Genomic DNA, 72,089 nt, shown 5'->3' on the forward strand with positions numbered 1-72,089 from the left:
TAGATACAATAAAACTATGCCAATATATTTTGATATCTTGCTCGTTAAATGTTAACGAGTTGAAAATGAAACAAAAGCTAAATTGACTACCGGATTCCATTATATGTTTGTCTTTGTCACACTGTCAAAGTGATTAATCTTTAACATGTAATCTTCTCCTTTTAGCTCTTCACAAATATGACAAAGATTCATGAATGTTTCATCGTTTAATGTAACCGAATTGAAATAAAACAAACATCAAAATTAATAACGGAATTCCGATGTTCATTGTTCGTTGGTCTTTAGAATAACAACTGAGGATAACAAAGAATTAGATTGGTATTTAAAGTATACTAATAGATCTGTGACTGTAGCCTTTTATTTTGAGAGATTTTCATTTGGTAGAAATTGATGCAACTGTTACATTGTTCTTTATGTTACCATCCGCCCAAAAATGAAATCACAAAAATAATGAACTCCAACGAAAATTCAAAACGGAAATTCCCTTTTCAAATGGCAAAATCAAAGGATAAAACACATCAAACGAATGGACAAACAGACACAAAAGGTAAAATTGTCAAAAAGGAGTACAGCACTCATCACTGTGTCACTGTGCGAACAAAAACAAATATTTAACAAAAAAACACAAAAAGCATCTATCAAATTTAACAACAACATTCATTGCTTACTTATATGTATTTTAACTCAACCCATAATGAATTGAAATATTAAAAGTTCTTTGACTGCATTCACATCATACATTATGTAGCGTCGGATGTTTGATGTAGATTGTGAACGGCAAACAGGAAGAAAAAAAATAATTTTGTCGTTCTAGGTATTTTCAAAAATATAATTTCACATGAAGAATAGTAGTATACAGGGTTGAATAATCAAAAGTTTTGTTAATTCAGAAAAAGACAGAGATGAATTAATCCAGCAGTTTTTTTTAGAACTTTAACCGTCTATAACTGCATTAGCCTTGATTTACGATGTACAGTACTATGCTAAATGTTCAGCTGAAATTTTATCATTTTCATTAAGCCAAAAACTAAAGTCCCAGATTTTGAATTATTTTGGCAAGATTAAAATTTCTAACGATGCGGAAAAAACTTTAGCCATTGTAAAACACCAGAAGATCAAATAAGATAAATAATTTAAATTTACAAACTGGTATATAGATGATGCTTTGTTCATTTTACAATCAAAATTTTTCTGATCGGGTCTGATATACAGATCCTCCTGTCTTAGAGATTAGAAAAATAGCAGATGCAGATTTCAGCGTCTCATTTCTAGATCGGGTTCGTTACTCATAAGATCCTGACCTAGAGATAAGAGTAATCACAGATGAAACTTTCTACACCTCATTACAAGATCGGGTCCGATTTATATATCCTTCTGGCCTAGAGATGTAAGAAATCACAGATGCAGCTTTTTAAGCCTCATTTTAGGATCAGGTCCGATTTATATATCCTTCTGGCCTAGAGATAAAAGTAATCACTGTTGAGGATTTCTATACCTCATTACAAGATCGGGCCCAATATATATATCCTTCTGACATAGGGATATGAATAATCGCATATGAAGCTTTTCTACTCCTCAAGATCGGTTCCGATTTATATATCTGCCTGATCTAGGAATATGAGTAATTACAGATAAAGCTTTCTACGCCTCATTTCAAGATCAGGTCCAATTTACATATCCTCCTTACCTAGGGATATAAGTAATCACAGGTGAAGCTTTATATGCCTCATTTCAAGACTGGGTTCAATTCATATTGTTGTGTCGTAGTTTTTTTTTATATGTGATACGTTAATTTCCATCAGTTTTAGTTTTTTCTTTATCGATTTATGAATTTTGAACAGATGTTTACTACTGTTACCTTCATTTATTTATTTTTCGGACCTAGGGATATGAGTAATCACAGATGAAGCTTTCTACGCTTCATTACAAGATCGGGTCCGATTTATCTATCCCCCTGACGAAGAGACAAGAGTAATCACAGATTAAGCTTTTTACGCCTCATTTCAAGATCGGGTCCGATTTATATATCCTCCTGACATAGGGATATGAACAATCACAGATGCAGCTTTCTACTCCTCATTTCAAGATCGGTTCTGATTTATATATCCTCCTGACCTAAGAATATGTATAATCACAGATGAAGCTTTCTACGCCTCATTACAAGACCGGGTCCGATTCATATATCCTCCTTACCTAGGGATATAAGTAATTACAGATGAAGCTTTTACCGCCTTAATACAAGATCGGTTGCGATTTACATATCCTTCTGACCTAAGAATATGTTCTTTCAAGATCGGGTTCGATTTAGATATCCTACTGACCTAATGATAAGAGTAATCACAGATGAAGCGTTCTACGTCTTATTTCAAGATCAGATCCAATTTATATATCCTCCTGAACTAGGGATATGAGTAATCACAGATGAAGCTTTCTACGTCTCATTTCAAGACCGGGTCCGATTTACATTTTTGTGTTGTAGTTCTCTTATTTTTTATACGTTTCCTTCAATCTTAGTTTGTAACCGGATTTGTTTTTTCTCTATCGATTTATGAATTTTGAACAGCGGTTTACTATTGTTGCCTTTATTTATAAATCCTACTGACCTAGGGATATGAGTAATCACAGATGAAGCTTTCTACGTCTCATTTCAAGACCGGGTCCGATTTATAGTGTTGTGATGTAGTTCTCTTATTTTTTATACGTTTCCTTCAATCTTAGTTTGTAACCGGATTTATTTTTTATCTATCGATTTATGAATTTTGAACAGCGGTTTACGATTGTCGCCTTTATTTATATACTGGTCAACAAAAGAAACGATACACGACTTTAAAATAAAATTTATCAAAAAGTATTAAATATAAAACAAAATGGACACTATTTTAAAAAGCTTTCATTTGCAATGTATGCACATGATTGTGAAAATAAAAATCAAAACTTGTCGGAAAGTATCTAAATTCCGTGTAAACGGTCATAGGGTGCAAATTTGCTTTGCGGAAAGTTGAATAAAACATAATTTTCTACGTACTGAAAAAAATCATATTTGTTAACAAAATATTCAATATGCTTATCAAGTTAGGTTCATGTTGTAGCTAATGGGTTGAAAGGTTGTTTTTTTCCTTTTTTGGGGAAAGCAAGTGTTTTCTGAAATCTCAAAATTTGCCAAAAAATTTTAAATTTTTGTCTCAAATCAATGGTTTAGATGTGTAAAAAACACATAGAAAATTTGGAACCTTTCGGATTAGTTTTAATATTGTTACAGCTTTTTGAATATCACTTTACACGTACTGTCTATGGTAAATCAGTTGATAATGTGTACATTTTAACGATTTCTCGTGGGGCCGAACTTTGCTAAAAAAAATAAACGAAGAAACCGTATGATTTTTAAAAACAAATTGATGGCAAACACTGTCTTTACCTTCAAATGAGAGGTTGGCATCATAAGTTTGAACATTCTGTTTTCAAAATAGTTGCTTTATGTAAATTTTGTAAAAAAAAAAAAATTCGCAAAAAAAACGTTACGAAAGCAAAAAAATATTTTTTTTAAACGGATTTATATTTCCATAATGATTAATAATTACTACCTTCAATATTGGTTCAATAAACGGAAAACTGTATCTTTTATTTGAAAAAAAGTCTTGTATCGTTTCTTTTGTTGACTAGTATATATCTTTCTGACCTAGTGATATGAGTAATCACAGATGAAGCTTTCTATGCCTCATTACAAGATCGGGTCCGATTTATTTATCATCCTGATCATGACTTAGGGATACGAATAATCACAGATGAAGCTTTCTACCTCTCATTTCAAGATGGGGACCGATTTTAATATCCTTCTGACTTAGAGATTTGAGAAATCACAGATGAAGCTTCCTTTGTCTAATTTTAAGATGTGTCGATTTATATATTATCCTAACCTAGAGATATGAGAAATCACAAATGAAGCTTTCTTCGCCTCTTTACAAGATCGGGTCCGATTTATATATTCTCCTGACCTAGAGATAAAAGAAAACACAGATGAAGCTTTCTATGCCTCATTTGAAGATTGGTTCCGATTTATATATCCTCCTGACCTAGGGATATGAGAAATCACAGATGAAGCTTTCTCCGCCTCATTACAAGATCGGATCGAATTTATTTATTCTTCTGACCTTGAGATAAAAGAAATCACAGATGAAGCTTTCTCCGCCTCATTTCAAGATCGGCTCCGATTTATTTATCCTCCTGACCTAGGGATATGAGAAATCACAGATGAAGCTTTCTCCGCCTCATTTCAAGATCGGTTCCGATTTATATATCATTCTGACCTAGAGATGAAGGTAATCACAGATGAAGCTTTTTTCGACTCATTTCAAAACATTCACCTAAAAAGTGTGGTCACTTTAGTACCAGAAACTATGACAAACGAAACAGTTTCAATTTTGAAATGATATTTACCTGACTTTAGCTGCAATGTATCAACTTCACCCGCCTGAGGAGTATAATTTTCTTTAAAGCATTCTATGTTCTCTAGCAAGCAGATGCTACCCAAACTTTGTATGATATCATCGGTGTCTTATTAAAATATGAGTGAGCCAAGGTCTTGTCAAAGAACGTCTTGTCCTTTTTTCTAAAACAAAATTCAAAGAATATTGATAAATATTCGGTTTCTGCTTCACAAATAGTACAAGGTTCTTTCAAAAATAGATTATTCTTTTCTTTTTATAATTTTACTTTCTTTTTTGTCTTTGTGCTATCATATTTCTGTTGTCTTGTGTCTTTTGAAGTGACTTGGTAATTGTGCATCTCGTTTTTGAATTTTGAATTTGAGTGTTCATTTTTCAGGTGGGTAATATTTGATTTGTATGCAAGATGATTTTAGTATCAGTTCGGTACCGACATGATTTTAAACATACCTTTATTTAATGTCTATCTTACGTTTAACTTTTTAACTTTCTAAAGTTTCAAACTTCCAGTGCTGAACACAACGTGCGATAAGCAGAGCTCGAACTCACAACATTGGTGAGAACATGATAGTAAGCCCTTTAGATGTACCGATTCGATCCCCTGGCCCACAAAGTCTCCATCCCCATTCCGCTTGACACTTATACTGTATTCTAATTTAAGAGACTTATTTCATTATAAATAAGAACTTGGTATTCACTTAATTTATTTAATGTCAATATAATGATAAACAAGTATTTCAAAAATTTACTGTTATTATAGAAATTAAATAACAAGAGTTGGTACCACACGATTTCCAATGTTCAAAGGTTGGAAAAGCTAGTTCTCGTATGGTACAATTATCTTTTTGTGGTCTTGTTTGTTCTATTGTAATGTTTCATCAACTGTAACATGGACTTATTTGAGAATTTTTTTTAGGGATAACCTTGCCACAGAGATGGTCTTGCTTGTTGGTATTGTACTCTGCATTTGATCATGCAGAAAAGTAGATAACAAGTGGATTTACAATAGAAATACCGATCTGATTGTCAGTGTAATGAATTCATTATATGTATATTTATAACTTGTATAGCTACGCAACCAACCCAGTTATTAAGTGCCAGTCTTTGTAAGAATCAGGCAATATAGGTAAAAATCAAAACATGATTAGAAAAAACCCACCGAGCTAATCATGCTATTTAATACTTATCATCATCCTGAGTTTGAAAGTATAAGTCTTTCATATGTGTGTGTCTGGTAATATCAAATAACTTGGTAAGAAAATTGGTTAGAATGATAGCAAATTACAGAGTTATCTCCCCTTATTCGTGAATTTCTAGTGCATTTCAACCAAATTGTATCTTCTATTACCAGAACAGAAAATGGAAATGACTGTTATGTTTGTGCATAACTACATATTATGAACTGAAATCAATGTCAAATTGGGTGGGTTTTTTTGGTCATGTTTTCACCACTGCCTGATTCTTAGGCAGACTAGCACTTAAAGAGGTTACCAACTTCATTTACATTTATGGATGGGAATTATTTTATTTGATTCATATCAAAGACAAAACAATCGAATTGAAAAAAAAAAAAAACAGGAAACAAATTGAAATTTTGAAAATTTTCATCAACATTTTCAAAATCCTCAGGTCTTTAAAAATCTTAAAACAAATAATGTAGATATTTTTTAACATTTTAACTTGTAAGTACTGTATTTAGGCTAGTTTTTATTGGTGGAGAAAGCCGTAGTGCCCGGAGAAAACCACCGACCTACGATAGGAAAACTGACAATCCTAGTCAATTAAGATTGGAGTCGAGTGCATCCTTCTGAGCGGGGTTCGAAATCACAATGTCAGTGTTGACTGACTAGTGATTACAGTAGTAACTATTAGATCACTTGGCCACCGATGTCCCCATTATTTTAAGTTATTTTATTGTAATTTTTCAAAATGCTAAATATTATATTATTTCATAATAAGATACGACAAGATTTTTATTGGTTTCAATGCATATGGTTTATATGCATCTGTAAACTTCTATGTTCCAATGTACTTAATGGTTATCTTTATCAAATCAAAAACTGTGCTTTTTGAATTTTGAAAATCTTTGAATGAATTCTTTTTTGTTGTTGTGACAAGTACAATTCCAATTAAGAATTAAGCACCTTCATATTTTGAAGAGAGAAGTCATGCTTAGTGCGGGAAAACAAAAGCAAGTTCATTTAGAATAAAGTAGAGAATTTAAGGTTAAATATAAACCTTTATTGCATATAGCATGGTTGTGCTATAAAGGGCACATGCTTAAAACTTGATAGTGCAATAGAGTATGCGTTTATTGCAAAATAATGTTATTTCTAGAAAATATATCTACCTTTGTATTTTTATATTCTTCTTTATAGTATTTTAAAAGTAATGTATTGAGTTTTATTCCCATTATGGTATATTTAACCATAAAGACTATCTCATAAGTGACTATTAATTAACAACCTTAGGTTTGTCTAAAAATCGTGATGAATAAAGACATTTCTTTATTGCTTTTTTGCGGTAAAATTATTTTTTTAAGAGTTTTATCACTTTGACTGAAATCTTATATATATCACTTTAATTGAATTCTTTATTTCCTCATCTCATGCAGAAACAAATTATAAGGATAAATTAATAATATATGACAACTTAAATCTGATCTGCATTTAGTATCTTATAACAATGGGATGTTTAACGACCTCGACCACCAATTATTGTCTCGCATATTCGGTTATTTAGTTTATTTTCATGACTTACATTGTACGTTAATGATTTGGTTAACTATATGTTGAGTTTTCATTGCAGTAAAACTATTCTGAGTCAAAAACATATATATCATATTTCAAAGCACCACTCGTTTTTTTTATTCATGTATCTAAACAATATTTAGGATACTTGAGATCAAATTATTTACTAAAACTTATACAAAGGAACAAAGAAAGGTATGAAAATTTAAATGGTTAACTTACAGTGATTGTTATTATCTAATATACAATGAAATATTATGTGAAATCTTATCTTTAATGATGGACAGGATAAAACTTTTATAATGCCATACAAGGATAAATTCTGCACAAAGTCTTAAAAAGTGCAAATGTAACAAAGACTTATAGCGGGAAAAAATATTTTTTTGAAGTATACCTTTCCAAATGTCTATATCTTTTTTCAAAACAATTATTAATTTCATAAAAATTCTACCGCTGTCTCAATTTTATATTCATCTCACAAAACATTTTAATTTGGTAGTTTCTACACTGCGGTTAAATATAAGGATTTAATTGATTAGTGTAAAGATTGTTGCCAATCTTTAATTTAAAAACAATATCTTTGGTTTCTGGATATTAAATAATGACTAAACAACTTTTAAAAGTATAAGAGATTATTATTATCAATAATAATAAATACAGGTAAATGAAATACAATAGATTAAAATGTTTGAATGAGTTTTTTGTGTATGCAAAATTACCTCTTTGAATCTTTGAAGATCTGTTTAAATTCGTTTCGTTATAAGAAAGATCCGGTTTTTATAGACCTAAGCACGCCTTATCCTTGCGTGTAATAATATAGTCCGTTGCCGGTCAAGGTTAAATGTGTTAATAAAAGTTATCGAGAATGTAAATATAGAATTATACTGAAGAAATGGACAATTTCATCCGACTTTACGCCAAATTACGAATATAAAGCAGGTAAAATGCAGTTACTAATGAAATGTAGTATTAATAACAACTGGAAAACAATTGATGTTTCCCGAATGCCACATGTTGGCGGAATTTCGTAACGCAAAATATGAAACTGTCAATTTTGCCGGGAACAATATTTTCGGCTAAACAAAACTATGAAACTATAATTAACGTTCATAACACTGCCCTCCGTCAAATTAAATTTCGTCTCGAAATTACAAAAAATATTAAAAGTGATATTTTCTCAAATTAAAATTAAGCGATTTTTACAAGCACCTGCCGTGGAGCTTATGAATACATGTATACAAGTAAATTGCAAATTTTATATATGCATATAAATATTTCCGGTCATGTCTCGATTGATTGGATATCAGGATATCACGACACGTATTATTGGTTATGTTAACAATTATATCGATGAAAATAAACACAATTTATATACAAATAAATGTCAAGTATGAAGAAAATTAAAAATGTTCACATTTTCTTTTTGGTACCACAACCACACTTCGTATCCTTTTGTTAGGTTCCTGGTAACTCCTCTTTCTATCCTTTCTTCTTTCCTCCTTCTCGCTCGTATGGTTTTCTTTATTTTTCTGGTTTTGTACATGTAGTTCTGCTTTAGTTTGGTTAAGTTCAGATTTTAAATTCTTTTTGGTTTCTTCCATCTTATTTAAATAATTTTCAAATTGATTTCTTTCTTTGACTAAAGTGTCTGTTAGATTTAAGATCTCTTCTTTAAGAGTAAAAATAGTTTTATCTTCTTCTGTACATGTCATTTCAACAATCACCACTTCCTCTGAATATTCAGGTACAGCTGGTTCAATATTCTCTTCTAAAGGTATGTTACTGGGTTGAACAGAAGTATATTCTATTGGTATGAGTTGACCATTGGGACTTATGTCCAGCTCAAATTTCTTATCGGACTCTATACAATAAGCTTTATCGGATAAAATTGTATGACAGGAATTAACAGCACAAATATGCTTAGGGAAAGAGCTTAAATGTTTCTCCCATTTAAATTTGTTGATGGCTCTAAATTTACATAAAACACAAAAATATGGTACATCATTCTCTGGTAAATGTCTTTTTAAAAAATGATCCACAGCATTTTTCCTTTTTCCTTTAAATTTACAAAGGGAACACTGTAGGAAAACCATTTTACTGAAAATACATAAAATTAACAAAATTTTTATAAATCTTAAGCTATATTTCTATTATCATATCAACTTATAGTACATGTACATGTACAAGCTGATTAGTATTTTATGAAACTCTTGTCAATCAGAAGTACAGGACTTAAGTCTGTCAAAATGAACTATTTCAATTTTATTCTTATAAGATATTTCATATACCACAGGACTTAAAACTTTTGTAACCTTATATGGACCAACCCAAGGTGACTTAAATTTTTTGTAAATGTTTTTATCAAATTTATAGACAAGGGACCCAACTTTATATTGACTGTGGAAAATCCTAGTATCGTGATCACGCTTCTGTCGTTCTGCATATGATTTCAAGTGATTGCGTGCAATACTGTAAACTTCCATCATCTTAGCTCGTAATCTGGTGATATACTGATCCTCGTTGTCGTAATCTTTTTTCTTTGGAAAAGGAAATAAAATGGAACTGGAAATGTTGATTTCCCTTCCCAGCATCATGAAATTAGGTGTGTCTCCAGTTGCAGGATGTGGACTACTTCTATAGGCTGATAAAAGAAGATTTATATACAAATCCCAATTATTAGCATTAGAATTTATGAAACTTTTTATCATTCCAGCTAATGTTCTATTAAATCTTTCTATCATTCCATTTGATGATGGATGATAGGCTGTGGTCCTAGTCTTGGAGATTTCTAGTAGTTTACATACTTCTGCAAATAACTGGCTCTCAAAATTCCTTCCCTGGTCAGTATGGATCTCCAGTGGTGCTCCAAATCTGGCTATAAATTCCTGAACCAATTTCTCTGCTATAATGTCAGCATTTTGATGAGAAATTGGGTAGACTTCCATCCATCTAGTAAAATAGTCGCCTATGACTAAAAGATATCTATTCTTGTTTTTGGTAATAGGCAAAGGTCCCATGATATCAATTGCTATGCGATCCATTGGATTACCTACTCTGTAATCCACCAGAGGTGCAGTTGGCTTTCTTGAAGAATTTTTCAATCTGTTACAAATCTGGCACATTTTAATGTGAGATGTTACATCTTTTCCAATTCCATACCAGGTGAAATTTTGCCTCATCTTGTCTTTTGTCTTTGCAACTCCTAGATGTCCAGAAAATGGTGTATCATGACAATTTATCATGATTTCCTTTTGAAGAATGGCTGGAACTATTAGCTGTAAATTGTATTTGCCATCTTTGTCTAAAATCCATTTTTGGAATATTACACCCTCTACAAGTACTACATTCTGCCAATTCAACCAGTAACGCCGTACAGCAGGGTTCAAACTTGCCGCCTTATCTCTATCTGGTATAGAACCACTACTCATCCATTGGTGAAGAATTTTTAGATTTTCGTCCTCTTTTTGAAATACAGACATCTCCTGATTAGTATACTTGGCTAACCACGTTCTGTTTGTACCTGGATTTTTGTAATGTTGTTGTCTGGTTGTGACCCTTATTTTACTCTCTGTGTCTTTACGATGATCTATCTTGCTGCTTAATTCTTTAATGTTGTCAATTTCCAACTTAAATTTCTGCCAGTCCTCCATTAGGCCTTTGCAACATTTGCAGTCTTCCTTATATTCGTCTCTCTTCTGGTGTTCACATAGCTGATCATTGTAGTCTAACCTTGACAGTGCATCAGCGTTGCTATGTTTGATACCAGGGCGGACAGCAATATCAAAATCATACTGTGCCAAGGACTCGATCCACCTTGCTAATTGACCTTGAGGGTCCTTAAATGAATACAACCATTTTAGTGCAGCATGATCAGTTCTAATGGTAAACTTGTTGCCTAACAAATAATGTTTGAAATGGTGTATGAAAGTCACCATTGCCAAAAGCTCCCTTCTTGTCACACTATATCTCTGTTGGGTTTGGTCTAACTTTTTAGAGGCATAAGCTATGACTTTTTCTTTTCCATCTTGTATCTGCTGGAGGACACCACCTATACCAATGTTTGAAGCATCTGTGTCCAAAATGAATTTTCCATCCGGCTTAGGATATGCAAGTATAGGGGCTGTGCATAGTGCTGTCCGAAGTAGGTCAAAACTCTTTTGTACTGCATCTGTCCATTCAAAAATTGTATCTTTCCTAGTCAAATGACTCAATGGGGCTGCAATATTACTGAATCCTCTGATAAATTGTCTATAATAATTACAGAGTCCCAGAAATTGTTGTATTTCTTTGGTGTTGCTAGGTGTTTTCCAATTTTGAACTCTTTCTATTATCTGTGGGTTAGGTTTCTCTCCATGCTTACCAACTATATGCCCTAAATACAAAATTTCATCCTTAATCAAATCACATTTGGATGGTTTTAACTTTAGTCCTGCTTTCTTCAATCTAGTCAGAACATCCCCTAGGTGTTGAAAATGTTCATCTATATCAGAACTAAAGATAATGATGTCGTCTAGATAAATCAATAAGGTTTGCCATTGTAATCCACGGAAAATGAGTTCCATGCACCGTTGGAATGTAGCTGGCGCATTACATAATCCAAATGGCATCTTGGTATACTCGAACAACCCATATTTGGTGATGAATGCTGTTTTTGGAATATCATTTTCTTCAACCTGCAGCTGCCAGTAACCACTCTGTAAATCGAAACAGGAGAATACGGAAGCTGAGTGAAGACAATCGATGCACATATCTATTCTCGGAATCGGGTAGGCGCATTTAATTGTTAGATCGTTCAAAAATCTGTAATCAAGACACCACCTAACAGTTTGATCTTTCTTCCGTACCAGGACAACATTTGATGCCCAAGGTGATGTGGAAGGTCTGATGACTCCGTTATCCAACTGGTCTTTTAAATTTTTCATCTCTTCACCTTCAAATCTAATGGGAGTACGTCGTAATGGCTGTCTTATTGGTGCTGCTCCAGCAGTATCAATTTTATGCTTTACAAGGGCACATGTACCTAATTCTGTTCTATTCGAAGCAAATGCGTCCTTATTTGTCAGCAATAGATCTCTTAATTTCTGACGATTAACTTCATCTGTAAGATTCTTTGAGCTCCTTTCATACAGATCCTGCAAAAAGTCTGGCATCATTTGAATATCGACCTTATTCATCTGGTTACCATCATTTTCTGCACCACTGATCTTCCGTATATCTGAGCTTTCAGTCCATGACTCTGGAATTTTAACTGCTTCCTTATTTCCTTGATCTGTCAAAAAATCTTGAAGAGTTACACTGTGGTTACTATGTATACTGCAACTATTGGTTGATGTACCACATCTATTAATCTTCTTTTCTTCAAGGTCAATGACTTCTGATATATCTTGAACAGGATGAAGCTCCCCTAGCAGATAAGTTTTTCTCAATTTGACTGGGTGTTCATCAAGGTTGATTAATCTAACAGGTACTTTACAACTGCGAGCATCGACTAATGTCCTTGCTACCATAATTTTTCTACTATCTTCAACAACTGGTTCAAGAATAGAATACCGGCTGGACAATCCTTCTGTGTCATAACCCTCTCCAGCAATAATTATCTCAGAATTGGCTGGTATGGTAATTGCTTCTTTTATCCTAACTCTGGCTATACCACCTATTTGTCTTGTGGTTTGGCATTCTATCCATTCACCATTTAATTGGAGTCCCCTCTTGCAGTTGATAGTTATGTCCTTTTCATCAATCAGGTCACATCCTAACAATACATTATCTCCAATTGGGGCTACATACATGGGCCATGTGAAAATCTCATTTCCTAGTTTCATCTCTATCTGTGCTATTCCCCTTGTTGTCATATGCTTCCCAGCCTCTGCAACCACTAAATTCCTTGTTGCCTTCTTCAGTTCTGGTCGCATGTCTTTTGGAATTTTAGAATACAGTTCCTCACTCAAAACTGTCACCTCCGCTCCAGTGTCAATAACTGCCTTGGTTTCAACCTTGTTAATGACCAAAGGAACAGTAATGGTAGCTGCCCTCACCCGATCAATGACGATATTTTTCTCTATTGCCTGACTCGGTTCAGCACTGCCAATTACATCACTAGGTGTACTCTTCTGTAATTCATCAAATCCCTCAAACAACAAATTCAAGCTCAGATCATGAGTCAATGCATCAAATTCATCTCCACATGGTCCATTCCTGGTAGTTATATCCTTAACTTCAATAATTTTATCAATGGCTGATACTTGGTCGACAGTCTCAGCCCTTATTAGTTTAAAGAATCATCTTGTGTCTCATTGCTGTTGGAAAAATCTCTGTTTTCTGTACTGCTTTTACTTTTCTTTGGTTTTTTACAGTCTTTGATGTAATGTCCTTCTTCATTGCAATTAAAACATCTTGTGGTTCTTGTTTTTGTTCTATTGTCTTTGTTATACGGCTGGTTTTGCCTATAACCTTGGTTAACATTTGGTTTGTTAAATTTTGTCATTTCCTTCTGAATTATCTCCCCTAATGACTGAGTGATCCCTCTTTCAAATTGTGTAAGCCTCTCCTCAGTTACATATCTTTTCCCACCAACTTTCCTTATTTCGATATCATCTTCATCAAAATTAACAGTTTCCTGCATAGTCAGCTGACGGATGTTTCTATCTTTATTTCCTCTTTTATATGTTTCATATAAAGTCACCTGATGGATAGCTTCAGTCATACTGGTAATTCTTTTTGTCAGTAACTCTACAGCAATGCTCTGGTCGGGTAATCCCCTTAGCATGTACTCTACACTCAATGTACTGTGAGTGGCTACGTCAATAGTTGGAAATGACCGTCTGACTAGCATTTCAACTCTGGAAGCATATTCATGGATGTTTTCTTTGCCCTGTTTCCTTAATGTATGCAATTCTTGTCTATATGTCTCTGGATAACCATGGTCACCAAATCTATTAGACATAGCTGCACATAGCCCAAAGAAAGATCTTTTGGTCTCTGGTGAGAGGTAGGAAGCATAAACCATTGCCTCATCTTTAAGTGCTGTTACTAATTCAATGGCTTTAGTATCAGTATCCCATCTGTTTATCTCTGCAATGAGCTCGAACTGCATAAAGTAGGCATTCCATGGATCTCTGCCGTTGTAAAATGGCACTCTGTTTCTTCTCCCATTGTCTATCTTGGAGTTTTCAATATTATGGTACTGTTGCTGTGGTCTGCCATATTGTTGCTGTGGTCTGCCATACTGTTGCCTAGGTAACCAGTTTGATACTGAGGAATTGTTTGGATACTGCTGGTAGTCTGGATGTTGCTGGATTTCAGGTATGATGGTACTCGTACAAGAATAGTTTGGACGATGCTGTATCTCAGGTATTGTCATATTAGCATAGGCATATGATGGTTGTTGCTGGGTGTCTGACAGTGTTGTATCCATGTATGTATGTGTAGAATGTTGCTGGGTGTCTGGCAATGTTGTGGTATTATGTGAGTAGGTTGGACGTTGCTGGGTCTCTGGCAATGTTATATTGTTGCAGGAGTTTGTTGAACGTTGCTGGGTCTCTGGCAATGTTGTATTGTTGCAGGAGTTTGCTGAACGTTGCTGGGTCTCTGCATAACTATTTGGACTTCTGATAACAGGGTCAGATTTACTCTCAGTGAAATGTTGAGCATTATTCTTCATCTGAAGGTTCTTAAAATTTCTTAATGCCTCTAACTCTTGTCTCATCTTTACCATTTCTTCACTCTCATATGATTTCTGAAGGTTTTCATTTCTTAATGCCTCTAATTCTTGTCTCATCTTTATTATTTCATCACTCTCACATGATTTTTCTCTTGTTATAGTCGCTATAGCACTATCACTCTTACTTTGAGTTGGGAAAAGAAATGGGTTTGTGCTTACTTCCCTTTGAATATTACTCGCAGTACTAATAAATGGCCTGGGGCTTGTATTTATTTCTCCCTGGTTTAAACTCATAGCCTGGTTTGAGGCTAAATAATTATGAGACGTGACATCCCCAAATGAGCAGGTATCAATATTTGTAGATGCAACAGACCAAGTGGGAATGGTTGGACTAGCTAATGTGGTTATTCCCCTACTAAATGAATTGGACCCCTGTGGTATACGAGATCTGTCTCTTAAATTATACATTTTACTTTTAATTGCTAAATGAAATCAAGAGTTTCAATTTTACTAATCAACTTGGATTAAACTTTATCCTTGTTGAAATAGAAAAACAATTTCCTATGTCTTACTTTTAAAACACCTCTTAAATTATGAATATATCCTTATTTTGTGAAATAGATTATATAAATAACAAATTTAAAATAGACTATAAATTTTTCAACTTTGACCTTTTCCAAATATTCTTATATTTACAACTTAGATTTATATTTATCCTTGTTGTAAAAGAAAACTTTTGAAATAGACTATTAAATATTAACTTTGAAATAGACTATAAATATAATTACTGGATGGTCTGGACCTATTTGAATTATTATGGTCTTAATATTCAACTTGGATTAGAATTTATCCTGGTTGAATATGGTATTTACTTTTACTATATTTAAACTTTCAACTTAGATTAAAATTTATCTTTGTTGAATTGTACCCCTGAACTATTTAATTTCAACTTGGATTTATATTTATCCTTGTTGATATATATTAAATTTTAAATTATGACCTTTTCAACTTGGATTAGAATTTATCCTTGTTGAAATAGATTCTGACTATCTATTATATTATATCCTTTTCAACTTGGATTAGTATTTATCCTTGTTGATATAGATTTTGACTAACTATTATTTTTTTTTTTTTATCTTTTTCAACTTGGATTATAATTTATCCTTGTTGATATAGATTTTAACTAACTATAAAATTATTACTTTTCAACTTGGATTAGTATTTATCCTTGTTGAATTTAAAATAACTTAAATATATACTATAATTTAATTATATTCACCAACTGTACTATCTATTTCTCAGCCTTCGTTGAAGTGTCTTTTTTTTATGTTTAGGTTTTTTTTTTTATGTGTAACCAAATATCATAAAATATGGACAGAAACAATGTATGTACTTAACAATTGCGTGCCTAATAAAATATTCACGTAGATTCTTAAAATTTTCTTAAGAAAGAAAACTAAATTCGCTGCCACCAGTGTAAAGATTGTTGCCAATCTTTAATTTAAAAACAATATCTTTGGTTTCTGGATATTAAATAATGACTAAACAACTTTTAAAAGTATAAGAGATTATTATTATCAATAATAATAAATACAGGTAAATGAAATACAATAGATTAAAATGTTTGAATGAGTTTTTTGTGTATGCAAAATTACCTCTTTGAATCTTTGAAGATCTGTTTAAATTCGTTTCGTTATAAGAAAGATCCGGTTTTTATAGACCTAAGCACGCCTTATCCTTGCGTGTAATAATATAGTCCGTTGCCGGTCAAGGTTAAATGTGTTTATAAAAGTTATCGAGAATGTAAACATAGAATTATACTGAAGGAATGGACAATTTCATCCGACTTTACGCCAAATTACGAATATAAAGCAGGTAAAATGCAGTTACTAATGAAATGTAGTATTAATAACAACTGGAAAACAATTGATGTTTCCCGAATGCCACATGTTGGCGGAATTTCGTAACGCAAAATATGAAACTGTCAATTTTGCCGGGAACAATATTTTCGGCTTAACAAAACTATGAAACTATAATTAACGTTCATAACAATTAGTATAGAAAGCTAGAATTTTCAAATCAAATCAAATTCAGATAATGACTTTAAAATTTGGTAAAACTAGATTGGAAAGTAAAATGTTTAGCTAAATTGCAGTAAAAAATCATTTATATATTCCAAACAATTCTCTTTTTGGTAGAACATATGCGCCTAATGTGAATGTTTATTTAAAAATATCAAATATTACAATTACATATGTGTTGCAACAATCCATGTACGATGTCTATGTGTAGTATTTATTAAAATGTGCTATTGTGCATAGTAACAATGAACCTGACAATAGTAAACTGAAAATATGAAATATTTATGTCAAAGAAAAAAATCATTATTTGTAAATGTTTTTGTCATGATATTTGTGTTTCCATCATAGCCTGCATTAATGTAAGAAAGCAAAATGATCATATTTCTGTTTAAAACATGTCAGCACCAAGTGAGGGTTGAATAAATAAATATATTTCTTAACTATAGTTTAATAAAATATTTTCTATTCATAAATATCTTAAATCCTTGCATGTCACAAAAAACGTAATTAATATTTTACAATAATCAATAATCATTTGATAAATAAATGTATTATTTAAAACCGCTTTAGTATGGTTTTAGAAACATCTGCTATCTATCTATAGCAATATGTTCATAAAATTGAAAGTTGGAATAAAAGATTTATTTAATAGAATATGTCTTTCAGTAAATACTTGATAAGAATTTTCGAAAACAAAATTTATTGACAAAAATATTTGTAGCCAACAATTGTTTATTGTAGGTTTTTAAAAAAAAAGTTCAACCGTAAAGTAGCTATATGGCGCAATTGTTTTAAAATTATATGTATTGTATTGGTCCGTTACCCTGTACGTCTTTGTTCTTTTACATTTTATTACACTCTGTTCACACATTTTTGTATTTGACAACACTATTGATTAGTTTGCAACACAACTTTGAGTAGATAGTTTGACATTTGAATGCAACTACCATAAGATTTGAGCCTATAATAAAATTAGTTGAGAACACAAATTATGACTTGTTTGGAAATTTGTCTCATTGGCACTATGACCACATCTTCTTATATCTATGATAACGCAAATCCATATTCTTATCCAAAATATCTGTGCGTATGCTTTCCATTTACTATTTCTTGCTCAAGAAAATCATATGAATTTATAAATATGTTATTTTCACTTACGAAATGAGAATTTAGCACGAAAAATCAAGGTGAAAATTTCCAAATGATAAATAGAATAGTCAAGTCTTAATGGCAAATCCAAAGGTAGATAAAATACGCTTCAATTTACAATTAAGATCCAACATTGTGTTTAATTGACTTGTGCAAGAATTTACACTTCCAGCAAAATCGCAAAAACAGGCAACATTTATGTTGGTGAAGTCTTGGATTCACGAAATGGGTTTCTTTTTGCTAAAGAAACAAATTGTCTAGCTATTAAAAGAGGGACGAAAGATACCAAAGGGACAGTCAAACTCATAAATATAAAACAAACTGACAACGCCATGGCTAAAAATGAAAAAAAACCCAAAACAGACAAACAATAGTACTCATGACATAACAAAGAAAATTAAATAATAAACAACACGAACCCCACCAAAAACTAGGGGTCATCTCAGATGCTCTACATCCTTGAATTTGTAAGCAATAAAATATCAAATAACTGGGATTTTCAAGATCAATATATATGTGGATATGTGTAGAGCTATATTAAAATCATAGCTGAGTCTGACAAGTTATAACAAGGTTTAATTCAGTCCTGAGTGATGTTTCTATGAGATAAGAAAAAGAGATCATTTCTTGAAACCAGTACGTCTAAAAAAATAACTATGAATATTGTATTTCTCTCCAAAAGAGGCTTGATTTGTACATTGGATTGTCAAAGTTTGGTAAACGTAATACGCCAAACGCACGTTTTTCTTTTCTTCATAAAACTCAACAGTGATACTCAGAACAAAATAGTTATAAAGCCAAACAAGTACAAAGTTTAAGAGCATTGAGGACCGAAATACAAATCATTCCTAACATTTTTACGTAAAAGGGAATCTATGCCTGAGATAAGAAACCCTTAGTATTTTTAATAATCCACTTTGAAAAACACATATTAAATACATTTGTATATTTTTTTATTTTTTTCAAATTATCCATTTTTATCAACAAGTTATTGAAAAGAAAATAACACTCTTTATGCAAGGTAAAATGACAAAAAAAAAACAGTGAAAAATTCTAAACTGAAAGTCCCTTATCAAATGGCCAAATTAAAAATGCAAACACATGGATAACAACTGTCATATTCCTAATATAGTGCATGCTGGTTTTATAGAAAGTTAAAAAAAAACCAAATCCATTATATATTGACATTAACGGTGTTTGACCTAAAGTAATATAGACAAAATAGGTAAAAAATGTCAAAAATAGGGGTATTGTAGTCAACGTAGTTTTTTGCGTTAATTTTTTAATCACTATAAAAACCGGCAAATATGTCAAGAAAAAATAATTAAGGGCAAATTGACAAAACACATTTGCAAAAACGAAAGGCAAATGTACCGTTGCACAATAATACCACGATGAGATGTATATGTATCGAGCCACCTCAAATGAATATTAGCAAAAAATAGACAACACAGTAAAAGAAATAATTTACAAAGACAAATAAAAGAATACTATAAAAAGTTATTAAGATTATGAACAACGTCAGTTCCTAAAATCAAAAGGACCAATGTGTATTAATACTGTTGTTGAAATGTTGTGCATTGCTAAAACTAAGTTATTTCACAACACCAATGGTCTTCTCTAGATTGTTTCAACCTCCAACACGAAATCGTTCAAAAGATAAGGATCTTCAAGCAGTGAAAACTGGTTTTGAGATTTTAGAAATTTTATCAGTTTTTGTTTATACACAATGTACGTTGTGTTGGTTTTCTTCTTGTTTTGAATATTGCTGTTGTTGAGCAGGCGAGGTTTGACACCTTCTGCATCATACGGCAGTGTGGACATCAGATAATTGTATTTGAAGTTTTAAAATTATTGAGTTTCAACAGTTCATATTTTGAATACTAGTATTTCTTGGTATGCGTAACTGCTATCTGTTTGAATTTAACTCATGATAAGTGTTACCCCGATTTTGTTTTTTGTCCATGGATTTATGAGTTTTGAACAGCGGTATACTACTGTTGCTTTTATTTACCAAAATCGATGGTTTTCTATAGATTGAAAAGATTTTATTTTTCTCATCTTTCCTTATCATTTTGATTTAGGAGTTTTTCAATCCCAACATGAAATCATCTAAAAGTTCATGATCTTCAAACAAAGAAGACTAATTTTGAGTTTTTCACTTTCAGTATGGCTGTTGTAAAGAAGGATTGGTTGTTGCTTTCGCTTTCATATATCGATGTGAACATTCGATACTTGATTCTGCATTTTAAAAATTAATGAGTTTCATAAATTTTTAATTTGAACATTTCTTTGTTTTCGAAACTACTGTCTCATCATTGTGTTTTAATCTTAATCACTAAAAAAACAAAAAACGAATACGTCATAAAGAAGCAGATAATGGCCGATTAGCATAATTAAAGACAAGAATACACAAATTAACATTAGTACAATAACACAATGACGGGGCCACGTCATATATGTAAAAAAAACACCATAAAACGGCATATAGACAAAGCGCATAGAAAAAATGAAAGACACGAAGCAAACAAGTTTTCATACTACAATGTGAACATTGGATAGTTGTTTCTGCATTTTAAAAAATAATGAGTTTTAAAATTTTCATATTTGAACATTTCTTTGTTTTCAAAACTTCTGTCTGTGATGGTTCTAACTGAATAGCATGATGAATAAATGATGTGAATTTTCAATAATATGATCAGGTGACTGAATTACTATTATTTTGGTGACGCTAGTAGTGATTATACAAAGTTTGTTTTTTCCCATATATGAGGCATCTGGGTAACGACAATTTGAGGCCAAACCAATGATTGTAATAAACTTGTATGTTATACAAACTAAAACTAAACTATAGAAGGAAAACAACGGAACAATATTACTTTAATACTTTCATAAATACCTTTCGAAAACCATAAAAGTGTGAAAAAGAAAATCAATATGACCGATGAACATTTCATTTAAATTCTTAAATATACTTAAAGAATAACACCATCGGTGCATGCTATTCATTCAAATGCATCATAGAAAACTTGACTATCGTTGTCAAAATATCGATAACTATCTATAAAGTTAATGCATATTTTGTTTCGGTATTTAGAAGCTCACGATATGTCTTCGATACAACTAAACATTTATTCACTATTAGTTATGATTTTTTTATGTGATGGATACCCAGAAAACGAAAACAGAATAAATTTTAAAACGGACAATGGCAAAAGAGTTGTACTAGATGAATTATCAATTAGCATCAGCACAGAATCTTATATAGCATGCGCCAGTTTATGTTTATTGGATGAGGATTGTTGTTTGACAAGTTATGATAAGACATACAAACAATGCCGACTGATTACCGAATGCAACCCGGACACTGAAAAATGGCAAAATGGAATCGTCACGAGAAAAAATGGTAAGTCAGAGATAATTTTAGTCTAATCATTGAATTCTTCGTAACTTTCACTTACTAGATTTTTATAGGTTTTCACATTCTTTGTTGTCACTAGAATTGTGTATGTAACAATGCTTGATGAATTACATTCTCATAGACAATCATTCGTCGAATAGCCAGTGTTAAGTGATTAAGACGTTTCAAATAATACGTTCTTGCTGTAAACTTTCTAAACACATGTATGAATAGTCTTAAACTGAATGTCTAACGGAAATCATATTTGACGCCCCATTTCTTCTTCAAAGATTTTTAAGTTTTGAAGTCTTAAAATATTTTATGTATTTTATACAATCATTTGGTCTCAAGGGTTATGATACAGGTCAAATTATGAAACACTTCTCTGACGGATCATTGACTATAAAAAAGAAGATGTGGTATGATTGTCAAATTACAGAGAAATTAACAACTTTAGGTCACCTTACGGCCTTCAACAATGAGCAAAGCCCATACCACATAGTCAGCTATGATAGGCCCCGTAATGACAATGTAAAACATTTAGGAGGAAAGCTAACGTCGTCATTTATGTACAACAAATGAACGAAAAACATGAAACACATCAACAGATGACAACCACTGAATTGCAAGCTCCTGACTTGGGACAGACACATTCATACAGAATGTGACTGGGTTAAACATGTTAACGGAATCCCCTCCCATAACCTTGGACAGTGGTGTAACAGTACAACATAACAACTAACTATAAAAATCAGTTGAAAAAGGCTTTACTCACCTGATGGATATAAATAATTATACGAATACATGGTTTTAGTTTGTAAATAGGTCAGTTTTTGAGGAACCACTAGTTCTAGAACAGAGATATTTGATATTTGATATGTAGTTGTATTAGCAATGGTACATTTCAGTTCAATGGAGATTGTTTGACCCTGTATCTTCAGTCATGGTAATTAACATCGAATATTTTGCATAACTTGCATGTTAAAGTATTTCTATTTCAAATTCAACATGTGCATAATAAGTTAAAGTAATGCTATTTTACTTTCACAATTTGCATTGTGATAACATGCTCCATATAAAGCGAGACATGTTTCCGTATTATTGGTGATTTTGGATCTGTTCAAAGTTTTGATTTTTCTACCCTGTATACCATATTGCCTCACATTCTCATTAAGAAAAAATTCACACACCTAATTAAATGGGCATTCAAAAAATCAGAATGTGAATATATATGTTCAAACTCTTTTAGGTCATTTTTTAATAGCAATAAACAAAAAAAACTATGTTAATTGGACATGCTTTGATACTATATATGCCCTTGAAATTTTACTAGATAACATTTTTGTTCGCTCTGGGGATTCCGTATATCGTCAGATTATCGGAATTCCAATGGGGACTAACTGTGCACCACTTATTGCGGACCTGTTTTTGTATTGTTATGAGTTACAATTTATGACAAAAATAAGCAAAGACCCATCGAAACAACATCTGATAAACAAATTTAATAATACTTTAAGATATTTGGATGATATTTTGGCTCTCAATAATGACGACTTCAGTATGTATATTAATGAAATTTATCCTGTTGAACTTACTTTAAATAAAGCTAATGCTAACAATGACCACTGCCTTTTCCTCGATCTTGATATCTATATCACTAACGGAAAGCTGAATACTAAAATTTATGATAAAAGGGATGATTTTTCATTTCATATCGTTAATTATCCGTTTTTAGATGGTGACGTTCCCTTGTCACCATCTTACGGTGTTTATGTATCTCAACTTGTACGATTCGCTCGTGTATGTAACAATGTTTTAGATTTTAACGAGAGAAATTTATGTATATCTGAAAAATTATTACACCAGGGTTTTCGATATCACAAACTAGTCAAAACTTTTACTAAATTTTATCATCGGTATAAAAAAAACATCATTCGTAAATATAGCTCAACATGCAGACTTCTTATACATTCGGGTATTTCACATCCAATTTTTTATGGAAATCTTCTTTATAAAGCACAAAGGTGTCAGTATTACCTCAGAAACTTACAAAACCTTTGAATAGACTTATTAAGAAGGGATATAATTACGATACTGCTGTCAAGTCATTAAAGATTGCATATTTTGGCGTTAATATTGAGTCACTGATAAGGTCTTTGCATCGGAACTAAACACATTTATTCTAAAAACAGTTGTTGGCATGACACGGGTTATGCTCTTCTCATATATTTTATGATGGTATGATACTTGACCCCTAACGGGAAGGATTGTGCCTGATGTTCATATGATGAAATCATAATCTTTCAGTCAGTTTAATTGAAGTCTGGAGCTGGCATGTCAGTTAACTGCTAGTAGTCTGTTGTTATTTATGTATTATTGTCATTTTGGTTTATTTTCTTTGATTACATCTTCTGACATCAGACTCGGACTTCTCTTGAACTGAATTTTAATGTGCGTATTGTTATGCGTTTACTTTTCTACGAGATCTCACAGACATGTTTAACCCTGCCGCATTTTTGCGCCTGTCCTAAGTCAGGAGCCTCTGGCCTTTGTTAGTCTTGTATTATTTTAATTTTAGTTTCTTGTGTACAATTTGGAAATTAGAATGGCGTTCATTATCACTGAACTAGTATATATTTGTTTAGGGGCCAGCTGAAGGACGCCTCCGGGTGCGGGAATTTCTCGCTACATTGAAGACCTGTTGGTGACCTTCTGCTGTTGTTATTTTATTTGGTCGGGTTGTTGTCTCTTTGACACATTACCCATTTCCATTCTCAATTTTATTAAATAAATGTTCATTAGAAAAGACGTTTCAAATAGACTAGACCGTTAGTTTTTCAGTTTGAATGGTTTTACACTAATATTTTTTGGTGCCTTTAATAGCTTGCTGTCCGAAGTGAGCCAAGGCTCTGTGTTTAACGTCGTACCTTGACCTTTAATGGTTAACTTTTATAAATTGTAACTTGGGTGGAGAGTTTTCTCATTAGCACTCATAACACATCTTCCTATATCTGTATATATTGAAAAAGCTTTCGTAGACTAAATAAACTCATCATAGATACCAGGACTAAATTTAGTATATACGCTAGACGCGCGTTTCGTCTACAAAAGACTCATCAGTGACGCTCGAATCCAAAAAAGTTAAAAAGGCCAAATAAAGTACGAAGTTGAAGAGCATTGAGGACCAAATTCCAAAAAGTTTTGCCAAATACAGCTAAGGTAATCTATGCCTTAAAATTATCTGTTTTTTTTTTAATGCAACGGTTTTGGATATTTCATTTCTTGTTTCCCCGTAGTATAATATTTGACCTATTTTACTATAACGGTAAATATTGAATATTTTGAATTTATAAGGGGATATCGTACTATTATATACTTTTATCTTGGAGTATTTAACTCCTAATCACAAGAAATCAAAGCAAACTGTTTCGGATGACTTATGTAAATACGAGAAACAGGAAAAACGCCAATAATTTTCATTGATATATGTATATATAGATATAGATATAAGAAGATGTGGATATGCGTGCCAATGAAACAAATCTTCATATACATATTTAATATAATGACTTTGAACACAATAAGACTTAAGGTAAGTCATGCATACTCTGAATTGTGACTTTTTTACTCATTTTTGGTATCTGTTAATGTTTGATTGGAGTTTAATACCAATTTCGATACTATTGATCATTTCGTGGCCGTCAATTTGTAATGACTGAATATTCGGATTGTCTGAAATTTACTACCTACCGACAATCCTTGTTCAATACAATTGGAATCAAACACACTTGCTACATTCCTGGTTTTTACTCAACACTACTGTGCTGACAGGAGACTGAAACAGAAATTTAACTACTAAGACCACTTGGCCACCGAGTCCTTAAATTTGTTGTCATGATTGTAACATAATGTTAAGACTACCAAATTCTTATTTTTATACCGACGATATAGAGGTATTGATAAAGGTCCTGATAGTGTCCAAGTCGTAGGAATGATCATGTTGAAGCCTCGCTGATTATGTTTATGTTATAAAAACTTTACATTAAACATGTATAAAGAATTTTATTTGAATCTCTAATACGTATATATACACATTGATATGCAAATTAAGTGACTGAATCGTCATGAGACTGAGTACAAATTTACAGTTTACTTATGATAAGTATAGATTTCTTATTTTGACAAGTTAAGTTTATTTTTTAATTATTTGGTAAAAATGAAAAAAACAGAGGTGTGGGGTTTATGTCAATGATATTGCAAACCCACATTGCATCTCGCTATAGCAACTTCAATAATCTCTTAATTTGGAAGATAAGACTATGTCAATTAAACAATGATACATTCCAATCAACAAATCATATCTAAAAAAATCTTTTAAGATAGTTAATAAATTTTGTTTGAAATTGCAAGAAAAATCTCAGATTGTTAATTTAATTCCAAATTTTTTATTTCAATCGATTCCAAAACTAATACCAAGGATAATTGATAAATTCTCAAGTGTAAATTTTATGGTAGTGTAACTAAATTCTAATTATCTCATTCCGAATATTCTTTTATATTGTATCTGATAATATCACATGGACTATTATAAGAATCATAAATTTACATGAATCCTCTTAAATAAGTAGAGCATAATATCATTCAATCTTTCCTGATTACACTTATCAAGTAATATACAACTAGATATGGCATGTTTACTTCATTAAATAATGATGCACAATTATCTTTAAGAATGTTTCGTAACAGTGGTATACTATTGTTGCCTGTATTTTTCAGTGCTGCACATTATAATCAAATAAGTGCAATATCAGAATTATTTTGATAAATTTTCTTTGGTTAAATGGTATTTCTACATTAACTCTTCTATATGAAGTATTTTTGTTGATAAATTTAAGTTGACCGTACTAGAATTATCTTGATATCGTAGCTATCTAGAAGTATACGATATAAAGATGGGATGTTTAGCTTAATATAAGAAATGAATAGACAGGTGACAATCATTGAGTCTTTTAACTATCATTTACATAAACTTATTCTAAAATGTAACCAATTCAACAATGTTATTAGATCTTTGAATATTGTATTCATCGGAATGAATATTGTTTCAGGACTTTTAAACCCAACGTGATAATACTGTTGTTCACAGTTGTTCATTATTGGTCCTACAATTTGTTGATTCCTATATTTTGTGATTGCAAGGTCATGATGTTCTCAGGCTTATAATGACTTCTCCTTTAGCTTTACCTAAATCTGTTTGAAGTTAAATTTGTATTGATTGATAGTTTAGACAAAGATACATGATCATTTTATTACTTGTTTTTGGCATTGAACTAGCTCACAGAAGCTTGGAGTATGCTCAGCTAAGAGAACTGTGTCTTTTTTGTTTTGGAATATTTTATTTGTGCTTTGCAACGATTTGATGCTCTATGTTATTTTCATCAGATTTTTATAATATGTACTTTTAGAAGTCAGTTACACAAAAGTCACAGTTTAGATAGGGAGTTTGTGCACCCGAAAATATGATTAATCCCGTCATATTTTGTTTGAGCCTGTCCCATGTCATATAAGTGGTTGTAGCTTAAGTTTGTTTTAATTAACGATTTTTCGTTGATTGTTTTGTGCATTAATACAAAGTAAAATCACCGAAATACTGAACTTAGAGGAAAATCAATTCGGAAAGTCCATAATCACATGGCAAAATCAAATAACAAAACGCATCAAAAACGCATGGACAAGAACTGTCATATTCCTGACTTAGTACAGGCAAAATCAAATGTAGAAAATGGTAGATTAAACCTGGTTTTATAGCGCTAACCCTCTCACTTATAAGGCCTTAAGTTCGTTTGGTTGTTTTACACTTGTCATTTCGAATTTTTTAATGCTTGCTATGTGGTATGGATTATGCTGATTGTTAAATAATAATAATATATTTTATTATTGATTGAAATATATATTATACAATAACAATAAAACATGCTTAGAACAATCAACACCCAGGCATATATCACATCGCACAAACTATATGCAAATATACAAATATGATGATACTATAAAATACGATATATTTTCAACATGATGTACAAAACCAAAGAAAATGGTTTAATCACCATCAGAATTAAATACCATAAGATGAACAATATTTGCTAACATCATTTTGTCTCATGCAAAGAATTGCCTTATTGGCAATCGTTCCCCATATTCTTACATTTTTTTTTCTTATGTCAGTTGCTATTTTGCAAGTATCGGGAAAATAAGAAATATGCCATTTTGCTAGCTCTAATTAAAATATCGTAATTCAAGGCGGCAAAAATAGTACATTTATATACACCGGTAATAAAGTTATTTTTTTACTTTTGTCGATTCGTTGTCAAGAGTAAAATTTAATATTTTCTTTTTTTTTAACTTCAAAATTGTGATCTGTCAACATAAAATAATCGAATAGTTACTAATATACATGTAGTTCAATAAGAAAACAGCTAACTAAATTTGAGATATATGTAATCATTTAAAAACATTTATCATTCATTAAGTAGAAACACGAATTTATTACATTTAGTTGAAATTAATTCTGAAATCAGTCAGTCTAAATAATAATGTAGAACGTAAGCAAATGTATGTTATATTAAAAAAAGTTAAGAATATCAATGCATCATAAATCTGTTAATTATATAGAATAACTAATCAAAGAATTCAAATATAGGAAAATATTCATCGAGTGACCGAACCTCCAAACAACCGATGAGGGTGGTAAAGTGGGGTTTGAACACGGAAACACGTGAAATAAAAATCGCATAAACGTTGCACGAAAAAGAAGAAGAAGAAAACAAATTACGAAAATTAAAACGTAAATATTGATGAAAATGTACTGGAAGCTATTACTCAGCTTTTCTGGGAGATCTTGAAGTCATTATTAATAGAAATGAAGACACTGCGGTGCCCTTGAAGCGTCCGTTAGTTGCATCTGATTAAAACAAAATATGCATAGTAAGTTCGTGGTTTCATGGACTTTATTGCATATTATACATATACAATATCAGGGCCGATTTTGAATTTATCTGGTTTACCTTTGAATCAAATACGGGACAATAACGAGAAATAAAAAGTACCAAAACGAAAAACGGAAAAAAATAAGGAAAAAACGAAGAACACACATCGAACTAAACACGAGAAAACGAGAAATAAACGTCAAAACGAGAAAACATGTGGAAGAAGCCGAAAACGTTGAACGAAAATAACCCTTTATCACCCCCACCCATTAATACATGAGGTAATTATCAGTGTAAGGCACGAGTTAAATATCTTTCGATATTTGATTATTTTTAATAGTTATTTTTCTATTACATTAGCAATGGATTTGTTAGCGGAATTAAAGTAGAAAATGAAAGGAACTGTAACTTTTTCTACACATTCACAAATTGATTTGATGCGACGTCATCGACACCGTCTTCACAACGCATATAGACAAAATACTATAATTCATATTTTTCTATCACCGGCAACACATTGAATATATTGTGCTAGTGCCGTTAAATAGACATTTCTATAGAAATATGCTATTTTGACGGCTTGAATTAGGATATTTTAATCAAAGTTAAATAGCAACTGTCTTTTTTTTATTATATAAGATAGTTGTTGAAACGAATGTGAAGCATTTTAACAACAGTATTCAATATCTCATTATGATATAAATATTCTTTCAGCTTATTGAAAAGGTATGTTTTCATCAGTATTTGAAGTAGGGAATTTTTTATGTGGACATAATAACACAGATAGATTTATACCTACGTTATTTTAGATGCCTAAATGAAAATATATCTCCACTAGTGACAAAAATAACATGATGACTAACAGATTGATGGACTGTTTTCTTGTGGTTATTGTTTATAACTTGTTGACACCGCATATCTATCCGAATTTCTCAGTGTTACACCATTTAACTTGAGACCCTTCAGATATCGAAATTTGATAAAAACAGACTTTATGACATCGCCAGCATAATATTTATACAAGAGTGTAATTTGGATAAATTATCACATAATTCGAATGAAAAGTCAATTTTATGCAGCACAGTCCCTTCGCAGAACCATGCATGCCAAATAATAAATTAATGTTCTATTTGTTTTTAAAGCCATATCGACATCTTAAATTGTATCTAAATTGTGCAAGTGTTTTAAAATAGGTTGAGTAAATCCTTACTTATTAAAAGATTCATGCGAATTGGTGAGTTAAGTTGATTTATGTTACACATCGCTTGCAGCATTATTGTGTTATTCATGACTGCAAGTTTTTATTGGTGGAGAAAGCCAGGAGATACAACACAATCGTGACGTAACGTTCTTAATTATGGCATAGTTCCCATTCATGAACCTTTATTTTTTTAACAGCATACTGTTTGCTGACGACGGTGAACAAAAGTTTTTCGATAAGTAACGTCGATATAACGTTAAGGGCATACGATACAGTTACAGGGAAGGTAATGACGTTGCTAACGTAATCTGTTATTTTCGCGACGTCAAACTGTGACATATCGGGAAAAGATGCATTTTTCGACTGATTTTTATCATTCAAACTGATTTCATTTGAAAACGAGTTCATGGACCCCTATTTTTCAAAACAGCAATTTGTTTCATTTTGCAGGGAGATTATGTGACCTAAATTTTATAAAACTGTAAATAGAGGATTTTTTTAAATTTTGATAAACACGCAGCGAAAAATGACGTATTTTCCTCAATTCATGAACATTTGATAAATATAAGTTATTTCTGTGTAAAAATGTATACGTTTTTAGGATACTTATAAAATACAGAAATTACTGATTATTTAACAAAAACAAATTTGTGTTTATCTTTTATAATAAAAATGTTATGTCTTTCTTTCGAAAAAGAAATTATGGCCACAAATCTTAATTTTGAGCAAATGTACCAAATTTCGACCTCATTTTACTCAAAAAGTAGCACATGAAGGTATATTTTTTATTACGTATTTGATTTAATCAGGTAAAAAATAGCCTATATGCAAATTTTTACGAACTTGTAAATACAGGATCAAAACTGTATCGTATGCCCTTAAGATATCATTGTCTTCATATCAAGTGCTGTCGAAATTTCTATCTTATTCTGTCGTGCAAAATTCGCATGAACGCCATTCACTTACAAATAGAAGATTTGTGTATGTTAGTTTAGTCTGAACAGCTAAAATTTGTTTGATGGTCTTCACAAAAAATGGCATCTTTTGTTGATCAAAATGACAGAGCTTGAATAGATTTTTTTCATATTGCGACAGTCTTAGAAGAGAAGAGACATTACTGTACGTTTCGTAAGAAATAACTGACCCATTAGCCAGTGCTTCGCTCGAGCATGAAAGTACTAATATTGTTTTATCATGATAGCTGAAAGAAGCCTTTTGAAATCATTTTAAAAAAGGAAATACATCGAAATGATAGGAGTCAATGTTGATAGATAAGTAATTACTGTAGATCTACTGTTAAGACCACTCAGTCATTAATGTGCAAACGGTGAGCAAGAGTTAAAACGTTTAATTAAAAAAAAAATCACAATTAAAGACAAGATTTCGAAATGCAGGCAGGTTTTTTCTACTTATAACATCGTCTAACGCGTCTATTATTTATTGATGTGATAAGTTAAATGTTATACAGACTGTAACGCAGACAGGTTTTTTTTCTATTTATAACATCGTCTAACACGTCTATTATTTATTGATGTGATAAGTTAAATGTTATACAGACTGTAATGCAGACAGGTTTTTTTCTACTTATAACATCGTCTATTATTTATTGATAAGACATGTTGGGTGTTATAAAGATTGTAATGCGGACAGTTTTTTCTACTTATAACATCGTCTAATGCGTCTATTATTTACTGATAGGATATGCTGGATGTTATAAAGATTGTAACGCAGACAGGTTTTTTTCTACTTATAACATCGTCTAACACGTCTATTGTTTATTGATAGAATATGCTGGATGTTATAAAGATTGTAATGCGAACAGGTTTTTTTCTACTTATAACATCGTCTAATGCGTCTTTTATTTATTGAATGGATATGCTAGATGTTATACAGACTGTAACGCAGACAGGTTTTTTTTCTATTTATAACATCGTCTAACACGTCTATTATTTATTGATGTGATAAGTTAAATGTTATACAGACTGTAATGCAGACAGGTTTTTTTCTACTTATAACATCGTCTAATGCGTCTATTATTTATTGACAGGATATGTTGGATGTTATAGAGACTGCAATGGCGGACGCATACTGGGTGACAAGGAAAAAATGTGGAATTATGATCTAAGCGTAGAAAAATGTAACAGTCTGTGTCAAGGTTACCGATATCATGGAGTTCAGGTCAGTTAGTATTTTAAGTACACTTTTTTGTACTTATTGTGTGAGAATCGTGTTAGTATTAAAACGGTATATCTCAGTCGAACCTCGTTGTGTCGAACTTGCACGTGTCGCCAACTCCGATAAGGATAAGTCGATGGAACTGATATGTTCCATGCAAAATCTGCGTTTAATCAATGCATTTTTACCTCTGACGAGTCGAACTCGTTGAATCTAGTTATCGGCTAGGTTGAACTAATTTTATAGTCTCATCGATAGAAAAGTTACGTCAACTAATCTCGATGTCTCTATATTTGAAAGTAAGAAATTATGAAAAAGCTGACTTAATGATAAATCTCAAATCTAATGTTTTTCTACTCATTTTCAAAAGTGTGATTAACATATTTCACCTAATATAAAAACGAACTAAATTCAAACAAGCCAAGTCGAGATTAAGTGAATCATTTGATATGAAATTCATAAATTAGAGTGATGGAAAGGTTTAAGACAATTATGACAAATTTACAATAATTTAATGGAAAGCAGACGGACCTCACCAGTAATCTGTCAAGACTTATTTAATTCCGAAAGTGATGCCATAATTTATAGTGACTTACCTTTTATTTCTACTTGGTTTTTTTTATCTGCGCTTGAGTTTTTATAATCAATTTGGACAAATAATATGGAACCTTTATACAACAATTATAGACTGTTAAATCCGAAAAAAACATGATGTTCAACAAAATCGAGTCAGCATTTTGATAACTGCAATACATAAATGAATGAGACAGTTACAAAATAAACTACATATGAGTAAATACACAAACTGTAAAAAAAATATAAGGTATACACCCCTTGCGCAATCTATCTAAATGTCAATTTGTCCATATAAATATTTTTATGATGCAACAAATGCTCCTTGTGAGGACCCAACGTTAAATATTATATGAGCAAAATATTCACAGTATATAGGTTAAATGTTGTAATCGATTTGAAATAAATCTCTCAGATTGTATACTTCGACAGTACAAAGATTTGTTCACAAGAATTAGTCCTTTTTTTCGCACCTGAAACAAAAAAAAACAGACAAAAGAACAAGTAATTTAGATGTTCAATCCACCATTTTTTACATACGAAAATGTACAAAGTCAAGATTATGACAGTTGTTTTCAATTTATTTGATGTGCTTAAGCTGTTGACTTCTCTATTTGATGAAAGACTTCTTGTTTGGAATGTTTTATTTGATAAAGGACTTTTTGTTTGGAGTGTTTTATTTGATAAAGGACTTTTTGTTTGGAATTTTCTATTTGATAGAGAAACTTTTTGTTTGAAATTTTCTATTTGATAAAGGACTTTTTCTTTTTCTTTTTTTTTTGATAAAGGAATTTTTGTTTGTAATTTTCCTTGAAGTTTAGTATTTTTGTTATTCTACTTTTTACGCGTTTATCCTTCCATTATCAAATCTAACAGATCATGCTTTTTTATGTAGAATAATCATGAATGCTTTTGTGGACACAATATGAAATCATTACTAAATCCCAGAGCACCAGAAAATGAATGCAATCTGCCATGTTGGGGAGATTACACCCAGATATGCGGTGGAGGTTGCAGAATATCAGTATACTATGTACATGTATGAAGGTATAGTTTAGAATATAATTAGTTACTTGCGTGGCCTGATATGATTTAAAATATAGTAGATGGCCTTAATTTTAAGCACATATCCATGTAGAATTGAAAACAGAAGACCAGCCAACTTTCTTTTACAAAATTATTAAAAAAAACAAATGTCCTGCTTCTTGATGCTCTAATTCTGATCTAATTAAATATCGTTTACGTGCCAGCTATTATTACACATCATAGATATATCTCTCTTTTGAAGGGACTTCCTAACGAATCAACAATTTTCCGTGTCTTCTATGTTTCGATGTTACAGCAATGTAAATAGTAGAATAGGTGTGTCAATGCTTGTGAAATGATTAAGATACCACAACTAAGTAGACGACTGATAATGCCAGATTTAAATTACTAACGCCTGGTATAAAAATATTGACAAATATGGTGCCTACCTATGTTTGTTTTAGAGCGTAGAGCATGGTATTATTTCAAACAAACAAAATTATCGTATTCTTAGCATAAGCTTCTAGCGCTTTCGGTAGTTTGTAAATATTTCATTCATACCTATAGCCATTTATATATTTCATGAATATTTACATACTGTTTTATCTTTTATTTTTATTGTAGGAAACGAAAAAGATACGTACTTACCAATGAACGTGGAAGCTATGTGGAAAACGTATTATCGCTTTGCTTCAAACTAGATTTTAAGAAATGTTTTATTGGAATGAGAGAGCATGTTTTACTGTATACACCAAATTAATACGGATGAATACGTTTTAACTTATTTGCATAACTACAAACCCTTTAATGTGCTTGGACATTTGTAAGAGTGCGACAGTAAATAAAAGATAACCTAAAACTACTTATAGCTGATGAATCACATTGCTAAACTTTACATTTTAAGGAATATCGCGTATTTCTAAAACAACCCTCTTTTAAAATGTAATTTAACATTCATGATGACGCGAGCTTCCACATTAACGTGCACATGTATATACTAGAAAACTTAATAGAAACAGTGTATTCCTTGTCCTAACAAAAATGTAAATATAAGTATTGAATGCTTCTTTAAGCAATTTTATAATGTTGTAAAAGCGTTGACCGTGCGTACATTTTAGAAAAAGAAGTTTTTACGCCGCATACAAAGTGTACTTTGGTCAACGGTTTTAAATCCTAATAAATTTACAAAAGAAAGCATTGAATTTTTGATAATTTTTTGCATTATTTGGAATGACTTTAAACAGGTTTTAAAAGATTAAATACTGGACAGTGGTCACTAAATCTGAAATTTCACTGTTTCACGCCGTGAAATTATTGCACTGGTACAATGCATAACAATGGGGGAAAACCTGTTTAACTACTTTTACAAGACGAAAAAGAAAGTCGAATCGTAAACCCAGTAAATAATACTTTTTTAATCTGAGCATGCAAATTGAAGATTATGATATATATTTAACAATAAACATATTCGCTGAACAAACACATTTATTATGAGTGTCCCAGACACTATATTAGTTGACAGTTTCCCTTACTAATTCGACGTGTAGAAGTATATAAGCTCGTTATAGCCCACAATGCTTGTAGTTCATTGAGTCGATTGGTCGTTTTATCAAGGCCATACTGGCCTTGTGTTTGGGAAATTACTATGCAAATATTTTCTGACGTCAGGAAATCTAGAGTTCTCGACCTTTTATAGTAACCTTCTCTTCTGAAAATAAAAAAAAATATTCAGTAGTTTGCTAGAGACTTGATGATAAAGTAAAAGTGACCTTGGTGTCTTAGTAAGACTGGAAGTAAACAAATAGACGTTGAACTGTGTTAGGCCAAAAGTTCCAAAAAGATTTGCTTAATACAGTTTAGGTTATCTGCCTGGGATAAGAACATCCTTCGTATCTAGAATAATTCATACTTTTGCAAACAGTAAATTCATAAAAATGACTATGTAATGGATATTCATGATAACACTGAATTGTAAAAGACACAACTGACTTACGAGGTCTTCTCCATTTAACGTGTTTCACAAAACAGTACATAAGATCATGCATTAATGACATACGCATTATTCCAACATTTGTATAAAAGGGGGAGGAATTAAGTTGCATAAAAGAAGCAGGCATCTTTCGCCTCTCATTGTATTTATTAGGCCACAAGAAATATTGGGTTTCGTATAGATGCACATGACAGAAATGATATAAGACTCCAGGCTAATAGTTGTGTACGTCAGAAGCGTGTTATGTCATCACAAGACTCAACGGTGGCGCGCGATTTTAATAAGGGGACCACATTAATGAAGATGTTGAAAACCACTAAAAACAAAAACTGCTGAAAGGTGGACTAATGCCAACTGTACTTGGGTAGAAAAACTTAATTGGCTGGTGAATCCCTCAAGGCAAAACCGTCCACCAGCATTGATATCATCGGAGTGATCGTATTAAGTATATTTCATTTCATCACAGAAGGGCTTACTTCCTGGTTGGTGATAACCTCGTAGATGAAACGTCCACTTGCAATTAAACCGCCCCGTGGTTGTAAAATGCCATAAAAACCAGGTCCTTGTATAAAATAGAAAGGAAAAGAAAGCTCACTCAACTTTACTTTTAAACACGTTTGTCTTAAGTATGTGATATGCTATAAAGCAATTGTAACAAACATGTATGCAGTGATTCCAAACTCCCAAATATTTCTCCTTCAACAGAAAAAATAAATAAAACGTAATATTTTTTCTAAAAAGTTATATACGAAATCACTATTTGGTATATGACACATAACTAAGGATCAAAATGTCAGATTACACTCAACTAGCTAGCTTTGCTTTTATCTTCTGATGTAGATTTAATGTTAATATCTTTTTCTGGGTCCATGAACTCTTTTCCTGAACAATCCAAGCTAGTACATTCACGAATAGCTGAATCTGGTACCTGTTAGAAGGATTATATTATAATACATAGAGTTAAGGAGAAAAGTGGGTATATGCTGTATGCCTTCAGTATTGGTACCCACTGGGAGTTTCTAATATAGTTTTATTGATGTACTAAATAACTCATTGACTTGAATATATACCGCATACACTTTGGTTGTAGCTCAAAAGAAAGCTATTAAACCAAGATTCCAGGTTGCGAAGTAGAAATCATCCCTTCGTAAGATTACGCGCGACACCATGAGTTGATAAATTGCTATGGAATATTCGTGTCACAGATGATAGCCTTGTTGATCAGTTTTTGGTTTTATTTGATGTGTTTTGTGTTTTTCTTTTGTGTTTGTTTTTTTGATGTTTTTAAAGATAAGTGTTGTAAATTTATCATCGACTTAGTAAAGCATAAAAAATAAATACGTTATTAATATCTGTCAGTTATATGTTACTTTCAATATGTTCACTATGAATCTACATATTTATTCATTTGAGAGGAGTCAACTGACTTTACTTCAATTTATGTCAAGATTTTTTTAAATATTTTTTGTTCAGCTTATGAAGGTATTACGTCAACAGTATTTGGTCCGACGGATTCTTATATACTAGTATATAAATGGACATGACAGTCTTATATGGAATCAATGATCGCATTTCATTTGTTTACATAACCATTTTATCTTAAAGAATTCTTGTTTTTTATTCATCAAACGGCAACAAGAGCACAAGAAGAGAATCAAATTAAGCACTAAAACTATCCACGTTTTGAACAGGTATTGATCACTGTAGATGACATACTCACACTCCTCGAACATCGAGGTCCTTCCGTTTGTTATAATTTGCATACAAAATGGAATATATAAATCTAAATAAAAGCATTTGTTCTTCTGTGTAACTTTATCATGTTTACCTTTCTCAGTGGTGTATAACTTGGTAGGCAGTGAGGAGTTACTGTGTCATTACTGGCTTTACAGTAACACGAAAGTAATGTCCAACGACGGAGATCACTGTTGTTAGCATTACTGGCATGTAACAAATTAGAGTGGAAAAATAAAGCATCACCTGAAAAACGACAGAGTTATTTTGGTTTTTTCAGACATAAATGTATGCTAACCATTCCCTTGTCCATAACAACACTATTCTTAAGATGTAAGATATTAGGAAACTTAAAATAATCTAAATTAAAAAAGAATGCTTAGATTTTCTAATTTGAAAATGAAACTAACAATTACACTGTCTTTGCCAATCAAATATTTTTTTTTAAATATGGTATAAACTCAAAGTTTCCAATTTGTCTTATCCTTCCAAATGAATAAAAATTTTCTATGCACTATTTCAACTTTAAGAATGTTTTATTCTAAATACGTCTTCGAAGAAATACCACTTAACACACTTTATTTCTAAAAATGATGTTGAACGATTATAATGATATTCTTTTCACGGCTAACAAGATATTAAATGCTAACCTGGATTCATTTCAACATATTCAACAGGAAAATTCTTTTTAATAAGCTCCACTCTCTCTATATCAGCACCAGTTTGACCTCCGACTTTTTTGTGTTCAATTCTGCCGCATTTGTGTGATCCTCTTATAATCTGAACATAGATAACAGTTTTAGCAATTTTTAGTATGGCAATTTAAGTAAGAAAATACAGATTTGTTTTTGTCTTGTGAAATCTTTAATCTGGAATGCATGGTGATATCAATGATACATTAACGTTCCAATTCAAATGTTATCCTGTGATATGTTACAAAAAGACTTTACAGGACTTACTTCTAGACAGCCATTTTCTTTAATACATTTATCTACTGCAATAAACACAGTCATCATATCAGGAGTCAGAAATCCATTATGATACCAGTATCTGCAGTAGAAACATTAGACAATCTTAGTATTAAACAAGGAGGGATTATGTGTGTCTGCGTGTTCTTCGCACATTTTTGTACAACTTTTCTTGGTTTATGTGTTACCATTGCTAAATCAAACACTATTGAAAAAAATAACATTACACTAATTTGGCAAAAAGATATCTCAATAATGGTTACAATAAAAATAAAAACCTGAACGTCAATAATAGACAGAAAATTGAACCAAAAAAATGAATACCCAATTAAACAAGCAGTTATATTAGCCAAGGAAAGGTAAGTATATCCGAATCTATTTCTTGTTGTTTAAGTCAAAAGTCTTGTTATATAAAATAAAAAGGGGCATTCAACCTCTTTTGTCGAAAATAAACTGACAAATCAATGGCAAGAAGAAAATGATGAAAAAGACAATCTGTATGTCAAAGTGGTATGATTTGTTCTGAAAAGAAGAAAAAAAAATTTCACCAATGATTTAATGACGTTTAAATTAGTTTGTTCTTGAAAAAATATATAAAATGTAAGTATAGAAGATTTAAAATACTCCATTTGTGATATTACCCATAGTCCTGATGCCATATAAAACTTCCGCCAGTGAGAGGTTCTTTCATCATCAATTTAGTATGATAGTGGTATACTTCGCCACCTAAAAGCTGAAAAAAATAAAGGAGATATGTTGTTACTTCTATCAATTAAATCAACGAGTATTTAAAATAGATTCTTTGACCATCAAATAAATGAGTATCTAGGATATTTTGATTGAGTCTATGTCTGTTTTCCAAACTCCAAAAACTATCAATGCCATAATAGAATAGTTTTCTCTGCATTTTATAATGTTTACTAGAATAGAAAACACCCTTAAATATAAGTATGCGTTACTTAAACAAATTTCGTGCGCGCACATAATACATAATCTTATTCATGTAAAAACAGCATTTTAGTTATCTTACGAAATTCACCGCTGATCAATCTTCATATCACGTCTTATCATATCCACGAAGTGTAAATAATGGTTTTTTGTCCCTATTAACCACACTGAAACATACTTTTCAAAACTAATTATTTACTTTTCGAAATTGCTCGCCAATTACTTAAACACATGTATTAACCAAACATTCAAACATATGTTACCTTTTCACATGTGGAGACCACCTTTTCACATCGCCCTAACATTCCCGTCACATCATTACCGGGATGTTTCCATATAACAAGTTTGCTTGCTTTTCTGTTTTCATCGGCTACCTGTAAATATGATAACAACATTGTTTTGAATGTTTGTTTTTTAATTTATTTGTTTTGTCGAAATATTTTTAGTAGGATAAAAACTCTAGTGACCAATTTTGATCTTACACAGTCATTTTGTTATGACTAATTAAGTCAATTGCAGTTCTTCAGTCAATTTTCATATTTCTTCACTGCGGTATATTCAGAACTGTTAAAACACAATTCGCTTGCTATTAATTAAGATCTGTTAATTCTCTGCTTAGAATTTTTAGTAGCTGTTATATGTATACTGTACACATTCAAAAAGCTACCGAACAGTACTGAATTGTTTTTAAAGTGCTAATTTTACCGCCGTCGAAAAGTATGACATGTTATTGTAATCTAAACATGACTAAATTACTAATTGATCATCCTATACAAATGTTAAAACGATGAAAATGACTGTAATAGTGTTTCAAAAGTGGACGACCCAAGACATAAATTGTTGTTACTTTGATTGCGGATGAATGGTTATAGTAGTTAGAAAACGATATAGAGCCTAAGACAATGCAGCGGAAAATACTTTTTGAAGATTATTTTCCAATGATAGGAGCTAAGCGTTATATTACTCGTATGAACTATTCAAACAATCCTAATGATCACTGCATATTTCTACATTATAATGTTTTAGAATATAAAAAAAAATCTACAGAGGAGTTTACCTTTAATACAATAAGACAAATTGAACACAGAAGATGATAGGTTTACATAAATATTTCATATAGTAATGTATCAAATGATAGATCACGAAACTTTCAGCATACAGTTTAGTTTAGTAGGAGAATTTGGGGATATGATTTTGAAAAATAAGTAGTTCGCAGTTAAAAAAACAACTTTAAAATAAAATTGAGAAAGGAAATGGTGAATATGTCAAAGCGACAACCACCCGACCATAGAGCAAACAACAGCCGAAGGCAACCAATGGGTCTTCAATGTAGCGAGAATTCCCGCACCCGTAGGTGTCCTTCAGCTGGCCCCTAAAATATGCATAATAGTACAGTGATAATGGACGTCATACTAAACTCCGAATTATACACAAGAATTTGTTTTACCATTTAGATTTGTTTAGAATCTGTTTTACCATTTAGATTTTGAAAATAAATAGTGCTGCATGTCCAAAATAAAGTATTGTTGTGCAAAATAATTAAATAGATTATGTTTTATGATCTAAACAGCTTAAATGTAAAATACAATGAAACAATATTAAATATATACCCCGAATGCATTGTTCTGGAGATCCTCGCTGGTTTCTAAAGATGTTCTTATTTTTCCGACCTCTTCCTCGTCTAGAAGATTCCTGATTATATAATAGCAAAGCAAAGTACACTTTGTATAAAACCACATAATATTGTATACATCTACGCATTGCTCACAAGGAAGCCACTAAACCAAGAGTTCCAAATGGTGAAGTTGAAATCATCCCTTCGTAAATTTTATGGACGCCATCACGAGTTGGTTGACTGTTATGGAATAACCGTTTCACAAATGGTTTTGGATATGTTCCTTACGTCGTAACTACAATCCCCTTCCCTTTCATGAATGTGACCTATCGAATAAGACTATTTACCGGATTTGTTATCACATAAGCAACACGACGGATGCCACATGTGGAGCAGGATATGCTTACCCTTCCGGAGCACCTGATATCACCCCTAGTTTTTGGTTGGATTCGTGTTGTTCATTCTTTAGTTTTCAATGTTGTGTCATTTGTACTATTGTTTATCTGTTTGTCTTTTTTCATTTTTAGCCATGGCGTTGTCAGTTTGTTTTAGATTTATGAGTTTGACATTTTGACTTTGGTATCTTTCGTCCCTCTTTTAAGAAGTTGCAATATATTTCATTTTTTTTCTATCCGTTTTGCAGCCTCCTTGTTGTACCACGAAAGTATATGTCAAACCATTTTAAAATAGAAAGATATCGTTAGCATATAGTACAAGCAAACAAACAAACACACAAACAAATAAATATTAGATTTGCCAATCACGCAAACACAATATTCCATTCTTATATCCTGATGAAGTCGCGAGTCATTTTAGATCGACGATTTTTTTTAACTATAAGAACATATTTAAACGAAAATCAATCTCGTGAAACGATAGTCAAAATTAATGAACTTCAAATATACTTTAATATGTATTCTCCTAATATTCAAGATATTAAAACTTACCAAGAGGTGAAATGTCAATTTGATTAAGTCATTTATAAAAATAAAAATAACAAATTCTTTAATGTTTTACACCTTCACAGTAGAAAATAAAATAACAAAACCGAACTCCAAGGAACATACGAGCGTCACTGATGAGTCTTATGTAGACGAAACGCGCGTCTGGAGTACTAAATTATAATCCTGGTACCTTTGATAACTAATTAATCCTGAAAGTCATTTTTCAAATTGCAAAATCAAATCTCAAACACATCAAACGAATTAAAACAATTTTCATAATACGGACTTGGTACATGCGTTTTCTGATGTAGAAAATTGTGGATTAAACCTAGTTTTATGGCTCGCTAAATCTTTCACTTATATGTAATTGTATATAATATCATTATATTTAAAAATAAGGTTAGATCAAAACTAACAATTACAATAGGTCAATTTGTTAATAATTGGGATACAGCAGTCAACAAACTTATTACGATAAAAAAAAAGAGCAATAATTCAATAAAGAAAAACAAAAAGGCATATGGACAATAAATGGGTAAAGTTCTAAAGATAACAGTGGTTATAAGTGAACAGATTTTTTGGTATTCCTTACCTTTTGGTTTTTGAATTGGCTTATCCCCCCCACCCCGTATAATTTTTTTAAATACTAGGATATTGTTTTGATTAATGCTGCTCCTTATTGTTGTTCGGAGTATTCCTTTTTTTTTTCGTATTACACTGTTGATAGAGTATCATTTATCTGTTAGAATCTTACAAACCCACCCAACACACTCCAAAAATAGAAAACAAAACAAAAAACAGAACAAAAAAAACAAACAAGCAGACTTAAAAGTCCAAGACTATCCAACAGATAAAATACACTGCAGTCTCTATTCAAGCCGAGTTCAAAATATTTCTATTGTTTTGATTTGGCTATTTGCCTATTATATTTATAAAAGTGTCATATGACTGTGATTTCACGGGTAAATTGAAAATATTATGCATAATTACTTGTCCTGAGAAATTTTTCAAAGCAAACAATGTGTATTCCAAGTTCGTAAGACGCCATCGGACAATCTGACATCTCTTTAGAATTCTTGAACAACGTCTTTTTCTTAAGAAAATATGAAATATACTATAGTCACCTTATCATGATATATCCAGATTCCAAGAAGTCTTTTTTCATTCCTTCGTCAAAAACAAATCCACTAGAAGAACAACTATACTCTGTCATAAAATATAAAGTGAATGTTTATCCATTAATTGAATAGAAAGACCTACTGATGTCAAATTATCTCTATCGATTAAACAGGAGTAATTGTTGTTTGCTCAACTTCAGGTAACGCATATTTAAAATATAAACTATATATTTCAACAATAAAAAGTAAAAACACAAAAATACTGAACTCCGAGGAAAATTCAAAAGGAAAGTTCAAAATCAAAAGGCAAAATCAAAAGTCCAAACGCATCGAACGAATGGATAACAACTGTCATATTCCTGACTTGGTACAGGCATTTTCTAACGTAGAAAATGGTGGATTGAACCTGGTGCTATAGCTAGCTAAACCTCTCACTTGTATGACAGTCGTATCAAATCAATCTTGGGTATGTTCTGCAAAGTTGTTCGACCAGGGATAAAGGAATGTGTATTTGTAAGAAACTTTTATGCATGTTGCAATGTATGCTGCATACGCATTCCAAAATAAGAAATACTTGTCAAAGTTATCCCAATTAGCAATCAGCAGTATTATACAGTTTGAAAAGGACTCGATCGGTGTTATTGAAATAACAATTTGGCATTTATTTTAGGAAAATGATAGAACATGTACAGTCTGCTTCATATCCTGAATAACATCTAAAATTGGAAATGAGGGTTGAAAATGATTTTTTATAACCCAAGAGTTAAAGTCAGTTTCCGAATTCCGATTTTCTTCTTCTTTCTATGTAGCAGCATTCCGCAGCGTCTGTATACCATTTTATTTATTTCGAAGATGATACGATAATCCAGAGTTTGTTTTCCTATAATAATGTTTTTGGATAGAGTGCTGTAGTTCAGAAGGAAGCTATGAATCAAGAGTTCCAAGTAGTGCAGTCGAGATCGGTACTTCACAATTTTTACATACACCATCATGAGTTTGTTATTCGTTCTGGAATATTCGTTTCATAGATAATAACAGTCGTAACTACATATGTATTATGCAATTTATATTACGTAGTGGGCATTAAAAAAAGAGTATTATATTTAGTATTAATCTTTGATACTCACAAAATATATTTATATTTAAGTTGTTGGATTAAAGTTTAGTGTCCCCAAAGACCAATTAAGATTTAAATAAGTTATATATAACATTTTTTCTTACCACAAGAAGTCATAGTTGTAACCATGGTAACTGAGCTGTTGTAAATTGATGCACAATCAAATAGAAAAATAGAAAAAAATCTTTGTTAGGAAATTACTCAATGAATATCAAAATAAACAATTAACGAGATTGATGAACTGTGTAAATATATCGTATATAACATAGAAGATACCGATTATCACCTGTGTTATCTTTAGAGGGTCAACACTGTCCAAACAGAAAATTTAATGGCAAAATAAGTCATGGCGTGCGTTACAAATAATAAGGTCTACAGTTTCGACACAAGTTTATGTTCGTTTCTGTGTGTTTTGCATTTTAGTGTTTCTGTTGTGTTGTTCTCATCATATATTTTATGTGTTTCCCTCAGTTTTAGTTTGTAACCCAGATTTGTTTTTTTTCTTAATCGATTTATGAATTTTAAACAGCAGTATACTTCTGTTGTCTTTATTTGTGGCGATTTTGGTTTCGTATATCAGGTTCAGAGTACATACAATATCAGTATATATTCTCTAGCAATAGTTTAAAATGTGTGTCTTTTCTACCCTTTACATTAGGGTTTCTCATTTTGCACATTTGAAAGATTGAAGGAAATGGAATTAAAAAGCAAAAACTGATACAAAAATATGGTTTTAGAACAGAATAAATCATATCTTGCAAAATAAAGGCAACAGTAGTCGCTCTGATTAAATGGATATATTACTAGTATTCGAAAATAAAATCAGACATTTTGAATTTTGTACCGTTCTTTATTGAAACTATATGTGTAACGTTTCGAGAACGTGATTTAGGCAGAAGTGTGCATTACTATTATAACCAAGTGTTCCTCTTGTGTATTTGTTCCTTTGTTTACAGGAGACACACTTAACACAAGACCTTCCCGATACGATTATAAAAAGAAAATAGCAATATCCTTTTACCGCATGGTCGGCTATCCAACTGTGTTCTTTCAATTAATAATTTTAAGTTGTGACACTGCTTAAGCATCTTTCCCATTAAACTCAAAATAAAATAAAATACATCACAGATACAATTCGAGTCTGTATCATACCTTTACTTGCATCTTGAAATTGATAATGATGCTAGGTTGAGAACAAATCTTTACACGGTGATTTCAGTATTCCAATTGTGAACTTCACATTTTTAAATAGCAGCATTCCAGCGGAGCCTACATGTTTATAGAATTGATTTTCTCAAAACAGAGTTACTGCTAAAAAGGAACCTATTTAACCAGAGGTTATATTTGTAAAGTGGATTTGCTTGTCATACTTTGCAGAGGTTATAAGCACTTCCAGCTTATATTTTCCAAAAAGTTTCAACATGATGGATTTTCGAAAAGTAAATGGAAGCCTTCAAAAGTTTGACAATAAAAAAAAATATCTGCATCAAAGACATTTATTGAAGGTTGAACAATGGTTTTAACAATAGTAATATTTAAACTCATAGCTACAAAAAAAAACCTGATGTTACCATGACATGACAAATGGTAGTACTCCAGACACAACATAGAAAACTTCAGACTAAGCAACTAGAGCCCAACCAAAACACTTGGGATGGTACCAGGTTCTTAATTTTTATTGACTTTGTCCATCGTAGCTACAACTCCATCATCGTTTTCTAAATTTTGACCGAGTGCCAAATGTAGAGCTGAGAACAATAGCTTACCCTTTCATGAATGGATCAAGGATCATCGTGCATGGGTTCGTTGTGATCCGTCTACATGGTTATATGCCTTGTTTTGAAGACGGTTTCGTTTTTTGCCCTGATGTTTTCAGTTTTTCTTTGCTTCGATTTACGATGTTTCATTGTCCCTTTGGTATCTTTTGTCTCTATTGTTCAAATATTATAATTGTTATTAAACCCTGTCGATTTTTGAAATGGTAAACTATACAACAAAACAGACAATATCAATATTGATGAAATATGATATTTATTTAAATGTTCATCATTCAACATATGTCACATGATGTGTTAGCTTTGTGTAAAGCTTGATTTCACAGTCTTGTAGTTCTGAACCCACGATCAAAGATCTATCACAGTTAATCGACAAATAACCAAAAGCTTCCAGGTCAGAGCAGCTCATCTACAATTTTTCCAATCTCAGATATCCCATAACAACTAATTTTAATCTCTTTAAACCACAGTAGTTTTTGTCTCACGACTAATATTGTTGAAGGCGCAATATATGCTTAACTATTTGTATAAAATTTTAATTTCAGGAGGAAGGAGATTCATAATCCATATTTGTATACAGATGCCTAGGCCTTATGGTTTGAAGAAATGATAATTACATCTACGTGGAAAACAGGATAGCTTGTTAATCGAAATTTTACAATTTTTGGAAAATACTTTAAATATTTTAATTTTAAACATTGAACTGTGTTTTACATTTCTTTTTTTCCGTACTTGTGTTAAATTTTTATCTTGATTGATCAAATAAGTTTCAAAGTGTGGCTTTGTGTTTTTCAACATTTTAACATATTACAACTCGTAACTGTCGTGCTGTTGAGCGAGTGTGAAATTTTTGTGATCGGTAGTTCTAAAGAAAAGTGTGATGAAAAGCTATGCTCATTGACATATTGAGTGAATCATCAAATTATCAGCTAATGAGGTATCCTACAGGTATGAAATGTGCTCACAGGTTACAATTCAACACTGCCTGGCTGTTAGCAAAATATAATGTCACTCTATTGTGAAGTAATTTAAAACAAAATTGTGACTGAAATGTTTGTTGGACAAACAGAGATTATGAGATGACTGCTTGATAGTTGGACAATGTAAATATAGTTCAGCCCCTACTTTTATAGTGGAGGGATAATTCCTTCCTGTCAACATTTTTTTCACATGGATACATTTGATCGGATTTAATAGTTTCATTAAGTTTTAAAGACCATGATCAATTGGTAATTTAGTGTAATTGGGTCTTCACTTTTACTCTTGAGAAATGTGAAAAAGTCCTTAACTGAAGAAACTACTATAAGTTTGGTAGGTACAAAGCTCTTTTGGATTTACTTTCATCAGGAGGATCAAATCCTAAAAATTAAAAGCCAGGGATGATTTTGCCCCTTTTTAAATGGATAAAAGAAAAATATCACATTTGAATCCCTCAAACTTTCAGATAGGTCAATAAGGTCTTTATTAGGAAATTATGAGTTATTTGGATCAGATATATGTCAGCAGTGGTTTTATGCTGGAAAAAAGGGGTAAAAACATTTGTTTTTTCTGACACAACACTCAAAAGCAGAGAAACAACAAATATCAGTTTGAAATTAATCTGTTTGACCGAATTGGAAATAAAATCCACGACTTTTATCACTTAAGGTCAGGCAAGTGTGCTCTAAGAAGACATACTGGAAACATAAAAACAAAACGTAAGATACAATACAATAATTTATATATAATACCATATAAACAAATACAAACAATAACAAAAATATCAATAAGGCATTTAGATGAAGTATCAAAATATGTTGATTATGCAATGCACTAAAAGTGATCCAGTAATAAGTCACTGTGGCTGGTGATCTTGAGTATATAGCTGTACATTTATTTTACTCTTCAAGTTTGAATAATCAGGTCATAAACTGAATGTTAGCTCCATAACTTCCAAAAATCACCAGTTAACACGCAGGAATTAATACAAATCATTAGACACCTGGAGATCACCAATAGTTTAAATATAACCTTTCAACCAAGTAATTTTTTATAACATCCAAGCTTTTGATTTTACATAACATATTTGATTGCACAAAAAAATATACAGTTTATAAACGACTTTACATCACATATATTTAGCCTATCCTGTATATGAACTGAACACTGCTTTATAAACCCATTATATATAAATAACAAGAATGACTGATGCAGAAACTAAGTATTGATAATATTATACTTTTGAACACATTGAGCTTAAACATTTGTGGGGCCCTTTATTTCTTGATCTTTAATTTTTAATCCAGTTTTCTCTATTCTATGTTTATTTAGCCCATTATTCTTTTAATTGTTTTATTTTATCACCCCACTATTCTATATTCTGTTCAACATATCCAGTCCCTCATAGATTTCGAACTGTTGAAATAAGATATGACTTTACATGTAACTTGGATTTAAATGTTTGTCCTAGTTCATCTAAATTTGCCCATCTGATTTGTGTCCCCACTTGTTCATCATGTTACCCTGTTCGTCATGAAAAAATACACATGTAAAAGAATTATGTCTACAAAAAATAGTACATATATATATATATATATATCTATCTGATCACAGCTATATATAAACAATTATGTATTTAATCTAAATGTTTTTATTCTTATAAATGAATCATATAAATGAAATTGAAGACGCTAAAAAAATAATTCTTGCAAATCCAGCTTAATCATAATAAAGGTAAGAAAAGATATTTGATTTGCAGTAGAAAAATCAAACTAAAATGTTTGCAACTTATCTTAATGATATCTATAAACTTTCAACTGCCATGATTTTGCGTTTCTTGTTCCATTTTTATTTTGAAAAAAATCTGTGAATTCAGGGAAAATTGATAACCAAAAATGACAAAATTGGAAAAACTATAAGTAATCTGTATAAGGGGATGCCTGCCATCATTTTTAAAAAAAATCAAATTGTTAAAAAAAATCCTCAAATATTTAACCAAAAAAAAAATTGCCAGTAATGATAACTTTGTAACAAATTTTCAACAAAATTTAAGACACTCTTTGCTGATGCTACTGAACATGTAGCAAGGTAAATATTTAAAAAAATATTAACACCTCCCAATTCTCTTTTAAAAGAACTTATCAATTCCTATTATTTATTGTTCTTTTCCTTTGAATAAAATATTGCACATAGAACAACAATAATATCAAGCAATTCACATTAAATAAGAAGCAAAAAATATCTTTTCACAAGTTTTAAGATTGATGTAAATATTGCAAATATATGACACATGTGACATGATATCAAATGTTTTAGTAGATGATTTTGTTAATAAAAAAAGAGCAAAATTATAAGATGTAACTTAATATCTGTACACCCTGAAAGAAATGAATACAACCATATTTTCGGTTTTCTCATCTTCTTGAATAGGATATTTGTCGGTATGTGATAGCTTAGTATTATTTTTTTCATTACAATAATGTGACAAATTGAACTTCTTATCCATTTTTTTTATGTTGATAACATGCATATTCTTGTTTTAATTGCTTCATATTTTTCAAGTCAGGGTTTTAATTACTTACTAGAAAGTATGGGTTTTTTCATTGTTGAAAGCCATGCTGTGACTTATAATTGCTAATTTCCACTTTACTAGAATGCTTGTGGATAGTTGTCTCATTGTCAATTATATCATATCTCTTAATTTTTATATCAACAACATGCATCAAGGATTTCTAATAAAATATTACTCAATTATTTACAAACATGTACATATCATGTTAAATATTGCTAGTTATTTTCTTTCAAACTGAACATAAATATATATTAAAATGTCATGCTTAAATAATAAATTTTTGAAAACTTCAATTCATTACTTTTTTTATAATAGCTAAATAATGCTTCAGAAAAATAAATGTGTAAAACATTTTTTTTGATTTTTCTTAATGGGAGGAAGGTAGTAATTGTGTTTTTATCCTGATTTTTATCTCATTGCTCCTTTCATAACAAAACATATAATAATTTATATTTATATTGATATTGTTACTTTTGTTATGGTGAATACCTTTCTGCCAGCAATTATAAATAAACATCAGAAACAAACTTTAGTAAATCTTAGTTTCATATGGGTTTTTTTAAAACAAGGACAATATAAATTTGAACCATTAGATGTACTTTTCTGGCAAGTTCCCTATGTTGTCTCCCTCGGACAACATGAAATATGAGTATAGTGAATCAACAGGCAAGTTGAAATAATAGTTGATTTTGTAGATATTTAATTTCTTTAGAAGTGTGCTTGGGTTGTCTCCTTTGCACCTCCAGTGTATTTCATAAAGCTTTGCATCAAATCAATAGGCAGAGGGAAAATAATGGTTGAGTTCTTTTCTGCTGATATTGTATTGAGTGTCTGTAAGTATCTGAGCTGTATAGCCGCTGGAGACTCCGCCATAACATCTGCTGCTTCTTTCAGGGCACGAGAAGCTTTCTGTTCACCTTCGGCAGCAATCACCTAAAAAAAGCACACAAATTATTTGAAAATGTTTGCATTTTTCTCTGGCAATAATAAGAGCATACAGAAAATTACAGATCACTTGATGTTTCTGTTGTGTAACATGTGTTACTTAAGGTGGCTCGTGGGTACAAAATTTTTAGCAAAAAATTAAACCTTTATTTTTTCATTACAAATTTTATTTATTACACTATTAGTTGTTATTTCATGATATGGTACAAAAATCAACCCAAAAAAATGATTTGGTTTGGCCCCAGATGACTTTAAAAATTGAAAAAGCTCCAAATTATCTCCCTTTGGTACAAAAATGCCATTTTTTGGCCTTAAATTTGAAATATCTTTTTCAACTCATTAGTGACCTATATTTTTTATTATTGTTTTCAAATGAGCTGTACATAAACTAAATAATTGTAAAATTTTAGCGATTTCTTATATTAGGTTATTTTTTTATTTCGATATTTCCTCTTTTTCTCCTATTAGTTCAACAGAAAAAAAGGACATTAACAAAAATGTTTGCTTCTTCCAGAGGCAGATTTTAGCTTAAATGAACAGTGACCCCATTTTTTTATTTCATTTTTCTTCTAAGTATATGATAAAGTTCATTTATGAAAAAATATAGCGAAATCCTATATTAGAAAAAAAAAATCATTTATACCCAGGAGCCCCCTTAAGTGGGTGACAGGTGTTACTTGAGTGGATGACAGGTGTGACTTAATTGGTCAACACGTGTGACTTGATTGGGTGACAGGTGTGACTTAATTGGTCAAGGCGTGTGATTTGAGTGGGTGACACATGTTACATAATTGGGGACACATGTTACTTGATTGTGCAACACATGTTACTTGAGTGGGTGACACATGTTACTGAAGTATGTGACATGTGTTACTTGATGGTGTAACATGTGTTACTTGATAGCTATTTAAACTATTACCATTTATTCCCCTTCAAATTTTGGAAATTGTCACTGGACATTGAATAGACAACAATCAATCTTTTCAATTTTTGCCAACACAAACAGACCACACTTATTTTTGGAAAAAAAGATGTCTCTACATTGAAACTAGTGTATGTTTTGAAATTTTCTGAAGGTGTACTGGAAATATGGTCTGTTTTTGACAGTTTTTTACTGAAGGTCAGTGGCAGTGATTGATTGATCAAACTATGGTTTATCCTGTCTATATAACTAAATGTCATGTTAATGTACTATTGTATTACAAATTAGAGTACCAATTTTCTTCAAACAAAAAAAATGTTTAAAAAAATACTATGGTCTCTTTAAGCAGTGATAGACATATTAAATAAAAGGAGAATGTGTCTCATAATATTTGAAAATGGGCAAACTAAAGTTAGAGAACTGAAACATTTTTGGAACAGACTGCAAAATGTATGTTCTAAATAACTTTTCTCACAAAGTACAGTTTTTTTTTTATATAATTGATACTGAAATGAATCCTCCTCAAATAAAGAAGAATAAGTTGGTTCACTGAGTGCAGCCTGATACAACCACAGAGCCTGAAGTTCTGAACAGTTAGAGCAAATTTGGACTCAATATTCAATCTTGATACTGTCTAAATTTAGATTGTGAGCAAATTTTTGACATAATATAGGTTTTTGACGAAGGAAAAAAATGTGGTCAAAGATCTTACAAGTCTTAAGCACAATACTGTGCAATTGAAGGTTTCTTTTTTCGTCTTCAAAAATTTGAAGAAAAAAATATGACCCCTTTAAAACATGGAAAAACAATCCCCCCCCCCCCAAAAAAAAAAACCCAACCCTTTTTGAATCCTTCTTGGAGCAATTACCCCAAAACTCAATCCAAACATTTGTAGTATAAAACCTTGTAGTACTATTTCAAAGAGATTCATTCACTTAAGCACAAGCTATTGTCTGGAAACTACAAAAATGTGTTTTTGACCCCTTTTTGGCCCTTAAGGTCCGAGAACACAATTAATTCGTAGTGCATTTCTTTTAGAACATAAATGAAAATAAAAAAAATCCCACCTGCGCTTTCTCAAAGAAACTTTTACAGTGTGTTGTACTACTTTTGGGACAAATTATATCCAATTTATAGAAAACTTCATCGCCTCTAACTCAAAATATGGACAATTTTATGTTTAGGGCGTCTTGAAATCTTTTGACAGCTTCCGCAGTGCTCATTTTCAACCTTTTTCAGCTGGACCAAATCACTACTTTCCTTTAAAATTCTGGACCCAAATTTTTTAACAGTGTAATTTCATCCCCCTTCTTGCAATTTGAGGCATTGAACATGGAGAAATAAATTTGGAAGGGGTATAAAAATTAATGGCAAGTAACCCACTGTCAACACTAGGGACTATATTTGTGAACAACGAAAATCAAGGGACGACAATGGTGGTCTCGGACCTAATAGGGTAGAAAGAGTTGACAAATCTTAAAAAAACTTGGTATGAACAAAGTTTAATGTATTATAACACTGCTTACAAAGTTTCATGCCAATAGGATGTATATTATAGACATTAAGTTAAGTTCTATACTCATCTTTGCGTGTAAAATTTTGACGTTAAAATTGAAAAATTTCAACTATCAACATTTGGGGCTTTAAAAATTAAAATATTGCAAAAAAAATCTTTTTAAATGCCTTCATATATAACTTATCATGTACTAAAAGCAATAGAGTACTCATCTGATTTTTCAGACTTGGCATAATTATTCAAAAGTCAAATTTATATGAGCCCGCGCCTAAAAATTTAGGTTTTTCAATGAAGGGGGGCCTTACATAAAGATGTAATATTTTCCAGCCATTTTAAATTTGTGAAACTTTTTGGTTATAAATAATCCTTACATATGTATTTAAAGTACTTTAAATGGAAAGAAAAATTACAAATAACAAATCATATTAGTTTAAAAGGGTCTTAGGCCAAGTAAGACTGGAAAAAATTTAGGGTCAATTTAGGCCGTGCCACATATTTACATTAAAAAATGCATATTGAGGCTATAAAAAATAAAAATTTGTGTCTTTTTTATCATTTCTATACTCATGTGACATGATACAACAAATCTGAGCACAAAAAGACTCTCACAATTAACTTTTCTTACAAGCAGTATGGGCTGAAACAAAGATTTTTGCCTTTTTAGGGAAAAACTTGCATGCAATTTATTCTCAACAGGCTTATATTTAAACCACTTGCTATCCTACAGAAGAAAAGAAATATATTATGTGAAATGGAACAGGTACAATAGACATTGTTAAGTGCATTTGATACAAATTTAATGAGGTCTCTAATATGGACATCAAATTTTATATACCAAGCTCCCCACTATTGACTTCATCCAAACAAGGCGTTAGACAAGGGTCATTGATACAACACATTTTGCACATTTTATCTGAGATAAACTTCTTTTCTGTAGATTCAGAGTTCATAAATAAGTAAAAGAAGCAGATAAAGGCATAGAAACACAAATATTGACACATAAAAACCTGTCAGATAGAAAGTCAGTATGACATTTATGCATCAACATGATCAATATTGGAAAAGTTATAAAATGCCTATTTTGACCATAAAATGCCAAAATTGGTCATTTTTGCAGAATTTCTATAAAATAAAAGTTTAAATCCTTTAGTTTCATGCTATTTGACAAGTTGACAACATCAAATCATTTAGGGAAGTTGCCAGAGTACAATTTCTATATTTTTACAGATTTCACCTCTTAGGTCCGAGAACACAATTAATTCGTAGTGCATTTCTTTTAGAACATAAATGAAAATAAAAAAAATCCCACCTGCGCTTTCTCAAAGAAACTTTTACAGTGTGTTGTACTACTTTTGGGACAAATTATATCCAATTTATAGAAAACTTCATCGCCTCTAACTCAAAATATGGACAATTTTATGTTTAGGGCGTCTTGAAATCTTTTGACAGCTTCCGCAGTGCTCATTTTCAACCTTTTTCAGCTGGACCAAATCACTACTTTCCTTTAAAATTCTGGACCCAAATTTTTTAACAGTGTAATTTCATCCCCCTTCTTGCAATTTGAGGCATTGAACATGGAGAAATAAATTTGGAAGGGGTATAAAAATTAATGGCAAGTAACCCACTGTCAACACTAGGGACTATATTTGTGAACAACGAAAATCAAGGGACGACAATGGTGGTCTCGGACCTTAATTCCTAATCTGTTGGCACCATAACCTCCAAAATGAATCCCAAACTTCTATTTGTAGTATTAAACATTGCAGTACAATTTCAGAGCAATCAAAATATTAAAACATTATCCCCAAAATTAATCCCAACCTTCCTTTTGTGGTGTTGAACTAAAGAGATCCACTCCCTTAAACTAAAGTTAATGTCAGTAAACCAAATGTGTCTTTAGACGATGAAGCAGAGGACGACAACACCATATCATTATACCATCCCAAAATTTGTTTGTGGTCGTATAAAAATGTCTTTATATATTTCATCTTGGCCTTAACATGCTTAAGAAAGATGCCTGTTAGAACATATTTAACTGTATGTGTCTATGATTACATCGGAACCCCCTTGGATCCACCACTGATATTCTTGTAAATATATATATTCTCTTGAACTGAATTTTAATGTATGTATTGTTATGCGTTTACTTTTCTACATTGGTTAGAGGTATAGGGGAAGGGTTGAGATCTCACAAACATGTTTAACTCTGTCGCATTTTTGCACCTGTCCCAAGTCAGGAGCCTCTTGCCTTTGTTAGTCTTGTATCGTTTTAATTTTAGTTTCTTGTGTACAATTTGGAAATTAGTATGGCATTCATTATCACTGGACTAGTATATATTTGTTTAGGGGCCAGCTGAAGGACGCCTCGGGGTGCAGGAATTTCTCGCTACATTGAAGACCTGATGGTGACCTTCTGCTGTTGTTTTTTATTTGGTCGGGTTGTTGTCTCTTTGACACATTCCCCATTTCCATTCTCAATTTTATATTACCTTAGCTCTGGCTTCTCTTGCAGCTTCTGCTTCAGCAGCCATTGCTCTCTGTAACTGTACTGGCAGACGGACATCTTTACTATAAGTATAAAATAGAAATGTCATGACATGTTCATCAAGAAAACCCTTTTAAGTTCTTTGCAGAAAAATACACTTGTGAAATGTGAGCTTTTGTTAAAAAAAAGACTTTAAATTTTGCATTTTAAACAAAAAGCAGACAACAACAAACCTAGGTTTCTCCCGATGATAGCTGAAATATATAGATGTACAATGTTTCATGACAATTTAAACTTTAGAAAAAACTGAAATGATTAATATGCCAATGATGAGATTGCACTCTTTGTAATTGAAAACTTCTCTTGTCCTAATTTGAATGATCTACTCTACAAATCATACATGTTATTAGCTCTGAACAATTGGTTTTTCATTATGTTTTATTTCCATCCTTATTATTTCATATCTGTAGGTAAGGAAACATGAGATTGCTATTGGTCTTAAATCATTGTCTTTCACTTCCATCAAACAACATGCAAAATTCCACACAGGATCAGATATAAATAACACACAATTTTAAAATTGTATACACATGTAGGAACGTTTTAAAATCAAAAGTTACCAGATCTACAAATATTTTCCATAACATTTATCAATGAACCAAAAAATGAAGTCATGGTCTGATGAGGTCCTATCATATTGACATGCTCAACTTTCCATAATTCTATCAACAAAATATAGTTGAACTATTTCTTAGAGTTTGTTAGAAATTGTCTAATCATAGAAACTTAAGAAACTAAACTATATAAATAAAGTAAACTTCATCTGATCCATATTCTGACAATGAACTCTTTCGTTTAAAGTTTGTTTTACTGTGCATATTTCTGTGTGTTTTTTTTTATTCTACATTGGTTAGAGGTAAAGGGATATGGTTGAGATCTCACTAAACATGTTACTGTGGATTCATTTTTATTTGTTGGATACCAATTTTCGTGGATTTTGTGGGTACAGTTGAACCACGAAATTAAATGTTCAATGAATGACAAATTTTCTCATGGCTTGTATGCAGACTTCGGCAAAACCACGAAATCAAATATCCACGAACATGTAAGTTTTCCTCAATCCACGAAAATTGGTACCCACGAAAAATAAATGAATCCACAGTAACCTCAGTGATTGTTTGTGCCTGCCTCATTTCAGGATTCTCTGACATTTGTTAGTATTGTACTTTTTTTAGATTTAAGATCATTGTATATTTCAGAGGCCAATCAAATGTTACATGAAAACATTGATGTCGATTGATTGATGTTTGTCTAACAAGTTATACGTTATCGGTTATCTGAATAAACTGTTTTTATTGATATAACATATGAAAAAATTATTGCTGTTTTAAGGTGGTACCCAACACTTAAACTAATATTAATTTCGCTTGTTTATTTTTCTTTAAATTTTGACAAAATATTTATTTAGATCCTTTGACAAAAATATAAAATTTCCAAAAAATTTGAACCAACCGTTTAATCAGAAAAATACACTGGTTATATAGCAGTTTGACGAACACTTATTTTGATCATTGAGAAGCTTTATATTTCCTTAACAACACAAAATCATTAAAACGTTCTACTGATTTTACAGAGTTATCTCCCTGTAGTGTAAGGTACCACCTTAAATAAATATAGTTATCGTTAAACTTTAGTTTCAAATATATATGTCCATTAAAGAGACAGTTTCAAAACTGAATTTTAATTGCTTAAAAACTGTAAATAAATTATAATCAAGACAATAGTATTGTATATATTTTCCCTATACTCACACTTCAACACGTTCAACTCTTACACCCCAAGGATCAGTGGCTTCATCCAAAGAGGTCTAAAAAGGAACAAAAGAAACTAAAATATCACACACACAACAAAAACCCATGCAATGGTATAAAGCAAGGACAATTATTTCATTACTTCTTCAGCAGTTTCCTTCCAATGATCTTCTACATGTATGTGTATTTATAAATAAATTTATACTTCAAATGGTTGGGAATCCAATTTTAATCAATTTAAATTTTAATAAAAGTTCCAAAACACCATTTTCATTCAGATACTGTGGATTCATTTATCATAGTGACTACCAATTTACGTGAATTCAAAGCTAGTTTTGTATTTTTGTTTACAATTAATTCCCTAACATGTATTAAATATTTCTTCATAAAAGATCATATAAAATTTGTATATTAACACTTATATCTACAATTCCCAGAAAATGAGTAACCCACGTGTACGAATAAGTATGAATCCATAATACTGTTAGCTAAGATTTACACATGTAAAAGATTCACTGTGAACATCTGTTCCAAGACACTTAAAACATTAGAAAATAAAACAAAAGTATCATGCATATTAAATCACCCAGTTCTTCGGTCATGCACTCTACCTGCACCATGTATGCCTTTGTTTAGGAGGTCAAAATCTCATTATCACATCAAATCAACTAAAAACAGCTATATTTTCAACAAATTAAGACATTTACATTTCTTTTAAGAAAAAAACATTTTCATCAAAACTTGTTACATTTTGTAGGAATTTCTTCCCCTTGTCAACATATGGTTGGTTGTTTGCAGGTCATTAGAATAGAAAAGATGTTATTTCTCTTATAGGGAATCCTTTTGAACTTTGACATGTCATTCATAGTTAGATGTATTTTTTACAGCCATACATTAAACAAGGTAAGCATCATTCATTTTTATTTCATGACAGCCTTGCTTTATTATGATAAAAGAGTATATATGAAAGTTTGAGTTAAAACATTGTTTACAATATTTATTTTGGGAAAACAGACCTATTCAAGATATCTTAAAGTATGTGTTCAGGAGCAGTATCCCAACAACTGGTTGTCTTTCTGTCTGAAAATTTCAGGCCAGATAGATCTTAACCTGATGAACATTTGAAACCCTGTCGTTTTTGCTCTCAAAGCTTTAGTTACAGAGATATAAGCCAAAAACTACATTTTATCCCTATGTTCTATTTAATGCCATGTCAGTCATGTTTGCTGGCAGGCAAGGTCATCAGACACATTTTTAAACTAGAAACCCTAAATAATGATGAATGTAATCAAGTTTGGTAAAATGTGTCTCCCTATAGTACATAGTTTCAATGAAGATTTTTGTAAAAGTAAACAACGAAGGACAAACATGACTACGATGGACAACTGACACCAAGTGATCAGAAAAAACGGGAGGTAATTTATATGAGCTATAAACAGACATTATATATTTTAATTTATAATTTGCATTTTTCCAAACACTTATTTAATGATTTTATTTTATTTTTATAATCCATGCGATACAACTCTGAAAATGTTATTTTTCAAAATAAAGACAATCACATCAAACTGTTAGATAAAAATCAGCTGTTTCCAGTATAAGAATTTGACCAACTACACAGAGACACACTTATATTGCATATGTACTAGCAGAAAACACACACTGTGTGTGTATTAAACTTACATCTCAACTCGTTCAACACGGATACCCCATGGATCCGTGCATTCATCTAAATTACCCTGTAAAACATTTCATTATACTCACATTTTTTCACATATAATATGTTAATCATGGTAATTTACATACTAGAATAATTAAATATTAAATCCTAAAAACTTACATAACTTCTTACATAAATTTCTATTAAAAGATCAGAATTTGTAACAACAAAAACATTAACAAGGATGTGAGAAGATCGAAAGGGAAAAATATCTGTCCTAAAGGGATTTATATTTCTTGCTGATTATATATATATCAAAAGAATTTCTATTCTACTTGACATGACATAAGGAAATTAATATATAACTAGAACACACCTGTGAAATCGTGGGCATTTGAAGAGTGGTTGAAAGTATGGAACTGTTGAAGGATGAAGTTTTATAAAAAAAAAGAAGTTATGAATGGGAAAAGGTATCAAAAGTTATAGGTACTTGGGGTCAGAACAATTTTTATAACCCCCTCCCTTTTTTTCAAAATCCCCTATTTTTTTTCTATTATGAACAGACATACACTATAATTTCTCTTTAATATATGAACGCCGTTACTAGTAAACTTGGAATTAAGATTAAATATAAACTTGAAATACACTTTATCTATAGTGTATGTATGTACATAGAGTACAGAATAAGAGAAAATAATAGACCACTTTTGAGTTCATCCGTCACCAGAAAAAAACTCGTCAATTATACGCGCCTTAATGACGTCATTTACCAGATAGAAGGGGTCGCCTGTATCCCTGCACTATTTACCTTCTACAAGCATCTTAGTGATTTGTCACTGTGCAGGAAAACTAAAAATAATGGTTGTTTTGTAGGTACTTAATGACAGTTCCCTAATGACAGCAATGCTGATTGTCAATTTTATAATCATAAACCAGGATGACATATGCAACTATGCATATGGTTCCTATAGGACATTAAGATTACTTTTGTAGAGGAAGGAAGAGAAGTGACACACAGATTGAGGTCTTCGCATTAAATAGTATAGATATTATCCTGCTGTTATATGTTTTACCTGCATAACGTGACTGATGGTTTCCCTGTCTGACAAAATTTCACTGAGATTCTTTGTTCCAAGAACATTTCTGAGGGTAGTAGCGGCAAGAAGACGAGTTGACCTGTTAGAATCCTCCACGTTTGTTATTGACATGGCGGCATTCTGTATCCTATAATACACAACAGCATCAACTGCCACGGTTACAGAATCTTTCGTCAAAATCTAAATAACAAAAATTTAAGCTTTCAAATTTAGTGTGTTATACATGTTTCATTAGCATGCAAATATCAAATTATACATACATTTTATATATTCTATGGTTTAACTGAGTTTACAGTACCAGTTATTAAAACATACCAATATCATATCTTTAATATTTACTGAATCTGCAAAGGTATAACAAAATCTATTATTTTTTTGACTTACTGTAAATTCAGATATTATTTTGATTTTTTTTTATAAATGCTAATAATGTGACTAGGTAAGTATCGCAGTAATATTAATAAGAGCTTGCATTTTGAAAGTTTAAACATATATTTGTACGTAAATTTTTCTGAAAATGCATCAATTATCAAGCCATATGTCTATGCAGTTACAACTCGCTCTCTTGTCCATATTTTGAAAAATCGCAATAATAAGTGCATGCAATAATTTCTGAACTTACAGACAGTATTTTTCTCTATTCTTTTGTTTTATTTTGCACATAAGTCTGTGTTAATTGCTCATTATTCTACATTTTTGGCCCATTATTTTCTATTTTGCAAATCCCATCCAGACCTCACAGTAAGGATCACTTTGACAAAGTTCATTTTATAGTTATGACTAGGGATGTTTTTTACTAGCCATCTGGTGTAAAAAAAACTTCAATTGCATTGTGCATCATACTGTGTAAGTTATCTTTCATTCAATTTTCTTGGTCTTACAGGTCAAGAAAGGAACGAAAAATCATCAGAACTGAAGCTTTATGCACCTGATAACCAACTTTTGGGCAAAGGAAAAAACTCTTTGCTTCTTGTTGACTATTTAAGGAAGGAATTGTTCACTATGCCAACTTGACCAAAGGAATATAACTCTTTGTTTCTTGTTGTTTTATGAAAAAATTGTTCACTATGTCAATTTGACCAAAGGGATATAACTCTTTGCTTCTTGTTGTTTTATGAAGAAATTGTTCACTATGCCAATTTGACCAAAGGGATATAGCTCTTTGCCCCTTGTTGTTTTATGAAGGAATTGTTCACTTTGCCATCATGACCAAAGGGAAATAACTCTTTGCTTTTTGTTCTTTTATGGAGAAATTGTTCACTTTGCCAACTTGACCAAAGGGATATAATTCTTTGCTTCTTGTTGTTTTATGAAGGAATTGTTCACTAGGCCACAGACCACAATTAATTTCTCTATTAGTTCTTTATAACTTTTTGTCTCATTAAAAAAATTGGACCTAATCTTTTTGTCAAATTTTTTGTGTGTGTAATGTATAGTACTAGTCCAAAAACATATCCAAAATTCAGAAAGATTGCTCTGATGTAACTTACAAATTTAGCCAATACACATCCATACCCCTATGGACAAGTCAAGAGATGTTCCGAAAACAGAAAAAAATACCTTTTTGCACTTGACCTAATCACTCTTTCCATATTAAAATCAGTTAAAATACCTTCAACAAAAAGTTATTTCACCTCTCTTCTTTCATTTCCATCCCATAAAAACTAACAAATGAATGTAAAAGGCAAAGAAAAAAAATAAAGAAAAAATACACTATAATTAAGGGGAACTATATTCGTGAACAAAGAAAAGCGGGGTCATTAATTGTGGTCTTGGGCCTATTAGGGGCCAAAAACTTGACCAATTCAAATAAAACTTGGCAAGATTTAAGCTTAGTGTATTATAAGTCAGTTTACAAAGTTTAAAGGCCATATGATATATATTATAGAAAATGTGGCATTTTTTATACCTCAACTTTGGTTGCTGAATTGAGACGTTGAAATAGAAAAATTTCAACTTTGAAATTTTGGCTTCAAAAATTTCCCCAAAACACCAAATTGCACTTTTTTATGTCTCCATGTATAAGATATTATATATTCAAAGTAAATGATAGCATACTTAATGTATGAGACTTATAAAAATTTGACAAAAAGTAATTTTATATGTGCCTATGCCAAAAAATAGAGGTTTTCAAATGAAGCGAGGCCTTATATGAAATGCAATATTTTCCACTTACAACAATTTTCTGAAGTTGTTAAGTTAAAACAAAACATTTAACATATCATAAATGTTCTTTTCATGTAAATATAAGTTTCAAAAAGCATAACACATGAGTTTTACATGGTGTTAAGCAATGTCAAGCTTAAAATAACAAGTTGTCAATTTAGGCCGTTCCCTATATTTCCATATTTAATTGCATATAAATGATATTGGAGATGGAAATATGCTTCTTTTTGCAAAAATCCTTGCTGAGATATGATCAAATTTGAAGCCTGGATGTAAAAAGACTGCTGCTTTTAATTGTATATGTAGAAAGTATGGTCTGATGCAAAGTTTTTTCAATTTACTGTTTAAAACCTGCATGGAATTTCAGTCTTAAAATGCCAATATTTTAACCACCAGCCATCCAGCAGAAGAAAATAAAGGTATTCTGTGAAACAGACAAGTTTAAACAACCTGTAATAAGTGCTTTTCATATAGATTCAGTGCAATCTGTTTAAAGAAATACAATTTTAAAGTGCATAGAACTTCATATTTCACTTGCTTCGTACGGACCGCTAGACCTAGACTATTAAAACAGCACATTTTATACTCTTTTTATGCTTTTATCCACTTTTCCTTGTGTTCAGAGTTCACAAATGAGTAAAACACATGAAATAAATACCACAAACACAAATAGATATCAGAAAAAAATTGTCAGAGAAAAAATAAGGATGCTTATTTTGCAAAAATGTTGAAAAAAGTGAAAAAGCTACTTTTTGGGCATTTTAGCTGAAAAGTGACTTTTTTCACAAATTTCTATCAAATAAAAGTGGAAATCATTTCTTCTCATATAGTTTGACAAATCAATACCAATAGATCATTCAGAGAAGTTGTCAAAGTATAAATTCAAAATTTGCTGAAATGCACCTCTTAGGCCACAGACCACAATTAATTTCTCTATTAGTTCTTTATAACTTTTTGTCTCATTAAAAAAATTGGACCTAATCTTTTTGTCAAATTTTTTGTGTGTGTAATGTATAGTACTAGTCCAAAAACATATCCAAAATTCATAAAGATTGCTCTGATGTAACTTACAAATTTAGCCAATACACATCCATACCCCTATGGACAAGTCAAGAGATGTTCCGAAAACAGAAAAAATTACCTTTTTGCACTTGACCTAATCACTCTTTCCATATTAAAATCAGTTAAAATACCTTCAACAAAAAGTTATTTCACCTCTCTTCTTTCATTTCCATCCCATAAAAACTAACAAATGAATGTAAAAGGCAAAGAAAAAAAATAAAGAAAAAATGGTAATTTTTGAAATCTCAAGAAGAGATTTTATATGAATTTATAGGGTTAAATATACTTACCATGAAATTACATTTATATATATAGAATATGTTTGCTTTCACAACATGTTCTCATCGCAATTACCTAGGTGATTAAAAATTACATCCATGAGATGTACTCACCTACGTCATAGTTCACCTGTGTAACATACACTAGCTTTAGTTTTAATTTGTCGTTTAATTGAATAATTTCAATTAAGTGAACAAAAAACTGAATTTATTCCAGGGGTGGTGGTGGATTGTGGTAAGTATATTTAACCCTATAAATTCATATAAAATCTCTTCTTGAGATTTCAAAAATTACCATTTTATATGAATTTGGTTAAATATACTTACCATGAAATTACATTTATATATATAGAATATTTACTGATTAACAAGCAGTATTTCATTTGGTGGAGGATAAATTCTCTCACACACATACAATTTCAACATATAAAAAATTATGTGAAATTTTTTAAAGTAACTCCATTAAATTTTGTAAAATACGGATATTAGTAAAAACCGAAATTACTGAATTTATTATACAATGAAGCTATGCTGCATAACTATATGTATATCAATGGCAAACTTTGCAGATTGTATAAATACAAGTATGCAAAATTAATAGATTTGATGTAGAGTTGTCTCAATGGCACTCACATGTATATATATACCCCATCTTTCTATATCTGATAGATAAATAATCTGCAGGTCAGTATAGAAATAATTATATTAAAGCTCCTTCATTATGAGCTAAATGTGTTGTAATATTGATGCACTAGTATATAAGTATTTATTTCTGAATAGGTTGTTCTTGTTGCTTGTACAAATCGACAAGAACTAATCCAACCTTAATTTCATTAATTCCACTTTGAAACTTAAGTTTATTTGGAAACATTATTACCTTTCCATTGTTTTCTCTATATTAATATAATAACATATAATATATGATTGCTGTCGTCTTTTGATAACCTGATCAATATCACATCTTTCGAAATAAATTCTTTTCTACTTAATTAAAGAATTATAATCAATTAAAATATACTTTGTAAATAGGTGTCCTTAATACAATCAAAGTTTATTAAAGACTCAAACCAAAGTTGTTTCATGATTATGCTAAATCTGGATTAATCTTTAAACTTCTTTTTTTTTAAAGTTATAGTCCCTGAAAATTTGCTTCTCTGCTAGATATACTACTTTTAATATTTTATAGATTTAGAATAAAATATTTTCATCAAGAGAAGTCTTGTACTATTGTCATATTGTATAATGACAATTCTCTAAACTGACTAAATTTTAAAAATCTGATAAAATTTCTATGAGTGATAGAACCTTTGAATACAATGTCTACCATTTCAATCATGAACAATATTTTAGTTTTGTATTGGACTACTCAAGTGTAAAAATACAGAAATGGACAAATCAGTGGAAAAGTTTCAGTATAAATGTTTCCATTGATATACTACTTCCACAGAATATTTGGATGTTGAGCTGAATTAAAGCCATGATTGTTGTCCTTAATAAATCCAAAAAGAATGCTAACAGATGATTTTCTCCAGCTATGAAAAATCTGTCTAAAATAAAATGTTTTGATATTTCTAATTAACATTTCACAACGGTTAACTTTCTAAAATATTTTATTGATAGTTTTTCACATTTGTTAGTTGATACATCAAATACCGGTACCTTATCCCGGCATCTTGCCATGTATAGTTCCAAATTTAAGGAAACAAAAATTTGACATAATGAACAACTCTTGTATGTTGCTCTTGACAATTGTTTATATTAATTTCAGAAATTATTTCGCTATCAGAAATACTAAAATGCAACTTGTCAAATATAGTTCTATAGTTGTATTTAAAGAAAAACACTTGTTTGGCAATATGGAAAACACTTGTACTAACTTGCAGTATTCTTAAGTGTTCTTAGTTATTTCAGAAATGGTTTCACTATCAAAAATGCTCATTTTATTTCTGTCTTGGTTCACCTCATCTGAATCCTATACATTCTGATATGATTCAATATATATCAACCAAACAGCTTTTGGTATATCATTTGGTTAACTTAGTCACTCAGAAGAAATTTGCATTTGTCCCCAAATTTGGCAAAAACAAAATTAATGTGATTTAAATAATCACATCTTTCAAAACAATATTGAATCAAAATTCAAAATAATTGTTTAAAATAAACACATTTCAATTTTGTGTAGCATATTCTTGTATGAGATACTAACTATATGCTATATATCTACAATGTATATTATTCTGGCTGGTAATATGGAAATTGAAAAGTGAATAATTACCATCAATTCCGAGATTAAAATCACATGCAATCGGAAAACCTTCCTGCATGTAGATAATACACAACTTGACTTTGACCAGACTAGATTTTTGTAACTTTATGCTTATAATGAGCAAAAATAAAAATAAACAGTGACATTTTAATATTTAGGTATAATATTAAGAAAATGTCTCGCATTTGATTTGATATAATCATGGAATTATCATACTATATTTTACTTCCATGTACTATTCTTAGACTATTGAAAGCTATTTGCTAACTATTAATCAGTCTTTTGAATAAATTGCTTTTCCTATATTTTGCTGTTAGATTAACTGCTTCTACACTGGTGCTAAAATTTGAGAACCAATTGAAAAGTATATATATTATATGTTTATATTGGTACATCATGTGTTACTCCAAAAAAAAAAAAAAAAAAAAAACCTCTTCTTTTTTACTGCATCTCGTAAAGACTGACTAAATAAAGGTTTATATAAAGAGCTGTATAATAGATAGTTTCAAATCTTGAGAACTACTTCAATTTCCTAGACCTGATGATGTCTAGCATTTTAAATAAATCCTGCATCCACAATGCTTTAAATCTTATTTATTTATTTACCAATATTTTACTAATTTTTGTACAAGATCTAAATTAATGATAATCTTGTTTCTATAAATCAGCATATTTGAGTCCTCTATACTTCAGAATTCTGAATCAATATTTAACACTAGGAAAAACAATGTGTAGCCATTGCATAAACTGTTGGGTTCTACCAATCTCACATTAAGAATAAAAGAGACCCAATGAATGAATCCTTATAGCAGAAATTTGCCCATCTGTTGGCATTGCTTAGAAAACTTAAGATGTAAATTAAGGCATAATTTTCTATCTTTAAAAGAGCATCCAAACTCCTTTTGCTTTCATGATTGGAAGATATATGTATAATTTGACAGTGATTCCCATATAGTGAGGGTAAGATAGTCTCTTAAGTCTTACGTTATCACCTCTTTTTTGTGTACTCAAAACAAAACAGAATTAGTACATATTATATTATATGCATTGGCAATGTACACTCTGAATTATGTAATCAATATACAAGCCATTACCTTGAATGAGTCTTTGTGAAATGCATCATGGCATCCCCTAAACTCTTTATTCAATAGACATTCTAATGTTTACATAAAAACATATAAAAGCCTTTGTTTACTTACTGCCGACAAAAATAAACAATTGGTTATAGCAGTTTATACTTATAATATTCATGTTCTTCTTGCCATAAGTAAACTGACCATGAAATTTAATATTAGTAAAAAGAGTTGTCACAAGCGATCAACTGTATTTAGAACAGTGCTCCATTCTTACTGTCTCCATGTCTGTTAGAGCATTGGAGAATTATTTATCAGTAAAAAAAATTATTAATATTTACAGCAATTTGCTGTTCTGGAAAAATATTTCAGGCTTCTAAGAATTACTGTCCTGATTTAAACTGGACATATTTAAAAGAAGTATGTATTGGTATGCTTAAAGTTTGAACTGCAATCACATTTGTATTGTACTAGATAACAATGTATTATTTTAGTGTCTTTAATATCTGTCTTGACTATTTCCAGACACTTGTTCAATATATTATCAATATGAGCAAATATGTTAATTGACTAAACTGTTGGTTCATCACCAAAAAAAAACAATGTGCAACCAAATATTAGCTATGCTTGTGTTGTTTTAAAATATAATAAAAGTAGACATAATGTTCCCTGGTTGGAAGGATGTCTAGAAAAGTCAGATAGACCTGGACTTAAATTCACTAGTCTGATTCTAATTTATTTTATTTGCAACAATCATCCACGTGCAATTCTATGCTCCATAAATATCAATGTGCAATCAATAAATAGTTATGATTTAATTTTATGTAAGATATCAAATCTGTATTTTATTAGAATGAATGAAACTTACAGATTCTAAATCATGCATGTTGTTCTAGTTCCTGTTTCCTGTATGAAACATGTCAACATTAATCAAATAGACTTGGACAAAATCCCTATTCTATTTTTTAAATTCTATAGTGATCCATTGAGCACGTTTTATTTTCAATAAATATGGTTCATGTTCCCTGAATGGAAGGTTAACAAAAATAAACATCATCAGTTGTGGGCAAAATCCCTATTCTGATTGTTATGTATTTATCAACTGTTAAAACAGTATCACTGTTGGTCTACGCTCCCTGTATGGAACGTTTTCCAAATAAAACAATCAGAAATGGGCAGATTCCCTTTTCTGATTGAAATGTATTGAACCAATTGAGGTTCTAGTCACAATAGTGGTATACGCTCCCATACGGACGTTTTCCACATTAAAATAATCAGATCTGGTCAAAATACCTATTCTGATTTTAATATAGTTATGTGTTTACACAGTCTCGTGTACCAGGCGTACACGTAACAGACTGCAAATTGTAAACAATCGACTGAACCAATTGAGGTTCTAGTGACAATAGTGGTATACGCTCCCATACGGACGTTTTCCACATGAAAAACAATCAGATCTGGTCAAAATTCCTATTCTGATTTTAATATAGCGATGTGTTTACACAGGCTCGTGTACAGACTGCAAATTGTAAACAATCGACTTTATCCAAACTTTACACTCGACCCGTTTCGTAGCATTGCTCTAATGCAGTGAAAATCCGGTCACCTGAGTGTGAAAAAAGAAATAAACATCCGTTTAAATATATATCTTTTTAAAAACGTAGCACTCACGTAACATGTCCGATTTTGACAGCTAAATTCTGCTTTTCCTCGGACCCGATTTAATGTTTGAAAATGGCGGCTAAACAAAGGTCATTTTCTATGTCGTCGTATTTCCAGACTAGTAAGCTGTAAAAATGACGAAAACGTGCATATCAGAAACTTGGCAGAAGCGCTGTATTCTGATTCACATTAAATTAATCGTATACCGATATTCCAAAAACAAATAATGTCTTTATAAAACATAAGGATTTTCAACAGTAAACTGTTAAAAATCCTTGCCGACGAGAAACATGCGTTCTCTTGAACGCAAAAATTAAAACTAAAGCTAGTGTATGTTACACAGGTGAACTATGACGTAGGTGAGTACATCTCATGGATGTAATTTTTAATCACCTAGGTAATTGCGATGAGAACATGTTGTGAAAGCAAACATATTCTATATATATAAATGTAATTTCATGGTAAGTATATTTAACCAAATTCATATAAAATACACTATAATTAAGGGGAACTATATTCGTGAACAACGAAAAGCGGGGTCATTAATTGTGGTCTTGGGCCACTATGCCAACTTGACCAAAGGGATATAACTCTTTGCTTCTTGTTGTTTTATGAAGGAATTGTTCACTATGTCAACTTGACCAAAGGGAAATAACTCTTTGTTTCTTGTTGTTTTATGAAGGAATTGTTCACTATGCCAATTTGACCAAAGGGATATAACTCTTTGCTTCTTGTTGTTTTATGAAGGAATTGTCCACTATGTCAACTTGACCAAAGGGAAATAATAGTTATCAAAAGTACCAGGATTATAATTTTATACGCCAGACGCGCGTTTCGTCTACATAGTACATAAGACTCATCAGTGACGCTCAGATCAAAATAGTTTGAAAGCCAAACAAATACAAAGTTGAAGAGCATTGAGGACCCAAAATTCCAAAACGTTGTGCCAAATACGGCTAAGGTTATCTACTCCTGGGGTAAGAACATCCTTAGTTTTTCGAAAAATTCAAAGTTTTGTACACATAAAATTTATAAAAATGACCATATAATTGATATTCATGTCAACACCGAAGTGCTGACTACTGGGCTGGTGATACCCTCGGGGACGAAACGTCCACCAGCAGTGGCATCGACCCAGTGGTGTAAATAGTTATCAAAAGTACCAGGATTATAATTTTATACGCCAGACGCGTGTTTCGTCTACATAAGACTCATCAGTGACGCTCAGATCAAAATAGTTTGAAAGCCAAACAAATACAAAGTTGAAGAGCATTGAGGACCCAAAATTCCAAAACGTTGTGCCAAATACGGCTAAGGTTATCTACTCCTGGGGTAAGAACATCCTTAGTTTTTCGAAAAATTCAAAGTTTTGTACACATAAAATTTATAAAAATGACCATATAATTGATATTCATGTCAACACCGAAGTGCTGACTACTGGGCTGGTGATACCCTCGGGGACGAAACGTCCACCAGCAGTGGCATCGACCCAGTGGTGTAAATAGTTATCAAAAGTACCAGGATTATAATTTTATACGCCAGACGCGCGTTTCGTCTACATAAGACTCATCAGTGACGCTCAGATCAAAATAGTTTGAAAGCCAAACAAATACAAAGTTGAAGAGCATTGAAATAACTCTTTGTTTCTTGTTGTTTTATAAAGGAATTGTTCACTATGCCAACTTGACCAAAGGGATATAACTCTTTGCTTCTTGTTGTTTTATAAAGAAATTGTTCACTATGCCATCTTGACTAAAGGGATATAACTCTTTGTTTCCTGTTGTTTTATAAAGGAATTGTTCACTATGCCAACTTGACCAAAGGGATATAACTCTTTGCTTCTTGTTGTTTTATAAAGAAATTGTTCACTATGCCAACTTGACCAAAGGAATATAACTCTTTGCTTCTTGTTGTTTTATGAAGAAATTGTTCACTATGCCAACTTGACCAAAGGAAATAACTCATTGCTTCTTGTTGTTTTATGAAGAAATTGTTCACTATGCCAACTTGACCAAAGGTAAATATCTCTTTGCTTCTTGTTGTTTTATGAAGAAATTGTTCACTATGCCATCTTGACTAAAGGGAAATAACTCATTGCTTCTTGTTGATTTATGAAGGAATTGTCCACTTTGAAAACATTTAACAAAGGTAAATAACTCTTTGCTTCTTGTTGATTTAAGAAATAAATGTTCACTTTGACAACATGGAGCAAAGGGAAACAATATTTTGCTTCTTCTTGATTTATGAAAGAAATGTTCACTTTGACAACATGGAGCAAAGGGAAACAAATTTTTGCTTCTTCTTGATTTATGAAGGAATTTATAAAGTTATCAACATGGAGCAAAGGGAAATAACTCTTTGATACTTGTTGATTTATGAAAGAATTATCAATTTTGCCAGTATTAAGCAAAGGGATATAACTCTCATTCCAAGCACAGAAATAGCAAACTATTGGAAGAATCTATCTTCATAAAGAAGGTCATAAAACATTGGAAGCCTGCAGTTGCTGAAACTATCCTTTATGTAGACAATATATTTTTTGCTATTTATATATCCTCAGGATAAATTTGAGGAGGAATGAAGTAAACCGTCATACCCGTAGCCAGGGGGGATTCGAGGGGTTCAGACAAACCCCCCTTTGAAAACAAATAAGCACTGTTAAAGTCAATGTTCTGTTCGAATTGTGACTGTCAAAGTTGAGTTTGTGAGTCCAACGAACCCCCCATGGAAATTCCTGGCTACGGGCCAGACCGTAATGTGATAATGTTACCTCTTGTGGGGGAACATCAAAAGATACTGTCCTCATGTCCACCTTCGTATAGGAGTCAATACAGGGTATGATAAAAAACAAACCTAAAAAGATAATCAGATATTAAAATGTTATTATCTTACATGGCAGAACAGCAATTACTCATAATTAAACCTAGTAATTCTTAACAAACTGACTTAGGTAGAAAACTCAACATTGATAATTAGACCATCACTTAGAGGGTGGGGCCTCAAAATAGTTGTCAACATATGTTCTGATAGTAATGCAACTTCATACAAAATGTTATTCATCTATAATAAGTAGTTCTTATCAAACTAATATTAGCAGAAAACTTGCCAATTGTTGACGCCTAGTAGTAGGCTACTACACAGCAATCCCTATATCTCCTTACTTATCTATAACTATATACCAAAAAATCCTTACTCAAAACATTTATTGTCCATTTGCAATTAAAATTATATATCAAATTGTCAACACACAAGCATTAGTGATCTGTAGTTTTTTTCATATCCTGAACTATTATCCATGGTAATAAAACATTAATAATTAATTATAATAATCATCATATATATAGGCAAAACAACATTTCTTTGGTGTTGGTTAAAATTTCAGTATAAATATGTGTAATATTTCACAGATGCTGTAACAGTGAGCAAGAACAAAACACAAGTTTTTTTTAAACTAAAAATTTTTTTGAAAAAATTCTAAAATGATCTTTTAATGTCTTTAGTGAGGAGGTAAATCTCCCCCATCCCCTTTTTTAGTGTCATATTAGCTCCATTGGAAACTGTATTATTGATGTATTACTATTTTACCTGGTCCCTTAGCACCACCAGAAACCAGTCTACCAAGTCGGAATATCACTGCTCTTTCATATTCTTGAACAACCTGAAACAAAACAAAAAAATTAGATGATATAACACCAATGTAATTTAATTTTTTCTCTACATATACATGATATATATCAAAATGATTTTGTACAACTTTTTTTTCTATCAAATTCAAAAAGAAATTCAGAAAACTGTTGAATAAGAAATGTTTGAAGTAATGTTATTCCAAAAGAGGCAATGAAATGTGTTTTGCAAAATTAAAACTTACAATGTGAAATTTCTTACTACAAAATGTTTCTACCCTTGTAACAAATCATTCTTTATTTTGGCCTTAATTTGCAAAA

At 31.3% G+C, this 72,089-nt stretch overlaps 4 protein-coding genes across 6 annotated transcripts in view; 1 reads left to right on the forward strand and 3 right to left on the reverse strand.

Annotated features, from left to right (window-relative positions):
* Positions 1-8,094: 8,094 nt before the first annotated feature.
* On the reverse strand, positions 8,095-16,516 carry LOC134705308 (uncharacterized). Its single transcript, XM_063564052.1, has 2 exons — positions 16,508-16,516; positions 8,095-9,289 (listed from the first exon to the last, which is right to left on the reverse strand). Exon 2 carries the CDS (start codon positions 9,283-9,285, stop codon positions 8,593-8,595), a length of 693 nt encoding a protein of 230 aa, XP_063420122.1. The 5' UTR covers positions 9,286-9,289; positions 16,508-16,516; the 3' UTR covers positions 8,095-8,592.
* A 4,657-nt stretch (positions 16,517-21,173) lies between these two features.
* LOC134705309 (sialate:O-sulfotransferase 2-like) lies at positions 21,174-33,503 on the forward strand. Its single transcript, XM_063564053.1, has 3 exons — positions 21,174-21,488; positions 31,717-31,847; positions 33,313-33,503. The coding sequence occupies exons 1-3, from the start codon at positions 21,191-21,193 to the stop codon at positions 33,460-33,462; spliced, it is 579 nt and encodes a 192-aa protein (XP_063420123.1). The 5' UTR covers positions 21,174-21,190; the 3' UTR covers positions 33,463-33,503.
* Positions 33,504-35,017: 1,514 nt separating this feature from the next.
* Positions 35,018-44,091, reverse strand: LOC134705310 (L-proline trans-4-hydroxylase-like). Of its 2 annotated transcripts, none has more exons than XM_063564056.1 (9): positions 43,982-44,091; positions 42,767-42,848; positions 40,694-40,775; positions 39,347-39,457; positions 38,777-38,868; positions 38,127-38,217; positions 37,818-37,947; positions 37,262-37,413; positions 35,018-35,151 (listed from the first exon to the last, which is right to left on the reverse strand). In XM_063564056.1, exons 1-9 carry the CDS (start codon positions 44,004-44,006, stop codon positions 35,134-35,136), a joined length of 783 nt encoding a protein of 260 aa, XP_063420126.1. In that variant the 5' UTR covers positions 44,007-44,091; the 3' UTR covers positions 35,018-35,133. The 2 variants fall into 2 exon arrangements, with proteins under 2 accessions (XP_063420126.1, XP_063420125.1); XM_063564055.1 differs by lacking the exon at positions 35,018-35,151 and adding an exon at positions 35,634-36,361.
* Positions 44,092-49,589: 5,498 nt separating this feature from the next.
* The window catches only part of LOC134707739 (uncharacterized), a 30,867-nt gene continuing 8,367 nt past the window's right edge, over positions 49,590-72,089 (reverse strand). The window contains exons 3-8 of one of the 2 annotated variants that reach the window (XM_063567761.1): positions 71,731-71,803; positions 70,916-70,998; positions 59,615-59,818; positions 58,565-58,620; positions 55,075-55,153; positions 49,590-50,135 (exon numbers count right to left, since the gene is read on the reverse strand). In XM_063567761.1, the coding sequence (XP_063423831.1) occupies positions 49,911-50,135; positions 55,075-55,153; positions 58,565-58,620; positions 59,615-59,818; positions 70,916-70,998; positions 71,731-71,803 (720 nt within the window). In that variant the 3' untranslated portion in view covers positions 49,590-49,910. Of the gene's footprint in view, positions 50,136-55,074; positions 55,154-56,881; positions 56,938-58,564; positions 58,621-59,614; positions 59,819-70,915; positions 70,999-71,730; positions 71,804-72,089 lie in introns of both variants that reach the window. The other variant, XM_063567760.1, reaches the window with a different exon arrangement.

This window comes from Mytilus trossulus, chromosome 2, assembly GCF_036588685.1.
Source record: "Mytilus trossulus isolate FHL-02 chromosome 2, PNRI_Mtr1.1.1.hap1, whole genome shotgun sequence".
NCBI lineage: Eukaryota > Metazoa > Mollusca > Bivalvia > Mytilida > Mytilidae > Mytilus > Mytilus trossulus.

What these genes read in the sequence shown, in the direction of transcription:
- LOC134705308 (XM_063564052.1), bottom strand. Translation starts at nt 9,285, where the DNA reads ATGGTTTTCCTACAGTGTTCCCTTTGTAAATTTAAAGGAAAAAGGAAA.
- LOC134705309 (XM_063564053.1), top strand. Translation starts at nt 21,191, where the DNA reads ATGTCTTCGATACAACTAAACATTTATTCACTATTAGTTATGATTTTT. An exon ending in AATCGTCACGAGAAAAAATG is followed by an intron (nt 21,489 to 31,716) that starts GTAAGTCAGAGA and finishes ATTTATTGACAG; the next exon opens with GATATGTTGGATGTTATAGA. An exon ending in ACCGATATCATGGAGTTCAG is followed by an intron (nt 31,848 to 33,312) that starts GTCAGTTAGTAT and finishes TTTTTTATGTAG; the next exon opens with AATAATCATGAATGCTTTTG.
- LOC134705310 (XM_063564055.1), bottom strand. Translation starts at nt 44,006, where the DNA reads ATGGTTACAACTATGACTTCTTGTG. An exon ending in TCTGGATATATCATGATAAG is followed by an intron (nt 40,776 to 42,766) that starts GTGACTATAGTA and finishes TTATATAATCAG; the next exon opens with GAATCTTCTAGACGAGGAAG. An exon ending in AAGAAAATGGCTGTCTAGAA is followed by an intron (nt 37,948 to 38,126) that starts GTAAGTCCTGTA and finishes ATCTATGTTCAG; the next exon opens with ATTATAAGAGGATCACACAA.